The sequence below is a fragment of the Amphiprion ocellaris genome, chromosome 11 (assembly GCF_022539595.1).
Source record: "Amphiprion ocellaris isolate individual 3 ecotype Okinawa chromosome 11, ASM2253959v1, whole genome shotgun sequence".
NCBI lineage: Eukaryota > Metazoa > Chordata > Actinopteri > Pomacentridae > Amphiprion > Amphiprion ocellaris.
The window spans coordinates 7369427-7430374 of record NC_072776.1 but is presented as its reverse complement, the minus strand read 5'-3'; the positions used below and the strand labels follow the sequence as shown (position 1 = coordinate 7430374).

General features: G+C 40.2%; 4 protein-coding genes across 9 annotated transcripts; all 4 read left to right on the top strand.

Moving 5' to 3' along the window:
- The first annotated feature begins 467 nt into the window (after positions 1-467).
- On the top strand, positions 468-36865 carry frmpd4 (FERM and PDZ domain containing 4). 6 transcript variants are annotated; one of them, XM_035958272.2, is made up of 17 exons: positions 468-604; positions 16459-16575; positions 23216-23376; positions 23665-23767; positions 24562-24607; positions 25585-25689; positions 26495-26602; positions 27009-27140; positions 28187-28306; positions 28446-28582; positions 28924-29050; positions 29280-29369; positions 29476-29658; positions 29797-29929; positions 30015-30986; positions 32863-34065; positions 35103-36865. In XM_035958272.2, the coding sequence occupies exons 1-17, from the start codon at positions 531-533 to the stop codon at positions 36362-36364; spliced, it is 5073 nt and encodes a 1690-aa protein (XP_035814165.2). In that variant the 5' UTR covers positions 468-530; the 3' UTR covers positions 36365-36865. The 6 variants fall into 6 exon arrangements, with proteins under 6 accessions (XP_035814165.2, XP_054871527.1, XP_035814166.2 ...); XM_055015552.1 differs by having other exon boundaries at positions 35098-35236; XM_035958273.2 differs by lacking the exon at positions 468-604 and adding an exon at positions 3697-3896.
- A 128-nt stretch (positions 36866-36993) lies between these two features.
- Positions 36994-42111, top strand: tlr7 (toll-like receptor 7). The gene is made up of 2 exons (XM_023292502.3): positions 36994-38678; positions 38951-42111. Exons 1-2 carry the CDS (start codon positions 38664-38666, stop codon positions 42095-42097), a joined length of 3162 nt encoding a protein of 1053 aa, XP_023148270.1. The 5' UTR covers positions 36994-38663; the 3' UTR covers positions 42098-42111.
- Positions 42112-42554: 443 nt separating this feature from the next.
- Positions 42555-47573, top strand: LOC111583413 (toll-like receptor 8). Its single transcript, XM_023292501.3, has 2 exons — positions 42555-42687; positions 44326-47573. Exons 1-2 carry the CDS (start codon positions 42685-42687, stop codon positions 47401-47403), a joined length of 3081 nt encoding a protein of 1026 aa, XP_023148269.2. The 5' UTR covers positions 42555-42684; the 3' UTR covers positions 47404-47573.
- Positions 47574-49187: 1614 nt separating this feature from the next.
- Positions 49188-50496, top strand: tmsb4x (thymosin beta 4 X-linked). Its single transcript, XM_023292544.3, has 3 exons — positions 49188-49343; positions 49887-49999; positions 50099-50496. The coding sequence occupies exons 2-3, from the start codon at positions 49900-49902 to the stop codon at positions 50128-50130; spliced, it is 132 nt and encodes a 43-aa protein (XP_023148312.1). The 5' UTR covers positions 49188-49343; positions 49887-49899; the 3' UTR covers positions 50131-50496.
- Positions 50497-60948: the final 10452 nt, after the last annotated feature.

The window sequence follows — 60948 nt, the reverse complement described above, 5'->3', positions numbered from 1 at the left end:
GCAACCCGAGTGTTGATGCCTTTGGCGTCAGAATTGAAACACAACGCGTTTGTCTTTTGAAAACTGAGAAGTAAAGACAAAGCACAATTTTCCCTTTAGAAGAGTGCATCTATATCAGATTGGAAGATGCTGTTATTACTCTGATGACCGTCTTTTACATTTGATAGCACATCTTCTCTATGGTGAAGGGGAAAAATGGGAGTAATGCTGAGAAGAAAATGCAATCTAGATGTCAGACAAGCACTTGATTAACCACTTACAGAAGCAGTCTCTGCATCAGGCAGAGGCTATGCCATCTCAGTTTTCCACTCAGCCTCATCCTTCAAACATTACTGGCCACACGGTATTGATTTTTCATTTTTCTCGATATCCCCTTGCCGTTAATAGAATTTACACCAGACTATCAATGTTTCAAGGAGGCCTCCCCTCCCTTTCCAGTACTGCCGGGATCTTCTAACCCGCAAAGAGGGCACACTTTAAGTTTGAACTCAGTTAGCTACAGTTGCGAGTATCTACCTGAGAACGAAGACATGGAAATTGACAGCACTGGAAAAAATGAAATTTGTGGTGGTAGCAGTCTGGACGAAAACCAAGAGGAGGAGAGGTGAGTTTGAGGCTGTTTCCCTTGTTTTTCAAAATTGATTAAAAGTGATTGACAAAAGAGATGTTCAAAGATGAGCATAAATGATTAAAGAGTTGAGATACATCTCTCCTTTCACTGTACTTTACATTCCTTACAGGAATTCGTAACAACAAGCCTATTGCAATGCCAATGTGGATTATTGAAAGCAAATTCATTTTTAACATAACAGTTCAAAATATTTATCTCTCATTGCAGCTACAAAAAGGCACGCAGTTTCTTTATGAATGAAATCTAAACATACACAATTATATAACTAAATGCTAATTATGAAACGCATAAAAATGCAGTTTAATATGGAAATTGTTTCTTTGGAACGAAGGCAACAAAATTAAGTAAGTTGAGTGTGAAAGGATTTTACTTAAAGCGATATTTTCATGAATATAAATAGACGACAGCAATCTGTGATCATTTTCCATTCTACCGTGATCACATGCAAAAACCAATTATCTTCCATATTGTCAGGCTAATTATTACCGTAATCCATGGCATTAGAGATGATGCGTGCTCTCACAGATTCTGGCAGAGGCTTGGAGCCCAGCCTGCAGCAACACACTGCTTCTGATTCAAGCGACAGCGTCGACTTGGTGACCTTAGCAGCTTTCCATGGGCACATTGATTTTTCTCCCACATTACAGATAATTGCTGGATGCTGTGAATCCTATCCTCCCAGGGCAACAGGGAGGAGCTTCTGTAGTGTGTTGACACAAGAGCGGCTATCTGATTTGAGGAATGTGATATCCTGAAATCTCATTGACTGCGATTGACTTTTGTGTACTTCCTGTCTGTGCTATGAGTATATTTAACAGCTTGTTTTTATGCTTGAGGTTGTTAGTGTTCTGTGTTACTGAAAGTTAATTGTGCCCCAAAAAAAAAAATCTATTGATGAACGATTTTCTGAAAAGGCAGTTTCCTTAAATAGTGTACTTTAAGGTTAATGTTTGGCTCAAACAGCCAGAACACCTTTCAGACTTAATGAGAGTAAGGGCTTTGTCCAACTCCTTTTAATGGCTCTCTAACTTGTGTAATTAATTATTATTAATTACCTATTCTGCAGTCTTCCGTGATGGAAAGAAAGATAATTATCCCGATTTACATTTGTAGACAAATACAGTAAATCACTTGACTAGAAAAAATGCTGTCGACAGCTCTTAAAATACATCTGTAACCTTTGGTGTGGGCCAAGCAGTAGCTCTTATTATATTAATATGAGTTTTCCTGTTCTGCATGGAGCTACTCTCATCATTTTATGCAAATGACTGCATCTACTGTTTGTTCTGCTCCATAAAGTAATGAAAAAGTCACTTCCACTGTTATTATGCGAGGCACAAATATGCTTTGATGGACTGAAAATCAACTTGTGTCGTCACGTGTTTTACATGTGGAAGTAACTGCGTCATTTGCCCGTGGTTGTGTGTTTTAGCCTCTGTTTATCACTGCTTTTCGAGCGTCGTGATGTTTTAGTTTCATCTGCCTCAAAGTATTTTTGACTAATTAATCACAAGTTCAAAACTGTTCATTGCAGTCATAGGATCTGTCACAGCGGTTTGCAAAGAAGCATGGCGTGTCACATTGTTCTAAGGAAACAAATAAGCTATCCACCCACACTGGGCGAGCAGCACATTAAATCAGACGAGCCCCAGACCACACACTGCCTATCATCGCTATCTTAAATGATCCCTGTTGTGACCCCGTGACAGCGCGCTAAATGTGATTCTTAGTTGTGTGCATTGTGAAGGATCATTGCACTTTGCACATCCCCTGTCTCCACTCTTAGTGCTGTGGCCTGTGTGTCACGGAAAAAAACAGGCCACCGATGCAGCTCGCCGTGGCCCAGGGGCGAGTGTTAGGCCACATGATTGGACGAATTCATGTGCAGTATTTATCTCACAGAAAGGTCTGCTTCTGTCTGCTTTACTCTCACACAGCGCTCTGTTGTGGCCATATGGTCATGCCTCGCTCCTGGATATGCGGAAATAAGAAACTGAGTGCAGAATTAGCACAGTGCATGAATTACTGTACGGTGCGATGCATATATAGCAAGTTGTGTTTCAGTGAAAGGCATGTTCGCACTTTCTCTTTTCTTGTTGTCGTAAAGGAGGCTGAACTTTCACTTGTCATAGACTGCTTTGTGTACATGGCATGGGATGTGTTATGCAAGCAGCTCCATTTGCTCGCAGAGGCAAAGACACGTGCCTCGGTTCATAACTAATGGAAGACTGTGTATGCCATTCATGCATGAGAGGACCAGCATGGCATAATCCAGCGTGAACTATCATGATTTTAAAATGCCATCGCTTTAAGAGAAAATGTCCTAAAAATCAAAAAAATTGTGGATAAACATACAAAATATACAACATGTGCCAGAATTAAAACGCAGCATGACAAGCAGCATTATTTCACAATATATGTGTGCAAAAAACATAAATAAAATAATAAAAGTGATACCTGATGCTACTGTATAAAATTAAGGTTAAGATCTAATTCTGTGGTTTATATAGTATTTAGGGCTGGCTCTGTTAAGGGTGACAGTTGGCAGGCAGATAGTGATAGAATCTGGATTATGGCGGAAGCTTAATTTTTAAGCTCTCATGGATGATAAAACACATGGCAATTCCAAATGCCTCAAACAGGGATAAGATAAATATCTCAGATGCTGTAATTTGGTTGTGTGCTGAAATGTGGTAAATAATACCACGAACGGTGATGTTTGTTTCTGCTTTTGCCCGACTGGAAATATATTCCAGCTCTCCTGCTATGTCGAGTAGAATGAAGTTGAAATATGAAAACACCACAGGTGAATTTCACCCAAACAGAACATGTTTTCCATGAGAGCCTTGCTCATCGAGGCAGCCTTAACCAGCACAGCAACCCATTGGAGTCCAGCTGTTCAGCATTGATCCTCTCTGTGTTTTCTGATGCACTGGCCCGGAATGTGATGTTATTTCATTACTGAGGCAGAAGCGACAAGCTCGGTCTCCTCCCCCAGGGCACTAGCCACTCACTTGGACAGGGGCACTGTATGTAATAATAACTGAATGGCTTAGTCAGACAAGCTCAGTTGACTATTGAAAGTCCAAATCAAGCCGCGAGAAACTTTGGAGTCAGGAGGAAGGACGAGAGCACGCATCAGAGAAGAAGGCTTGTAAGGCCTGGACAGGAAAAAACAGAAACAAGTACTGCATTTAACTTGACTAGACTTGTCATCAACAATGGACCCGGATGACAATGAACTCGGCATCTTCACTGTCATTCAGTGAGTAGTGTGCTGTGGTTTGGTGTTCTGTGCTTACTTGGTAATTCAGTCAGAACTTATTACTCATAACTCATATCTCTGAGGACGAAGGCGCTGATAGTAGTTACTGTGTGAGTTCTGATTGTTAGGACATGCATGCAGTAGAAGGTAATTCTTGCTTAATGCCTATTAACTTTTCACATCAGCCTTATATTGGTTATTTCAACAAAAATCAATGACCGGCTTAGCTCGCTAAACAAAGCATTGTTTCTTCTTCTTGTGTTTCTTATTGTGATGGAAATTGCTGCATGAAGGTTATAGGTTAGTAAATATTCTTTACCACTGCACTGCAGTAAGGATTTATATTTCTGCAGGATTGCTAGGGTTGAAAACAATTTGTGACAGTGTGATGTACAATGGAGTGTGAGATGTAGTGTAGATGTTGCAGCAAATCTCTACTGCTAGTTCAATGGGCCTTTTTCACAGTCACCTTCTGACGTGGGTCATAGTGGGGAAAGCATAGCTGTAATTAGTAACTTATCAATTGATTACTGCTTTCCATCATTTTGATGTCTTAGTTCATAGGTCCAGCTATTATTTGTGATACTGAAACCTGCAATATAGATGATGTTTTTTAGACATTTTATGTGAGGTATTGGAAACAAGTTGTGACCACAACACGGACATATCACCACCTTGGGGAACTTGTTAGAAACAACTATGATTCCAGAAGTTACTTTATCATTTATTGAACAGAGAAGTGTCAAGGTATAGAGTTTCTGTTGTGGCTTTTTAAGTCATTTATTAAGTTTTGCTGGTCCCTGTTTAGGGCTGCACAGTGGCTTGGTGGTTAGCACTTTCGTCTTTCAGCTAGAAGATCCCCAGTTTGCGTCCCCGTCTTCCCGGGATCTTTCTGCTTGGTGTTTGTATGTTCTCACTGTGCATGTGTGGGTTTTCTCTGGGTACTCCGGCTTCATCCCACAGTCCAAAAACATGCTGAGGTTAATTGGTAACTCTAAATTGTCTATAGGTGTGAATGTGAGAGTGATTGTTTGTCTCTATATGTGGTCCTGCGATAGACTGTCCCCTGCCTTCGCCTTAAGTCAGCTGGGATAGACTCCAACCCCCTTGCAACCCTAATGAGGATAAAGCGGTGTATAGATAAGGGATGGACGGTCCCTGTTTCAGTTCTTCCACCAATCAGAGGTCCTCAGTGTGTGTCTTTCTCCTGTCCGCCACACCCACCTCACCTTCTCCTCACTTCCCCAATAGTCTCACCTGCCTCCACACTGCATATCAGTCCCTTTAGTACATACTGTACTCCTCCAGCTCTCCACCACTCTGTTGCCATTTGGTCTGTGTTGCTTTGTGTCACAGCTTTCCAGCATTCTACTTCTCAGCTTGTGCCTTGCTTTATTTTTTTATTTTTGCTTGTACTGCTCCCTTTGTTTGTTTGTCTGCCTGTTTTTTGGATTATGGAACAGCTTGTAGTAAGTAAAGGTTGTCTGTTGTTCTTGTTATTGCTACCGAACGATGGTGTACAATTACAGTAGGAAAACACTGCGTTGCTACAGGAACCTACATGCCAAGGTTGAAGCAGAAAATGCATATATATGTTTTTATGCTTGTCCTGTTTTGCTGCCTAGTATGCTTTACACTGTGGTTGTTGCAGCTAATGCAACTCAGATTAGAAAACTGATTAGTCTATTAGTATTTATCACAGAAAATAGCCAATCAATAACATTGATTTCACTTTGATTTGGCTATAAGCTAAATTGATTTCCACATACTAATTATGGAGCACTGTCTGACCTAAATGTACCTCTCAAGTATTCTATTTAAAAGTATGAAGCTTAAAGTTCAAGAGCAGTAATATGCATGTTGCTATGATAATTTGATGAGTGGTAAAATACATTTTTTTTGACCTGCAGTCATCTCATATCTTATTTGCAGTAACAGTGCTTTCTACCATGATCATTTTTTAGATTTATCTTAGCTCTTTATTATATCAACCCATTCCTCTTGACTGAAGTTTGTGCAGAAGAAGAGTACAAATAATAATCTTCATAAGTACACTGTACAAAGAGAACAGTTTGTTAAGCTGTGATAGACTGGCAAATGCCCATAGCGTGTCTGGCCAATTGCCCAGTGCATGCTGGGAGATATTCAACCCGCAGCATCTCTGAGCAGGTTAAGTGGCAGTAGAAGATGAATGGTTGAATGACTGTACCAAACATGACCTGCCAATGACCCACATGGGCATGTTTAATAACCTGCAGGTTAACCAGGCACACAGCGGCTGCAGTGTCGAGCATCTTGGCAGTATCCCCATTATGTTTTATTCACTGCACACAGAATAGGCTGCAGCCTCCCAGTATTACTTTGAACTTTATCAGCAGGTGTATTGAAACTGGCAAACCAAATCCATAATCTTTTCAAAGCATAGCATAACTCAGCCAGGTAACACTTCACTTCTTATCCCAATTAGTCACAGCGCTGCATATTCATAGCAAAACAGCATTCAGATCTTTAAACTCTCTCCTAAAAGCTGTTTAATTCACTGAATAAATCAGCCACAGCCTAGGCGTAATTAGTGATGCACTAAGAGATTGGGAAAGTTGAGGCACTGAGGTGGCTCACAGGCAGATGCATGCTGACAAACACACACGAACAAACACAACTGTGGGCAGTTTGCTGTCGTAGATGCGCACACACATCTGGTTGTGGTCCAGGAGCTGCTAATGCTTAGTTCAGAGGGCAGCAAAGGCCACAAAGTCACATGACTGTACTGTACAATCTGGAGCATCCGCTTTAAATGAAAACATTATCTCACAGTAGCTTTATGAGGACATTTCATCATAAAAAACTCTTTGTTTTGCTGTTTAGCATTGCTAGCAGTGCAAAGTGGTTATACTCTGCTTGCTGTTTTTTTTTAAGGCATGCAACGTGATCCAAAGGCTTGCAAAATTTAAGCACTGCTGAGTTTTAAATGGCCAAGTGTGCCAGAATGAATGAAATCAGCTGTTTTAAAAGGGACTCAGAGAGTGGAGAGTTAGGGATCAGCAGGGCAGCAGGATTTTATCGGTCAAAGCTTCAGCTATAGTCGCCTTAGATCACGCTTCTGTCTGACCCTAATATCCTCTGCCACTCACGTTGGCCTCTGGGCCACAAACCCAAATGGACAAACATAACTGTCTAGAATATGCTGAGTCCCTCAATCCTCCCGCCACAGGACACCGCGGTTGCATCTGAAGCAAATTGTTAGACATGTTCTCCTGCTCTTCAGTGCCCGCTTGACGTCTTGTGTGTACTTCAACAAAAACAAGGCTGTCTGTACTCAGGGTAGGATTAACTTAATTCATCACTGCAATTTAAAAATAAATAAATACTAACTCACTTTGCAGATTCAGGGATTTTAAGTACAAATAAATCACTGACAATTGGGATTTTTGGGGGGGCTTTTTTCAACCAGTCTAGTTGCATCTTTTCTATGGCAGCAAACAAATCTAACCCTGACCCTGAGCGAAAGTGACAACCTTCTTTATTCTATGTTTCACTCTCAGCAAAGGCGCACTGACTCACCCTGCAGAGCCTTACGAGTTGTGGCATTTCAATATAGGATGGTTGCTGCTCGACTGTGGAAATGGTTACAAATCGTAGCTTGAAATTCCTAAACTGGAATCAGCTGGTATCCTATGTATATGTATTACACATAGGATAGAGCAGTATTACTACCTGCCATTTTCAGCGATTGCATGGTTTGTCATTCTGTCAGTCTATCAGCAGAAGTTCAGACTGAATGCAATTGGGGATTATCTCCTTTTAACTCCGGAGATTGTATCATTTTGACTGCACTGTGCTTTAAATGAATGAGTATTACACTTTACACAGGTTATTGATTTTTCTTTTATTAGCTATTTTTATTTACGACAGCGAACAGCTGCACTCAGACACATCATTTGACAGGTGGAACAGATGACTTTATAGATTACATTTGATGCTTGTCTTGTCTAGCTGTGTGTCTCACTGATCAGGATAACAGAGTAAACTGTCTGCGTTGCCGTGAGAAGTTCCTTTTATCCAAACTGTCTGTGCCACATGAAGAAGTATCAAACCCTGGATCAGAGACGAGGCTAATTGGCTCTTGTTGGTTTTTCGACAGAGGTGCCTCGCCTGTGTTGTTTGATTTATGAAGAGTGATTCTTTCTCTTTGGGACAATAAAACCTGTGGTGTTTCTTCATTTGGAGATGGGACGACAATGGGCTGTCGTCTCACGATGCTCATTTGTTAACGTCAAATTACCAAATTATCAGCAGAAAACTTAACATTAAACAAACAGCGAGTCCTAAACACATTGAAATGGGCCTACATCTTGGATGAGATTTCAGTCAAATGAAATATCACACGGAGAACTAATTGGCATTTGCTGACATGCGTTGTGAGCCACTAACTCCCAACAGCCCTCTTCATCTCCCTTCTGGACATGAACCCAAGTCCTGTTTAGTCTTTATGGAATTTCGCTCTTAATGCTTTTCTGTTAGGGTCATTGCATCAGCTCTGTGTTTGTTTGTGTTTGGTGGTTTGCTAAAATGTTTGGAGGCCTCTCATGAATGGCATCATTGAGAGCGAGCATTTAGCCGCTGAACTGTTTTGCGAGGTCAAACCAAATGCACTGTACAGTATGGGCATCCTAATGTGCAGCTGTGAGGCAGAAGCCCCTCAGCTGGGGAGGGGGACGCATTAGATCCTCCTGTCTCTACAGCTGCTCTCACCGCTCCTCCATCGCTTTTGCACACTCATTATGTGCACATGGTGCTTCGTGTCTGTCACTTCATCCCCCTGGTTCTTTTCAACCTTTTCTCGCTCTCTGGGAAGACATCACACGGCTGAGGATTGATCAGACTTGTCTTTTGGGGGAATTCTCTGAAGCTGGTTGCATCCTTTATTAGCAATTCTTGCAAGCGTACGCACACACACAAGCACAACATCCTCTCACATTCCTCTTTTCTCTCTCTTCTATACTCTCCTCTCCCACCACCACCACCACCACCACCACTGCCACCCCTGTCCCTCCCTCCCTCTGCCCCTCGCTCTGGCGCTCTCCCTGCCTCTCTCCAAAGCTGTTGTTACTGTGCGGCTCCCGCACATCATTCCATCGCGATGGAAATTAAATGAAGGTGGCTTAACGCAGCTAACAGAGGCATGCTTTGAAGGATGTAACCAGGGGAAGCTGTGCTGCCAGATCCTTTTCCATGGGCTGTGGATTTGTGCTGCTGAGGCGAGGACACAGCAATCACTCAGCCATGCAGAAGCCCAGACAACAGGACTAATCTCTCCACCTGACTTGTGGGAGCTCCACTTTTTTTCTTTTTTTTTTTTTTTTTGAATTATTTATTCCTCGTTGCCAAAGACAGTGTGAGACAATGGAGCCGGAGTGAAGTAGATGGTGAATTTGTAGCCTTGACTGCAGTCTGCAGCACACATGGATGTGTTCAGCTTTGTGAAGATGCCAAAGCTGCCAGGGTGAGTCCGACGGATGCTGCTGTGTATTTGCCTGCCTGTGGATGCGCCTGTTCGTTCTCTAGAAGGTGGTGTCTTGTATGTTCGGAGACGTGATTCGGAAAGCGACACGCGGATCACATGTGGAACAGTGGGATTAAAAATGCTGAGTTATTGATTGTTCAAGAGAGCAAGTTGTGCAGTCATGTATGATGTGAAATGAATGAGCAAGTGAGGTAGATGGGAGTGGGGGTGGAAGCAAAAGCTGATGCGGTTCTTGTATCTAAACTGTCCTCATCCAACTTCATGAATTTCTTACACCGCAGACAGTGGTTACAGTCTGTTGCTTAAGCGTTTTGTAATGTCATAATAAATTCATACGTATTTTTGTTTTGAAACAATAGAAAAATCAGCTGCTGTTCTTTTCAAATTTTAAATGACTCCAGTTAATGAAGCATAGGAAATGAATGCCAGTTGTCACAAGAGTTGTTATTTGTTTTCAAATATTCTATTATTTCCATACAACTAAACAATAAAGATATTTTCCTTACATAAATAACAGCATAATCTGTTATTGGTCATTAGAATTATGGATCATGAGTTGCTGTTTAACATGATGGTCAAGTTCACACACTTATGGCCTGAACAGCAGGATGAACGCTTACAGCTCATAGAGAGCATTTTAAATGTTTTTATTTTTCAATAATGATTTTAAAAATATGTAGGAGAAAAACACACATTTCAATTGTATTCCATATTTTCTGCAAATGTTAGTGTGTTCTTTCTGCAAGAAGCAAAGGGAAATATATGTTATGTGAAGTATGCATTAAACTGAGTCCGAAGAATTCATTGATTGCCAGGGCTGACACCTCACCTTATGCACCCATGGGTCTGCTAGATTGAGTTTATCTGCCCCAGTGGACATTAATCCTCCTAGGGGATTTGTCTCCATCAGAAACACCACAGACCACTGGTGGGGAGAACAGCTGATCATAAACAGGAGATAATAAATAAGATACTATGTGTCACAGGAATGCCCATTCAGGCCTTTTGCTTATGAGTCATCAGCAAACTGCAATGACAATTTTTCATTTTTTTTCTTCAATAAACAGAAAACCATACAACTGACAAAAGAAAAGCATAATAGTGCACTTCGGTATTCAGTTTGTTCCCGCTGTATGAAAATGGAAGCTCCTTTTTAGCGCATTTCTGGTAGAAATCAAACAAGTAGCAGTGATTTTCCATGATATGATAGGAACACTGTTTTCCAGTTAGTATCCCTCAATGGCAGCATTTGTGATGCGGCTCCCAGTGGACCACCAACGTCACTGCATTCTGTCACTGCTAATGCCACACACTGCTATCCCTGCTTCTGAGTTACCACTGCTACTGCTTTCTCTCTCTCTCTCATCTGCCAGCAAGATTCTAAGTCAGCCGGATCATGTTTTGCAAAGGTTGATAGAACATTTACAGAGAAACCCACTGTATGTATTTAGAGAGCTACAAGAAAGCCAATGTTACCCCTCACTGTCTCTTCCTGCTGCCTTGCAACGCCCCCAGATCTGTCAGAAACAAAAGCAAGCTCTTGCTTTCATTCTTTTCATGCTTTGTTGTGTTAAAATCTAGCCAATATTTCCACATTTGAAGTCCTTTTATTTAAAGATAACAAACCCTCCGTGTCTTCTTCTTTCCGACAAAGCAAGTTTGAGCCATTTGACCAAAGTAGTTTAAGCCGCTTTGTTTTTGATCTTTCTATGTAGAGCTTTGGCTTAACTTACCTCTAAGTGCTGTTACACTTCTGATGCATTCTGTGGGTGTTATAAAAGGTTTGCTAGCAACAGCACTGTGGAGATAATGAGCATGAACCTCATGTATTTATGTAGAAAGTCTCAATTACCATTGAGTCACATGGTTTGTTGGAGTCAATAGGTTTGCTAAAATGCATGCATGTGCGGGTGATTGCTGAGCATGCTCACACTGCATGCATTTAAAAACGGTCTAGATTATTGTTCACTGTATCTTGCCTGAGCTATTTTTAGTCACTCTTATATAAATGACTGCTATGTTATTTGAATATGCAGTGATAGTTTTTCTAAACATGAATAATATGGAACAGCAGTTGCAGCAAATGTGGCTTGACTGCTTGATTTTCTGCTGGTGCTTGGTTCCTCCCTGGCTGCGTTTCTTAAAAAAATCCATTATGTGAGCCATTGTTCAACATGTTTTGACTGCAAACTTTTTGCACAGGAAATCACTGGTCTGGACACTAATTGATTAGCCTAAATGCTCATCAGAGTACACACTAACCAAAAGATCTGTCACACTTAGCTGCTCAAATCAGAAGCTCTCAGGGAAGAGTAGATCAGAAATGACTTTGGGTCAGATGTGGGAGCCAGCTGGCTGGTGGATGAGGTCTTAGGGAACCATTTATTTTGTTCCGTCCTTTAGAGCTTTTAGTATAAAAGCAGTGAGTAGGACAAAGAGGTGCAAGAGAATCCATGTCTAGTTCAGTGCCCAGAGGCTAAGTTCATCACTATATTTGGTTAATGTTTTACATAAAGCCCTGTAGAGCAAAGCAAGGCTGCGGAAAATGCAGTGCAATAATGAAATGAAACGAAAACGCAGTTGGGTGTCATATTTTTGCATCTCTTTCAGTATCATTTAAACGTAGGAAGTTCTACTACTGGTTCAATAATGAATGTATTATGTCTATATGTAATCATGCTAATGACGCTTCTAATTTTTGCCATGTATTTCCCATGTTGCAAATATTACAGCAGACTATGTATTCAGCTTCAAATGGTAACTCATAAGGCAATGGTGCTACTTACCAGGTAAACTAGGGACAGCAAGGCACTGAGACTTTCTTACTCACTGTAAAATAGCAGGAGGATCATAGTGGGTGGGCTGTTTCCCAGATGCTGTTTTATTTCCACCCAGAGGAGATTAACTAACCAAAAAACCTTTCTATATAGAGGCACCAGAGAGCTGCTCAGGATAGTGCGGTTGCCCATGGCAACAATATCAGTGCTTACAAAGACAAACACAGAAATACAATATTCAGTTGGAATAATGGGGGAAACCAGACACTCTTATTCCAAAGTGAGTAGTGTTGAGTAGAACATTTGAAGATTATATGATTTGTTGATGTGATGTGGTCATTTAATCAACGGTTGCTTCAAAGGAAAGCACTTACATCAGGCAAATACTGTGTTTTCTTCTTTGAAAGAAATAGACAAAACATTAATGTAGCCTATAAGTCACAGAATACTCAAGAACAGCAGCATAAAATTGAGCAATTTAGTCCAACTACATGGTCAGCAACATTTAGCCTTCACTTTAAGAGTGACATATAAATAGTAGCACCCAGAATAAATACTAGACTGGACCATGTTCTATTGTGCTGCTGTATTGACCAAAGCTCTAGAGCCAAGGTGGTGGCTGGCGAAGTCAAACAGAGGGCAGATGTTTTCTGAAACAAAAGGCAGCGCCTCTGTGCCCTGAACACAACGGAGGCAGTCTCTAAAAGAGGAGCAGAGGAATAAGGCCTTTAATCAGAGAGGTTCCTCTCTGTCTGAGCCACTTCTCTGCTCCAGTCCTCCGGCCTCCTCCCAGGAGATGGTCATCTCATCTGTTGTCTCTCCACAGATTTCATATCCAAACAGAATCACATTAGCAGCGTATCTCTGCATAAATGTCTGTTTAATTCAAGAGCACTGAGAAGGCTGCATCACAGCCTCTCCACCACGTATCTTGAGTCATATTTGTAACACTCCACTCCCTGTCACACAAGGAGAGTAGAAAAACACCTTTTATTTTTATTCAGCTTTGTGGAGAGTGTGTGTTCTGTTACTGGCAATGAGGTCGACGGTGAAGTGAAAGGCACAGAGATTCCTTCTGATTTCAGATCTACAACACATGGTTGATTCAAAACTCTCTAATTTAAAGTTTTTAGTTATTCTACCTTTAATTTCCTCCAAAATTACTTGAATTATTTGGAAAAGCTTGTTAGTAGATCCTGTCCAACTGAATCCCTTTATTCCTTTATTCAATCAAACCTAACTGGCTGCGTTGGATGAGAATAATGCAATGTTTCATTCATGATGACATATGCAAGAGAACACTGAAATTATTATGGCTTTTTCCACCTGGGGATATTCCCCTGTCTATTGCCCAGTGCATGCTGGGAAAGATGCAAGAACCAAAAAGGAAATGCAGACTTTGGTCCTCTGGCAATCACGTAAACGTAAACGTCAGTAAAATTTTGCAATGACGTGCAAATGTGAATCATTGACACAAAACACTTATCAGAGGAAATAATGTTTTGAATACCTCGTGAAAAAATACATTTCCTTTACTTTGAAGACGCACAACAGCAGACATGTGGTACCAGAATGTGGTTTCATATAGCCAGCCCTTCTGGAGATTGTCAAAGTAAATTATTCAAACTAACTTGAGTGTCTGCGTTGGAATGTGCTCTTCTTAGCTGTGGCTTGTCTATAATGCAGAGTTACTCCCCACATTAACAGGATTTCAGCTTTCACATAACACCACAATGCTTCTTTGCGACTTGCATGTATTCAGAGAGATGAAAGCCAAAGTGAATTACTGTGATAAAGCAAGGATCATACTGTCCATGCAATTTTTATGAAGGACTGAAAAGTGATCTTTTTCCCATCTCTCATTCAGTGCAGTTAAACTCTTAACTGCAATATCTGTTCATCTTCATAGAGATATCAAGACAGATGCACAAATGAAGGAAACTCTGTTGGAATAGTCCAGTTTAGATCATGAAACTCTGAAGTTAGCTGCAGTGGTAGCGAAGGCTTAGCGCTAAAATTCACTATTGATTCTAAATTTTACAAGCTGTCTCTATTCCTTTATGTATTTCCTTTTAGTTTTTATTTGGTTTAAAGTTTAATTTTGCTTGCTACTAAATAGTTGAGCAAGCACAGTTGAAACGTGTCAAAAACAGAAAAAGGTCATCACGCATTTTTTGGTGTCAGTGAAATGTATGCTGAAAAAAATCCTTCAGGAACCACATTTTCCTCCAACTTTCCTCCTAATTGTCCTCACTGTGACTCTTGGGTAACCTGTTCATGAATTGTGCAGCATGGTTTGCCTACTTGGCGCTTGATTACTTAGTCCGATGTGACCGTGCGGCTATTATTTATTAATGCTTGCTGAGGAAGATCGGTTTCACTGTCCACCAGTGGCTGAACCTTTTCAGCCTCTCTGTTAAGCAGGAATGCTGCGACTCGGTGGCATAATGCACCTCCTGTCTGCAGACAAAAGAAATCAAAGATCACAGTATCTATGACTGTGCTGCTAATACAGAGACGCTGTGGCTGAGGGACAGAAAATGGATTTTTTGGAAGAGTTTGTCAGTTCTGAAACATATTTTGAAGGCACATCATCCGAGACTGTAAGTACAATACACTCTATTATGTTGTAGACCTTTGGAGAAATGTCAAACATATGACTGCTGAAGGTGCAATCTTGGGAAAAATACTGTCATTAGAAAACATTATTCATAAGCAACAGTTGTTTGACCTTTTATACATCTCTTGACTAAAATGTGTAAATCTCCATAACCAGAAGTTGCATGTGTTAACACGGTACATTGGTGGCTACAAGGAGGACTCGTCAGTGAGGCGAACATGGCTGCAACAGTGTCTGACAGTATCCAGTCGTGTCCACACACATCATTTGAGCTGCAGGAAATGTTCTAAATATACACCATCGAGGCCTGTTCCCAACTATTGTACTGTAGGTCAAATAAATCCATATCCATGTGGAAACTCTAATATCCCCCAAACACACCATGGTATAGGGAAAAAAATCAGATTGCTTCCTGTGTTCAGCGGCCAGCTTTAAAATGTAGCACGCAAAAAAAAGCACAACTTTTGCCTAAAGTACTAGTTCTTTTATGAATTAATTATGATTTAATGCATCCAGTAGCACTTAGGTGTGTTTTGTTGATTAGTCTAGGTGACTTCAGAACCGCGCTCCAGCTTAGGTTGCAATATTTTGTAGCTGACTAACTGTTTCCACTGAATAGCTGTACAGTAATTTATAACCTTTCTTTCAGCTTATACACTGTGTTGATGAAATGGCAATATTTTATTCATATCTCATGAAATGAACACGTGCGCCCATGCTAAGACACACTCTCATACAGATACAAGCGCGCTGCACACAATTTATCATCAACGGTACAGTAAGTGGGGAAACATTTAGAGGGAAAGAAAGAGGAGCTTTGAATAATGAATGCGAAGAGCCCTGTTACACGGCAGACAAGCCTTTGAAGTGACATAACTTACTGCCACTGCTTTCATAGCATCACCAGTGTGCAGACACAAAGACAGAGATAAAGGGAACAAAAGGCAGTGGGGTGCAGACAAACAGACACATAAAAACATTTTAACCAATTACAGTCCTCCTGAATACCTGTGCTCTGCCAAAATGTGGCACCAGGAAATGACAATGCAGAACCGTTGTTGGGAAAAATCGGGAAATCAGCTGAAACTGAGATTGAGTCACTTGCTGTCTTTCGTACAATAGGTTCCAATTAGGTTCCAATTAGCAGCGGTTATAGCTGGTTATGATCTCTGATAAACTTTATCAAATCGTCCTGGCATTGAGCAAATCAAGTAAGTGCTTTATGAGAGAATTCCTCTGGGCTTCTTTTATAAAGAATGTGCTGACATCTAGAAATAAAACCAATTTCATGCCTCTCAAAGCACAAGAGTGAGGCATGACAACTCCGCCTGTGTGTCTAGCTTACGTAATTAATTTGATTTGTATTCACTGAGTGAACTGTGACTATGGAACATTGTTTATCACGCTGGAATCAGACAATCTCTTATCACTTGGGTTAAATTGCTTTATACCAGAACAATTTTTATTACTATTATGATTCAAATGTCTCTTTATTGCAGTTCAACTAGCCTTTCTGACCTGGAGCTGTTCTTTTACACAACACCTCAGACCTTCATACTGCATGTGTTATGCAATAAAAACCACAAATTATGATGTAAAGTTGAACCATGCTTGGTTTCTCTCCCATTCCCGCCTCGCCAGCCACAGGACCAAATCCTCAGGCTGGCCGCCCCCTTCAGGGACCTGGAGTGCTTCGCAGGGACCCCCAAATGGATGGGACATGGGCACCAATAGAGAGGGGCGTGACTGCTACATCAAGTAAGTGCCCTGTGCGTAAAGAAACTGAGGGGGAGCTCTTCTCTGTCCCCAGATGTTTCAGACGCTTTGCCAACCTGTGATTATTCCAGCCACGTCACTGCCTCCACACTGTCTCCATCTGTGCATTCAGAATACTGATTTTCTGCTCCCTCCACTGCTGCGCACACTCTGCCCCTGCCTACTCTCACTCTCTCTCACACTCTCGCACACCCACAACACTCCTCATGCAGTCTCCCAAATGCAGAAGAGGGGCTTCTGAGAGTGCGAGCATGTGTGTGCCGCTGCCGCCGCCGATGAAATTCACCTGCGCCGGGGTTTGTTTTGATCTGAGAGTCAACATGTTCCTCAGAGGACGCTGGGTTAAAGCGTTATCAGCATAATTGATCCTCGGTAATTGGCACTTGTGGAAATCTGTACAGACAGGTAAAAAAGAAACTCTTCACTGGTTCTCTGCATGTTTGTGTGTGCGGTGGTTTAACAAGTGAGCGCTTGTTTTAGCCGTGCTGTTGATTTAGGTAGGCTGTCGGCTGTTTTCTCAACTGTAATGTGCACAATGCAATATGTTAGAAATGAAAACGTTGCTGCTTCTGTCAGCCTCTATGCTTCAGTGTTTCTGCAAAATATCTGCTTGTAGTTGCTCTCTAGCTTGTTAATTCTTTTCATTTAATATTTGTATCTTTTCTATGTAAAAAAAAATAGAAATATCAGAATGAATAGGAGGTGAGCACTTGTCACACATGGGTTATAGCATGAGAAGCGTGATGTCAGAGGAGTTATATAAGAAGTAAGGAGCAGTGAAAGTGCTGGATGCAGAGTGTGTCTGCATGAGGCAGATCATGGAGGCTGCTTTGGCTCCAGCTTTTCCCTTCTAAATTTGAGAAAGACTCATGAATAATCAAATGTCTGTTTCGATGACTGTCAGAGGCCATCTCAGTTTGTCAAAGCTCCAGGGTGCTGATGCTAAATTGTTGTGTTTCTCAATGGAACACATGTCTAGTCTGCGTGACAGGAGCGCATGAATAAAGTAGCAGGCATTTAATATTCACAGTTTGACACTTGGTATTTAATAGATGCAATGTAGTTTAGAGGACTGCTGTTGCAATATAGCGAGGAAGTGTTGGGCAAAGTGGATTATTATTATTATCAGATGAATGCAACAGACTTCTAGATAGATGAGTTCAATCGTAAGGACCGAGCTTGAGATAGAACCCTAGCAGTTTCTCTTCACACTAGAAATGTGTCAAAAGATTTCACAGTCTTCGAGTCAGTGACACAGCAAAAATATAAATAATAGTTGTTGTTGCATAATGTTAGAAACACTGTGTTCCAGGCAGGGCAAATAGAACCAACGCACCAACAAGTTGTGTCCAAGCAGGATATGGCTTTTGGTAATGAGCTTACTCCATGTTATCCAAAATATGCCGCAAGAAAACACTTGGATATAACACTATTTGTACATCAGGCCAGTGTTTCTTGCTGTTCGTTTTTGTTCACTTTAAAGCTCACAGTGTGCCTTGTGATTGCTATATAGAGTGTTGTGCAGCTACACTAGCAGCTAATGGCTATGATTAGGCACCATTAGATGCATGGCTGTCAGCACAATGGGAATCTAGCCATGTTTAGCAGGTGGCCGTGCAGGGGAGGAGACAGTATTCTTCCTGAATGCACAGGTCCATATGGTTTGAATGTGTGCACAATCTGTTGAGTTTGCCATTTGCGAGATAAAACTGACACACAAATCCAAACTAAATCCTTCTTAGAAGGACCTTCCAAAAGTGAAAAGGATGCGCTTCAGTGTGCTGTAATTGTTGTTGCTGTATAATGACTGACAAAATGTTTTGCATTCAACGCGAAACAGATTGCTTGTTTTAATCTTGGGTTGCTAAAGGAAAAAACAGAATGTGTCCCTTTAGGAGCACTGGAATAAAATTTAAAAAAGATATATTTTTTAAAAAGCTGAGGGGAAAAACAAAACGTTTGATATGTTTAAGTCTTGCATGGAAATGATGCAGTTTAAAAAGCAGTTTGTTTAAATGTTTTTTAAATGCATCTCTTATTAATTTTTAATGGCTTCTGGTGTCATGGAGGTGATGTGTTACTATTAGATGTTATTTTTGCAAACTGAGATGGAATTTATTTAAAAAGCTAATATCAAAAAGGTACATTTTATTACTATAAAATAAAGGAAAGGCTGTTTCTCCTTTGGTGACCTCAGGTAAACATGGCATATTTGTGTAAAGGCAGATGGATGTGAGTAAAATCGTGTTTAACTGTGATGAGGTTCGTAATGCCAGCATTTGACACGGTGGTGCAGGGAATCATTATTTTTAACTAGCTCCAACTTTACAGTCTCGTTACATCAAGCTTTGCACTTACTGTCCACAGTCCTTCTGCCTGCCAGTACTACTGCGCCATCCCACTGTGACTAGACGTCTTCGACTGGTTTTTAAATGTTTGGAAAATTGTTGCCTATCTGATAGTTTCTCACTTATTTTCTGTTCTGTTTAGTCAGAATGCATCTCTAATATTTTTCATCAGGCACAGTGGTTGAATGTATTTAAATCAATCATCAGAGTCAATATATAACTGAGGGACTTCTGAATTAAATGGGATATATCTTGCATATATGTTTATTAAAAGTTTAAAAAAATAATGTTTTTATGTTCATTATGATCATGTCTTTACAAATTCCATAATTATTTATCATGGAAACAATCACTTATTAATAGAAATGGCTCAATTAAATAACCGTCCAAATGTAATAATAACCACCTTCTAATTAGCTAAACAATAATAAAATGAGCTTATTCAAAAATGGTTTTGATTGTGTTCTTTCATTAAGTTGAGATAATCAGGACAGATATTTTGGCAATATATCAAATTTTATACGGAGAAGAACAAATTGTGTCTGTGTCCGAGAAATCGCTTTCAACTAAGTTTCCCATTACAAAAACACCTCTCAAGGAAGTGTGTTAATTCCAGATCACATGACCTGCTCCACATGATGTCATTTCCTCCTGAAGAAAAGACTGGCAAGACTCCAAGGCTTTCTGAGTTATTTAATGTAAAGTAGTGTGTGAGTCAAACGTGGATTTATCACATGTCAATAGGTTTACTACAATATCTTTATAAATAACTTTCAATTTCAGGTTTACTCAATTGTATAAATAATATTTAGAAGAATCTTTCTGTAAAAATGCCATGTGGTGTTTGGTTATAGGCGGCCATGTTGATTTTAGGCCTGAAAACAGAAAAAATGTCAGCTATGATAGAAAAAGTCCTGCAGCTATATATTGACCCATCAGCATACATTGAAATAACTCAGAATTTTGTGAAATGTTGTTTTAAGAGCAGAATAAGTTAATGGGGCTGTACTCAATTTGGGGCCCTGTCCACTGACTTGTACACATTAGTGCAATCACCACAAATATTTCACTTTACATATTGCAGAGAAGTGCATCAGACGAGCGCATTTATGTAACTGGGATAGTAGTTTGTTAGCTGCTTTGCTTATTTGTGTGAGAATTTGATTCTGAACAAATGCTTACTCAAAAGCTAGGTCACACAGACTGAAATCAATCAGCAAAAACAGGTACTCGTGTTGTGCTGCTCCTTTGTAAGCGGGAAAGAAGGAAGATGCTGTTTTCTATCTTTTGATTACACATTAATGCAGATTACAGATGTGTTACTAATCTGACCAGTGGGAGACTTGAGGCTATAGAATGTTTAATTGAAACAAAGAGGATAATCTCTCTTTGCAAATACACGTACTACGGCCTCAGCATAATATACACGCTGTACATTTTATAGTAGCATGCATTTGTATTGAGGTAGCACATGACTTTTGAGGCATTTTTAAACGAGATCGACCACCCCCGCTAGCGTCCACGTGCCACACGGCCAGATTTTGCACAATAGCTGCTTGATTCCCTTTATAGAACAAATATATTTATTTATTGCACAGAATGGACTTGCTTTTCAGTTGAGCTTTTGTTTTTTAAAATTTGCTTATTGTTTCCCTGACAAAAGCACACAGAGCAATACAAGGGAGTGGGAGTAGGGATAAGAACATTGTCCTTGTAATGAAAAGCAGTCGGATTTGCATTGTAATTTGGATTAATTTGAAGAAATCTCGATGAAGACGTCAGTAATATCTCTTTAAATTATAGATCATTTAAAATGTTTCCTCTTTTACAGCTTATCACTCATAGCTTGTAGCTCCTTTTAAATCTTCCCAGATGAAATGTGCACAGCTTGTACAGACATCTTGGATTTTTATCTGGAACTAAAGGAGGACATCGTACGGTTCATTTCGAGCGTCTTTGCTCTGTTTGACAAAGAGAACAAGATTTAGGTGGTAATTTTAAAGGCTCTGTGGAATCTCTCAGCTCTGCCATAGTTATGAGCTCCTAACCCTACTTTAAACAATAAAGTCCCAGTTTTCCTGGAGCTGGCTTGTAAAATCTATGTTTAGCAACTGGTCATATTTGTTTTCGTCTGTCTTTTTAGTTTTCTTTCTGCTCTTTTGGATGAGAGTTACCGATAGACTGTTAAGCAGAGAGCCTCTATCTGAAATCTTAGTTTCTGTATTGGTGAGAGACACGGGGTTCAGTTATAGCTCAGGACTAATTTTATCACAAAAAATAATGGTGGAAAAAGCTTGTTTCCACTCTCTGTTATCTGTTTTGCAGCTGCATTTTTCATCCTAATGGCAGGCCGCATGTTTATTGGTCTGGAAAGGAGCTGTTGAATCATCCTCGACAATATTTAGTTGACAATCACTTAACATCTCTGAACTTGTTGCCCTTGTTGTTGCTGTTTTTTTCTCTTTTCGTGGCATTGCGAATGCGACTGACACATCTCACTGCGTCTTTGCGCCATGAAGGATTAATTGTTAGTATTTAGTGTTGAATGGTACATGTGTCAAGAATAACTGTGAATTACACATTGTCTGCCCACGGCTTTAATTAACCAATACTGTTGGCACCATACGGAGCTGCTGCTGCTGCTGCTTTTGCAGCCAGGGAGAGTGGAGAGACACTGTAAAAACTCAGATCACAGAATATGGGAAAGTCACATGCAGTTTGTGTGCATTTTTTGAGCTCAAATGAATAATAAATGTGTTGCAAGTAGGGATGTCCTATATTGGCTTTTTTGCCAATAACGGATTTGCCGGTATTGTCCAACTCTCAATTTCCAATTCCGATATCAACCAATACTGATATATGTGGGCTATTTAACTAATTTTAGGTAACATCACATATCTCCTGTCATGAAATTAATACATCATGCCTAATTCGTCCCATTGGATGCATTGTCAAATGCAACATGGCTTTCCAAATGTTAACATTGTCTGTGCAAAAAAGAAAACTACTTGAACTTAAGTTATGTTAAAAATGTCATATTTATTTTTTTAAATTGTCTCAAACAACAGTTCACACTCTCCCTCCCTCTCTCTATGAGTATATTACAATATGGCAACTATACTGTAAAAATTTGAAAGCCATTATTTTATCGTTTTTCATGATAGGGAAAAAAACATAAACATTGACCGATATTACATTTTTATGCCAATATTGGGCTGATAATATCTGTGGGCCGATATTATCGGACATCCCTAGTTGCAAGGATTAAGAAGATGCACGGATCAGGTTTAAATGTAGTAAAATGGTCAAATACTACAGAGTCTTGTTTTGCAGCCAGCTAATAATTACAGGAATCGTAAAGGCAGCAAATCTCAGACTTAAAGAAATTTGAAAAACATGGCACTCCATTAGTGTGGCAAATCAAATGCTTATTGTTTAACACATAACAATGTGAGTAGATGCTTGTTAAAGCATGTACTAGATGACTGCAATGTCAGAATACAATCATCGGAGCTTGATTAGCATCACCTACATGTTCTATTGTTCCTTATTCCAAAACAATATCTGGCATCTTGTCTTTACATATTGTGGGTATTTAAAGGAAACATCAATTTTATATTCAAGTAAAATAGTCTATCAATTTCTGTCCCCTGATCTCATATTTTTAAACAGCTGTCTCTTATAATGATATTATAATTGCGATCCTTTTAGTGATTATATTAGAGCGTGCACATTTTGCCTATTTTGTCTCTAAAATTTTTTTTTTTTTTTAAATGTCAAGGCCAGTCGCAAGTTCCCAGAGCTGAGAGTGACATTCTCAAATGTCTTGATTTGTCTGAGCAGACAACCAAATTTACTGCAATATAAACTAGAGAAAAGCAACAAACTGTCGACACAAGAATGTTTGGAGGTTTTTTCTTAAAATTTGACTCAATTAGTCAGCTATCTAATTCAAACAACGCTTTATCAGTTGTTGATCTGTGGTTGAACTTAAATGGCATAAAAGAAACTTAAAACTGTAGTTAAAATCCAGTGTTTCTTTGCACTGGATGTCTCGGCCATAGCATGGTGCAAACACAGATATACTCTATAGCTAAAATCTGGTAATTTGCGTGATAGTTCCATTTCATATAAAGGTATAGAAATTTATGAAAGTGTAAAATTCTAAAGACACGAGCTAAGGATTCACAGCACTACCTGCAAAAGTTATTCCCAGTGTAGCAAAACCAAGCAGCCAGACAAAGACAGCAAATTTCTTTTTGTCATTCCCACAGCCACGTCTCCCAGAGCAACTCCCTGGAGGAAGTTCGTCTGGACGGAGACAAGTTTGTGCCACCAGCGCCCCGTAAGGTGGAGATGAGGCGAGACCCAGTGCTGGGCTTTGGATTTGTGGCAGGCAGTGAGAAACCTGTGGTGGTCCGCTCAGTCACACCAGGTAACGTGACCCAGCTACACAGTGAACTCTAATACAACAATGACTCACTCAGTCCATTGCCATTTCTGTATCAACATGAGTTGAAATCCTCCTAAATAGAAAAAAAAAGAGGAAAACCCACTAAGGCTTTAGTTTACGCAGATGATTCATTGATTTTAACAGCCCTCGGTGAGTAAGCATTCATTAGAGCTTTAAGCAACAAGATAGGAAACCAAGAAAAATCAAGAAGAATGGTGATGGCTGTGCACAGTTCGTACCACTGACGTCTTGCATGATGTGATTTGGCAGGGGGTCCATCAGAAGGCAAGCTGATCCCAGGGGACGAGATCATCATGATTAATGATGAGCCTGTCAGTTCAGCACCCAGGGAGAGGGTTATTGACCTCGTCAGGTATGACAACACACTACTGTGAGATGCCACTTGCCTAATGTTAAACCTGCTGCGGATAATTGAGTGCCACAAAAAACGAACCGTTTAGTACGAATGTTAATTTTAATATTAATATTTTATTAAGCCATTTTATTAAATCCCCTTTCACCCAGTGTTGTAAAACAATAAAACACTTAAAAACCGAGGGGGGTGAATAGTTGTAGGCACTGTAAGACATATTTGTAATTTATTGTAATTTATTATGATGTTTCATTTGTTTCTCCCAGTCTGCTGTCTATAAGGATATTGTTGATGACCACAAACTTACTTTCCAGAATGAGAAAGCAGTTTAAACAGTCCGTCGCTGTATTTTGCATCTTTATTTTATTCTTAAGTGCTATTAAGCCAAATATTTTAGCCAAACAGATATTGCACATCATTCTAGGCACCTGCTTCGTTCACCGTGATTTAGCTGTATGCTGTTGTTGATGTTTTTTCAAGCGTCTCATTAGATTAATTTCACTGACACAGCTGAGTGGCTGGCTGTGAGCATTTGGTCCTTGTATGACCTGTGCGGTAGTCTGTAAACAGTGCATTAGTACAGGGAAAAGTGCCCATGTGGCCACTCCTTCACAGCTCCTGTGGCCTTGAATGGGTTCTGTCTCTGCAGTAAAACTCCGCACTATGGGACACAGTGTTCAGCTGCTGCTGTCCAGCATGACGTCTCCAAAATATCTCCTTTTACCTCAGTTTCTTTTTTTGTTTGTTTATGTATTTTTATTGTTCATCATTCTGTTGTTTTACATGTCTTGCAGGAGCTGCAAAGAGTCCATATTACTGACTGTTGTTCAGCCGTACCCAGTAAGTTTCTTCGTCCTCTATGAATGAAATCAAGTACATTCCGATAGGCTGTTTGTGTGTTTGGAGCTGATTATTTCGTTGACTCTATGAAAGCAAGTCATTAATCATGCCATATGTTTGTGCTGGCACAGTATCAGTAATGCCTCAGCTACGTGTTAGAGTCGGGCTAACTCGAAGGGAGTCCAAATGCTGCTTTCCAAGTCTTCTCATGTTGTGGCGTCAGATCCTCACAAGACCTCCCATGAACCTGCCACATCAACATTTACTAGAGTCACAGAGTGCCAGATGGTGGTGAACGTTCAGTGCCAGGAGCATATAGCATTCGGCCTTTGTTTACAGTTCACATAATAAATCAGTGGAAATGGAGTTATGCTTGAATTCCCTCCCCAAAAATATCATCAGCATGGGTTCATAGAAAACAAAATACTGTCTCTGCTACTTCTTGTGTGGCATGAGAGTTCTGACAAAATCTGATAATTCCCCACTGTAGCGTTCTTATTACATGCCAACTCTTTCCATTCACATCAATTTATCATTTTATCCAGTGCGAGTGTTTCAGATTCTCAGCATGATGAATGTTAGGCCTTTGAAAAAATAAAAAAATAAAAATTTTAAAATAAAACAGCCACTAAACAAGCCACTAACCTTGAACAGAGATTGCAATCGTAGATAAACACGAGGGTATAATACTTCGAGGACCAAGCACTCATAATGAGTCTGTAATTACTTCTGTTTACCAGGAGTTTCTTTGCAGGCTCAATGACAGAACGGTGGTGGGGCTGTCCTCCCTCTTAAGTCCTAACACAGTACCACCCTAATTGCATCAGCGCAGAGTAGAGTATTAAGAGGCTGTTGTATTTCAAGAAAGAAACATGTCCTTGAGTTGTGTGATGAAAAAAAATACGACTCATCTTTGAAAGAGCTGATTGTCCTTTAAATCTTTGTTGTTTTTTTTCCCCCTCCTTTCCCTCTAAAAGTCACCCAAATCGGCATTCATCAGCGCAGCCAAAAAGGCCAAATTAAAGACTAATCCTGTTAAAGTCCGCTTTGCTGAAGAGGTCATCATCAATGGACAGATCCCAGTAAGTGACACTGAACACTGATACATTCTGTACGCATGAAGATTCTTAACAGACTTGAACTATCAAAGTCAGAGCTGAGTGAAAATATCAAAAATCATTAAGTGCATATGCACAGGCATAAGAATACACCTCCGCCTTTTATCTCTTTTCATTACACCACCATTACTTGAATGACAAACAGAACATGTGGGTATTATTGACAAAAGAAAGAGAGAACTACTCACACAAAGAGCTTCCCCAAGCTGTTGGGGGAGGTACTCAGAGAAAAGAGCTTTAAGAAAGCAACTACTAAGTAAGGAGTGATTATCAAAGAAAAGTACTTTAACTACCGTCACATAAGCGCAATAAATGTCACAGAAATTTAATTATTATAAAAAATAACATTTCGCACAAGTGTTACAATGTACAAGTACATTTCCTGTATTTTATATTTTAACTAAGCCAATTTATTCTTTCTGAGAGTGAACTGGAAAGATACATGTCTTTTATGCATTTCTATTGAAGACATTTAGCTTAGCTTAGCATAAGAATTTAAAATATGGAGGAATAACCAGCTGGTTCTGTTCAAACATTAAAAAAAAACATCTTCCTATCAGTTTACTAACGTATATGTTACATCTTGCTGTTTATTTTTTTCAAAAACAGGAGTGTAAAATGGATGTGCTTCCTATAGTCTTCAAAGTCCCTTCCATATTTATTTCTTGCACATGCCATCTAATTAGAAAATATCCCTAACAGCAAATGGACAACTTTCAGTTACAAAATTTGAGATTTGTTGATTACATGATTCTTCTTCTATCCTCAGGAAACTGTGAAGGACAACTCCCTTCTTTTTATGCCAAATGTTCTAAAGGTGTACCTGGAAAATGGGCAGACTAAATCATTTAAATTTGACAGCAGCACATCCATTAAGGTAGGTGCTGGGAAGAACCTCCCTTCACTTAGAAATGCTGTTATATAACCTAAAGTGATTTTCAGTTTAAATGTTGAATGTTATTCACAGTTGCACTGTACATTACAAAGTGCAAACTCCTCTCTACACTATGGCCTTGAGAACCTTATTTGAACTGAAATTATAATTCAAACAAAGAGCATTTGAAGCATAATTATCGGTGAAGCAGGGAGAACTTGTTTAGCAATTCATATCTGCATAATTTTTCTTGTATTGTGATGGAAATTCTGATTGTATGTTCGTGTCTTTATGTGTGTGTTCAGCCGTGAAAATGATTTACAGTCATGGCATTGAGCTGAGCACGAGGAGGCTGCTGCATCTGCACGCTTCTCATGTTGTATTAACTATGACATTGTCTATGTGAAAGGACGTCATCCTGACCCTGCAAGAAAAGCTATCCATTAAGAGCATCGAGCACTTCTCTCTGATGCTGGAGCAAAGAGCTGAGGGATCTGCCAGCAAACTCATGCTCCTGCACGAGCAGGAGATGCTAACTCAGGTGAGACAGCTCTCATGATGCCCTTAAACAGAGAGGGGTAGTACACAGTATCAAGTACTTTTGTTTTTGTACAACATCAGTAAAAGGCTTTTTATAAATCTGATCACTTACAAATGCTTTGGGGAAATATGCGTTGTATTCATTCTATTAACAAGAGCTAGAGAACATCAATGCATCTACTTTATTTGTCCACTTATGTAAAAGATGAAGTCAGATGTTTGCTTAACTGACTGTAGCACAAACTAGGGAGTCACTGCAAGCGAAGAAGCAGTCCCTCAAGAAAACCACTACATGATGCTTTTACACTTTAGCTCTTTATGAATTAAACAAAATGTCATATGGTGCTAGTAGGCAGACTGTATGGAGTCAGGGAAGCTGTTTCTCTGTTCCCAGCTTTTATGCTAAGCTAAGCTAAGATCAAGTGGCATCAAGCTTTTTATCCAGCTCCCTGAGAAAACAGTGTTTAAAAGGTGATTTCCTAAAGTATACTTTGAATCACTAGCCGAGTTTCTCTCGTGTATCTCATTCTGAAGTATTGCATCAGAAAAGGTTAAGAAAAATGTCAAATTGCAAGAAAAATTTGCTCTCTTTATGCTGGCTTGAGGTGCTTTTTGACTTTCTCATAATAGAGTTACTGTGCTTTATGGGAGATAGAAACACCTTTTCTGAGTAATTTCTGACATAGTGAACATTATCTCACATGAATGATTAGCTGTCTCTCCATTTTTCTGTTGTAGATGGCTGAAGTGGCCGGTTTTATTTGTCTCTTTTTTGGTTTTTGTGGTTGTGTCTGTTTCCAGTTCATGATTTTTCATACATCGCCTCTGATTCAGCCTCTTGACGACAATTTACTTCTTAGTTTTTTGGCTCCAAAGCAGTAAATGGGAACAAATCTAGTTTTCATTTTCTTCTTTTTTTTTTGGCTTCAATATCACTGGACAGTTTTAGGAAAACATAGCTACTCTGAATACTGCTTATTACCACACAGACTCCTGCAAACACTTCATGACTAATGAGACCCTCATTATCTTTGACTTGTGTTCCAGGTGACACAGAGGCCAGGGTCACACAAGATGAAGTGCTTTTTTCGGATTACTTTTGTCCCAAAGGATCCCGTGGACCTTCTTAGGAGAGATGCAGTAGCATTTGAGTACCTGTATGTTCAGGTAAATACCACCAGATACAGAAAACACAAAATATTGTGCAGTGGAATTGAATGGTATTTATGTTACATTCGCTGTATGAGACAATATATCTGACTGACATGTAACCTATTCCTGTCTCCTCCATCTCTGCCTCTTCCAGAGCTGTAATGATGTTGTATTGGAAAGATTTGGGTCAGAGCTGAAATACGACATGGCTCTCCGTCTGGCTGCCTTGCAAATGTATATTCTAACCATCAATACCAAACAGACTCAGAAAGTTTCCCTGAAGTATATTGAGTAAGTAGATTGGATTTCACAATACGCTGTGCTTGCTGGAATCATCTGCATGTCTCCAAATACAGAGTCATTTTGTTCTTTCTAATAACTTATTCCAGCTGCAGAGGATTCTGTAGAGGGCTGTTAAACTGTAAAATAATAATGATCTCACTCGCATTGTTCTGCTGCTACACCAGAAGCTATATCCCTGGTTAGATAATGACTCTGACTGTACCCTGTCAGTTAATCAATCCACCACCACTGGGTGAAGTAAATCAATCACCAGTCTTGATTGATGACTCGACTGTTTTTCATTGTGACTGAGTGACCTTTTTTAATCTTTATGAATTGTGCATCTGTAGGAAGGAGTGGGGATTGGCGTTGTTCCTGCCTCCTGCAGTGCTGTCTAGCATGAAAGAGAAGAACATCAAAAAAGCCCTCACTCACATCCTCAAAACCAACCAAAACCTGGTGCCGCCTGGCAAAAAGGTAGACTGTGCTACCTCTTCCTTTCTCTCGCTTCATCAGTCCACATCTGTACGCCTCTCCATCTTTTCCTTACATCACATCTGGCTCTTGGCTACCACCTAGTGGAGCGTTAAGTTTCAAAATAGTCGTGCAGAGTGGTTGCTTGAACAGACACTTTTTGACATTCTGCTGTGAATGTAAGTTTCAGCTTGCGTCTTATCATACATCTCCTCTTTCCTCTCCCTTCCAGCTGACTGCCTTGCAGGCAAAGGTCCATTATCTGAAGTATCTCAGTGACTTGAGGCTTTATGGAGGACGTGTGTTTAAATCCACGCTAGTTGTGAGTGCAACAATCTTTCTGCCTCACACTGTGCGTAGCCAGAGTCACATACTGTTCATTTACATGCAAAGAATGATGTATATGCTGCCTTTCTTCCCTTTTACAGCAAGGCGAGAAGCACACGGAAGTGACTTTGCTGGTGGGACCCAAATATGGCATCAGTCATGTGATTAACACCAAAACAAACCTGGTTGCACTTCTGGCTGATTTTAGTCATGTCAACCGCATTGAGATGTATACAGAAGATGAGAACAGGGTTAGAGTGGAACTACATGTTCTGGACGTAAAGGTTAACGAACCTTCTTCCCTTTCCTAAATATTTTTGCAGAAAGTATGTTGAGTCATTGCAGTCATTATAACCTTGTTGTACAACCCTACTCTCCTCTATTTTTCGTGCTCATTGTCTGATTATCCACCTCTTTCACAGCCCATCACTCTCTTAATGGAGTCTGTTGATGCAATGAATCTGGCCTGTTTGACTGCTGGCTACTACAGATTACTGGTGGACTCTCGGCGCTCCATCTTCAATGTGGCCAAAAACACAGATAATATGGACACAAGTATGTCTGAAATGATCACAAGATGACTCATCAAAATGTGCTGTGTTTAAATAGAGCTGTTTGATTTTCTGGTTCCTCTTTGCAGGTCATGCAGCAAGAGTAAAGCAGAACTACCAGGCCATTGAGTGTACATACAGTACACCCCACAAAGGATGTGAAGACAGAAACAACCAGAGGTGCAGCCAAGATTATTCTGACCCGGAGTGCGAATACCTCGACCATGGCAGATGTGAAGGCCAACCCATCTATGTAACTGAGATCCACCAGCCCCAGCACTCAATTCAAATGACCCAGAGAGCAGAGTGCTGCAGAATCCCTTGTTCCCAAACCTATCTCAATGTTCCAAGGCAGAAACCCCAGGACTCCTCCAGGAGTGCAAAGGTCTCCTTCATATTTGGAGACCCTCCCTTAGACAGCGTAAACCCTCAAAATCTGGGCTACCAGAGACTGATGGATGAAGGCCCGGAGATTCTAGACAATCACAGCCCCATGTACAGGCGTCTCGAGGAAGACTATAAGATGATGGATGCCATAGAAGACGGGTATCAGTACTCCACTAAAATCTTTAGTCCTAGCGAGTGCATCGAGGAGCCTCTGCTGCATGATATCTGCTACGCTGAGACAACAGATGACGCAGAGGATGAGGATGACATCAGCTGTGAGGAAGACATGGTGATGAGTGACACTGACAAGCCTACACTGCTCTCGCTCTCAGGGTCCAGCGATGACATCATTGACTTGACCTCCCTCCCCCCCCCACCGGAGGGTAATGACGAGGAGGACAATGACGTACTGCTGCACTCTCTTAACATGGCCATTGCTGCTCCTCCTCCTGGTTTCAGGGACAGCTCTGATGAGGAGGAGCAGCAAGGGGCTGGAATTCGGGCCCAGGGAGCCTGCAATGATATCCCAGTGTCTCTCATAGATTCAGTGCCCACCCACGGAGCAGAGGGCCCCGGGGAGCCTCTGGATGATGCAGTGGTGTCCACCTTACAGGCACTCGAGGCCCTTGCTGCATCTGAGGAACAGAGTCCAGCACAGTCAGAGAGTAGCACAGGTTCTCCTTATACTATTGTAACATTCATCCATTAACACCACACATGTTCCAGCCATTCACTTTTGATTTGTTGTTGATTTTTTTTCAATAAAACCCATTTTGTTCTATGTTTCCATTTGTGAGTATTTCTTTAAATCATTTGAAAGTACAAGCATTTGTGCTGATCATTGTGTCTTTCATTTGTTAAGATTTGTTCTTGTAAATCATTTGGTCTTCCTCAGTTGCACGCTAAACAATGTAAAAGGTCAGACATAAGAGAAAGTAAGTAATCGCAAATAGCCGTATACAGATTGGACCAAAATTATTGGTACCCTTCCACTTGTAAACATAAGAAACTAATTCCCCGAAATCAGTTGTCACTTTTCATTACTACCAACAAGACTTCTACACTTTTTTACTGGTGCTTTGTTCCATTCTTCTTAAGCAAACTGCTTCCATTCTCAGATTTGATGGCTGGTGTCTTTCTTTCAGCTCTTTCTGGAGATGCTGATTTGGATTAACATCAAGAATCTTAGCAGGTTGCTTTAAAATCATCCAATTTTCCTTTTCATCCATTCATTGGTGCTTTTAGATCAACAGTATCTTATATCTACTGTGCTGTTGGATGAACCATGACCTGTGACTGAGCTCTGTCACACTGGAAAGTCATGTTTCACTCAGAAATGCCCTGATAATCTTCTGATTTCATTACGCCCTGCACAGTCTCAAGGCACTCTGTACCCTGCAGCAAAGCAACGCCATAACAGCTGTTACCAACTAAGTCGCTTCCATCTTTCACAGTTCTTCAAAAGCTTCATCTTTTCTTTCGTGAAAGCTGTAGTTGTGTTTCATTTGTCCAAGGGACATTCTCCCAGGAGCAGTGTGACTTTTCAATATGCATTTTAGCAAACTCCAGATTTTTATGTTTCTCTCTTAAAAGTAGAGTTTTCCTGCATCTTCTTCTATGGAGCCCGCTTTCATTTTGAAAATCACATATGCTTCGACCAGACACTGTTGAACCTTGATCTTGAAATTTTCCGTGGTTCCTCTCCCACCATTCAAACGATCCTTCTGTTCAGTCAATTTTCCACTTGCAGGTCCAGGAAGGTTTGCTACGGTCCCTTGAACCTTAAACTTAATAATGTAATAATATTAGCAGCTGAGGTCACACTAACATTGAGTTGCTTGGAGACCATCTTGTAGTCTCTTCCTTCACTATGACCAAACTTGGCAAATATTGCTTTCTTCTGTGTCTCCTTCAACAGCTCTCTTTTCTTTCTTTTTCGTATTCATTTTCAGTGGGGAGCACCCAATGATACCAAACAGCTCAGTGACTGCATCTCCATTTAAATAAGATAAATGGATGATAAAATGATTGACTAAAAGATTGAAGACTCCTGTGAATGTGAATAAAGGCAGTTATCTGCTTCAAATAACAATCCAAGCCACTTATTTAGCACCACCACCAAGGGGTATCACTAATTTTGTCCAGGCTATTATAGAAGATCTTATAAGAATAAACAATATGTTTATAGCTTCTTCTTTTTCTCTTCTGTATGTATGCATGACAAAGCACCTTATAGTTTTATCATTTTTCTGGACAAACAGAACATTGATTCAGTGAGATGGAAGGTTGCCAGCACTTGAATATTTTATTGATTCTAAAATGTTATTTAAATTTTAAGTGGAATGATAATATGTAATGATTTATATTTATGATTGTCAGTGTTACTCTGAAGTAATGATTTAATTATTTTATCAATTACATGCTGATTCACATTGCCATTACCATTATTCATGTTTGACTCACTCCTTAATTTGTGATATTTTCTCTGTGCCACAGATGAAGTTGTTAATGAGATGTTTTTTTTTTCTTTTTCTTTTCTGTGACACACAGGTGTAGAAATATCACGAGCATTTAGCCCCGAGTCTTCAGATTCTGGCAATGAGACAAACTCCTCTGAGATGACAGAGAGCTCTGAGTTGGCCACCGCTCAGAGACTTTCAGAGAGCCACCTGAGAATGCATGTAGCCATGGCCGAAGCATACCATGCCATGAATGAAGAAAAGACAGAGGTGAGTGCACCGAGTGATGGCAGAGCAGGAGCTATGCAGTACAACCCTCAGGAGCATCAGGAGGAGGAGGCGAAATCTTCTGCTGTGGCATCCTCACAGATATTTCACTCGGATGGCGGTGAGATGGAGCCAGAGACTATGGAAATAAAATCAGTGAGTGAATATTTCACTAAAATGCACATGGGCTCAGTGATGAGCAGGCAGAGAGGTAAACAGAGGGAGACAGAGAGCAGAAACCAAGGAAACACCTGTGAATCCTCCGATAAGTCGCACACGGCCTCGCAAGACTCGGCTAAGGAAGAGGCCCCTCATCTTGTGGGGAAGTATAACGCTTTCACTGTGAGAGATTCCTATTACATGAATCAACTTGATCTGGGTCGAACTCACTTTAAAGACAGGCATCAAAAATGGCAGCAGAGAGTGTCCGGGAACAAAATGGCAGAGAATCTTGCTCCAGAATGTGTGAATGACTCACAGGCTTCCCACGCAGACAGGTTGACAGCAAAGGGAGAGAAGCAGGACTCAGATGAAAGAAGCCAACAGCGAAATGCCCATCTCATCTCCCCATCCAAAGGGCCCGTCCCTGCAGAGGGAGATGCTGCTGCACAGGATAACGAGCAGCAGCAAGCGAAGCCCTCAGAGCAAGACGTCACACGGTTATACGACTACCACGTGAGCAAGCGCATGTCATCGATACAAAGTGAAGGCATTCATTCCCTCCAGAGCTCACAGTGCTCCTCTATAGATGCCGGTTGTAGCACAGGCAGCAGCAGCTGTGTCACCCCCATGGATTCTCCCCTTTGTGCCACAGACAATATGCATGTACTGTCCGAGTCCTCGCTCAAGGGGCTGAGCTACGTCCCGCCCGAGGAGAAGGCTTATGGGGCCCCGGGGCAGGGGAAGCCGGGCCATCCCATGGACCCGACCCTGCTGAGGAAGATTCATGCAGCTACCAGCGCTGAGCCTGGCTTCGGGACGACACGGGATGGCAGTCACAGGATGCCCAAGATAAAAGAAACCACAGGTAAAACTAAGCAGGAAGGTGCTCCCTCTAATCTCTATGAATGCATGAAAAGAATAGAAGCCACATTTTAGAAGGGTGGTCTGAAGGCAAATAAGTGAAATAGTATATTTCAAAAGGTACATTTCAATTTGTCAATCACTTTCTCATTTACATCTAGTGGTATGTAGCCATGAGGATTGTGTTTTACTACTTTGTTTGTTGATATATTTGTCTCAGCTTTCTGCCTTCACTATGGTAAATTAAAGGGAGGATTACTTTGCTTGTGATGCTCACAGCATGGATTTTTTTCAGTAGTCTTTCCAGGAATTATAAAATACATTTGCATCCCCATTTGTCTCCAAAGACCACTGTGCTTACAAGAATTTGGTTGACATTTTGGGAAATCTGCTAATTTACTTACTTGCAATGAGGAAAATATTTCTATCACTTTGATATGTGGCTTTTCAGTGTGAAGCTTGAAAGAATAAAAGGAGAAGTTTTGGTTTTGCAGAGGGTTATGTTTAACACGGTAGCCTCCTCTTCCTGACCTCACCAGGAGGTTGCCATGAAGTCAGTGGGGCTCAGAGAAGTTAGCGAAACAGGCCAAAATATAATAATCCATAAAAACCTGAACTGCTGTTTTTGGGCTTCGTAGAGATTCAACAGATAAGATATAAACTGTTAATGCTATTGAACTTTAGAGGTGCTGACAGGCAGATTTTGTTATCTTTGGACAGAGCAAGTTAGCCACTTCTCCCAAACTCCAGTGTTCTTTACTCAGCTAAACTATTTAGCTGCTGGTCCTGCTTCATATTTAGTACATAGATATTAAAGCAGCTTCGATGTTCCAATCATCTGCAAATTATTTCCCAAAATGTCAAACTGTTCACTCATTAATTAGTCTAGCAATTAAAAAATCTTTCCTAACTGTAATACTTTCTTTTTCTTACTGCTTGCACTAGTAATCAAAAGAGAAAAATGAATAAACTGAAAAAATTGCATTTCTGTCAGGGAGATGCTTAACAGTTCTCTTTGTTTCCCTACTACCCCTAGTGTAGCTTGCACACAGCTGAAGAAGGCTGGGGAAGAGTCATCTTTAGCTCTCTGTAATGAGACCAGTACCACCACCACAACCATGTCACCTTCATCATTACGAAGTAGCACAGAGCCCAGTGGGCTAACACAGGCCAGCCCTGAGCCCGACCCACACGCCCTGGCTTTCCCCTCAAGCGGATGCTCGTGTGACCCTACAGCAGGCAGCCTCAGGAAGCCACGCAGGGTTCGGATGCTCAGGAGGAGCTGGAGCACCTTAATGCCAGGTTCTAAGAGCTTGGAAGCACTGTTAGAAAAGACCAAAGCCACACTTACAGGGAAGAACGACGGTCAAAATTCGAAGTCCCAAGATCCCCCAAAAGTGTGGAGGACATTCTCAGCCAAAACCTTACCTAAAAGCTTGTCCCATGGTTCAGTCGCCTCTAATTCGTCTGGTAGACGGCTGCTAAGAGGAGCCTCTCTGTTGCTGACAGAGTCAACGGCACCGAGGCTGGATGCTGCTACGTGGAGGTGCCATGGGCCGTTCAGTCACTGCTTCCTCAGGAGAAAGTCAAGCACTCACAGCGGGGATGACGATGGAGAGATACCCCCACAAGCTCTGTTCTCTGACAGCTCGGTTTCTTCCGGTGGCAAGGAAAAAACTATCCTGAAAGCAGACAGTAAGGCTGAGCAGAGCAACATGGCCTCAGCTATGAATGACATGAGCCTACAAGCAAGACTTGCTTGTATAAATTCGATGAAGGGAAAAACCTACAGCCTTCACACAGGGTTTGCACTTGCACGGAAGGATGCCTTAGACATGATAAGCATATTACGTTCCAGCGTAGGCCGCTCGGCCAAAGGTGACGTGCCCGAGGTCACCGACGCTGACATGGAAACATTCTCCCAGCTGCTTTTCATGCAGGCCAAAGTGCTGAGTGGCGCCTGCAGTCAGATGGCCATGGAGTACAGCAGCCCAGAAGAGCTGCTGCTCACACTGACGCACAGCTTCCACACACTGTGTTGTTTGACGCAAGCCTGCATGTCACTAGTGGAAGGCCTGAGCACCGAGAGCGAACGGCGAGAGGTGGTAGCCAAGGTGGATGAGGTCGTCATGAACTACGTGTGTCTGCTGAAAGCTGCTGAAGCGGCTTCGGGAGGCTCCGCCAGTGACCAAAGTGTGAATGCATTGACACATTACTCTGGCACCATGTCTGCTATTATAAACACACTAACTCACTCACTGACAACACTGCTCAACAAAAAAACTGTTGTTATTTTATCCTGATTATTGATTTTAAAGCCATACATGAGAGACATGGGTTTATAACCAATGTGAACTGCTGTGAAAAAACATAAACTTGCCTTGTGTATACAATATTTTATTATGTAAAGATAATATAAAATTATATGAATAATTAAAGTTTTAAATAGATTATATTGAGGTCTCTATTAAGAAGCATATGACCCTCTCAAGTATATTATCTATAATTACATAATAGGGATTATTTTAATGATTTATTGGTTATATTAGGAGCTTAACATGTCGATAACTACCACCTTATTAGTACTTTGTTTATAAATTGTAAAATATATATTATGTTGAAGAAATGCATACAATATATACAGCTCTAGACAAATCACTGCACAGGACAAGACGTGATGAAATCAAAGTAACGCATAAAACTTTATCATTTTCTGAAGTCAGATAATTTAAGGAAATCTTTACACATGAACACTGAGTACTTTCTTGTTATTTTTGTCAACATCATTAAAGAAATTAAAACTTTGTAGAAGTCTTATCTCAAATTATTTTTGTCTATCTCTCTTCCTCGTGTTACTACCTGTCAGTTTTTCATACAATGCCACGTTTTAGTTAATTTTGTGGCGGTGCATGCAAATTCATACTCACTTTCCACCAAAAAGCACTAAAAACAGAGACAAATTTCATTCTTCATACAGAAAAGTTTCTTGACCTATGTTTAGTTTTGTAACTATGTTTAATAATTCATGATTTTACCATTCACTCAAGTCTGAGTGGTGGAAATGCTTTTTGCATTAATGATGATGATGGTCTGTTTCACTTCCTTGGCTGCCAAGAGAGTGTTTGCGCAATGTTATGTGTGAGAGTAGTCGCGCACATGTCGCATTATGTGAATTCAGCTGAATAAAACAAGGCTGTCAGAGTCAACAGCCACACTAGCAACTCTTTGAAGCTTTGAGCTGAATGCTAAGATCAGCCAGTGCTACCATGCTCATATTTAGCAGATATAATGTTGACTTATTCATTTTTACTACAATCAAACACAAAGCACAGCTGTGGCTAATGGAAATATTATTAGTTTAGACCTGGTGGAACTCGGGTTAGTTTAAAGGGACTTGTGCTAAATTTTATGGCAGACTATCACACAGTCGTCTGACATTTTAGCTTACATGTGACATACTATAGCCACACGGTAAATTGGATTCACCACAAATGTTTGTTCAAAATTCTGTGCCAATTCCGTTCAAAAGTGTGGCGATATTTAACAGGAAAAAAATAAAATGATGGTGGTGCTTGAGGAACAGACCAGCAGCCACAAAATCACTAGAATAGCTAAAAAAGACGCTTTGCCAATCAATTAGATATTATTTATATAGCACTTTTCATGCAAATGGAATATAAGGCAAAGTGTTTTATAAAACAAAAAAAAAATCCTTACCCCCTCACACTACTCTCAACTGAGATATACTGTCATAAGTAAATTTCATAAATAAAAATGAACTAAAAGAAAGATTTTTAAAGGTAGGTCTTCAGTTTGGTTTTAAAAAATATCAGCATTTTCTGCTGCCTTCTAATCTTCAGAAAAGGCTGTTCCAGACGGCACAATTGCAAGGATGTCTCACTGCAGGTTTTTGCTAAAGACTCTTTGCCATCTTTTTTACTATGAATGTGGCTGATCAGGTATATGCTTTGCATGACAATACTGAATCTGTTCAGTTGATGTCTCAAGAGGGACCAGACATACACACTGTCTGATCAGTCTGAATAGCTGAGAGTTACTCAGTCGTACAGCCACAAAGCAGCTACACATAACAGAAAAACAATTCTGCCCACTGCCAAAATTACATGTTTACCCAGTAAGGTGGTATACCTAAAGCCAAGCCTCGGTTTCACATTCCTCTGCACGCTCATGAGAAATGAAACTACTCTTATCACACGTGCTGGTCACTAAAATACCTGTAATTCCACCAGCTGTATGTGTCATACTGTACACTAAAAGCAAATTACAGATTAATAAACTTGATCTTTGTATTGTAAACAAAAACATCATTAGTAATATTGTCATAAATCACATTTCTATAACAAACATCTATCAGTGAACCGGTACAGACATGGGAGAAGATGGAAGATTTTGATGTGCCTGGTTTCTAACAAACTTAAGGAAGTGATTCTTGCTAATTTTATACACAAAAGGCTAACTCTGCCACCTGTTACTTTCATGTTATCACTTCAGAAGTGAATATCACGCTTCTTTCAGTACTCTGTCAAACTTCACAATAGAACTCTTGATAGCAGGATCTCTTTTCAGTCTCTCACGTACATAATGTTCATCCACCTGGTGAGTAGGAGATATTTTTGTTCATCTATTATACAATATTATCTTTCATAAGCAGTAAAATGTAGGTTGGCTTTGATCAGAGCTGGAAAATGACAGGTTTGCTTGTGTTGTACACTAGTTGCATTACAATGTAGAATATACTACATATGCCTTACTCAAATTATTGATGTTTGTGATGCTGATTGTGATGTGCATTATGTGTTATATTTGGGATGTAATATATTAGTAGCTTTCAACACGTCACTCATGAAGCTGCCTGTGTTTCTGTGCAGATGTATGTGGCACTGCTGGGCTTCTGGTCTTTTCTCCCTAATTCGACAACTAGCATCTCTTACCCAAAAACTCTGCCATGTGATGTTATTGATGACAACAACGGGACTGAGGTAAAGGTGGACTGCACCGAGAGAAGCCTCACATACATCCCCTATGGCATCCCAAGAGACACCACCAACCTGACGCTCACCATCAACCACATTCCTTCATTAAACTCTACCTCCTTTCACGGTCTGGAGAACTTGACTGAGATTGACATGAGGTGCAACTGTGTGCCCATCAAAATCGGCCCCAAGGATCGTGTGTGCATCAAGAGCGTGACGATTGAGGAAAATACCTTCACCACGCTGAGGAATCTGCGAGCGCTGTATCTAGATGGCAATCAGCTCGACAGTATACCTAAAGGCCTGCCTTCCAATCTGATCCTCCTGAGTTTGGAAGTGAATCACATTTACAATATTTCTAAAGCAAAGCTGTCTGAGATCAGAAATGTTGAGGTGCTTTACCTTGGACAAAACTGCTATTATCGTAACCCCTGTAATAATTCTTACGGCATAGAGGACGGTGCATTTGCACAGTTTTACAATTTAAAATTGTTGTCTCTTAAGTCAAATAACCTGTCCTTCATTCCACATCAACTACCTACAAGTTTAAGGGAGCTGTATCTCTATAACAATAACATTACAGAAGTCACTGATGAGGATTTCAAAAACTTAACTAACCTTGAGATTCTAGACATCAGCGGAAATTGTCCTCGATGCTACAATGCCCCTTTCCCATGCACCCCCTGCCCGAATAATGCACCACTTAAGATCAGCAAAACGGCTTTTAAAATGTTGACAAAACTAAAGACATTACGCCTGCACAGTAACTCCCTGACAAGTGTGCCACGGGAATGGTTTGACAGCACATCAGAGCTCAGGGTGCTTGATCTCTCCTCAAATTTTTTAGCAAGAGAGATAGGAGTCACTGCCTTCCCAAAATCCCTGAGCAAACTAGAGGAGCTGGACCTTTCATTTAACTACGAGCTTCAGAGGTATCCTCAAACACTGAGACTGAGCTACGCTTTCTGCTATCTCCAGTCTCTTAAAATTCTCAGAATAAAGGGCTTTGTGTTTCAGCAGCTAGAACCAGAAAGCATTGCTCCTTTAAAATCTCTACCAAACCTGAAGGTTGTAGATCTGGGTACAAACTTCATTAAAATAGCAAACCTTAGTATTCTGATGGAATTAAACAGCTTTGAAATAATCAGTCTGTCTGACAACAAAATATCTTCACCCTCCGAGGGCCAAGAATCCTTTGGTTTCTCTGGAGGAGAGCCCTTTCACTGGTCTCCTATGTCGGCCTCTGCTGAGTACCAAAATCAGGAAGTGAGAGAGATTCATTACTTCAGGTATGATGAATATGCTCGCAGTTGCAAATACAAAGATAAAGAACTTGGAATTATTACATCTTTTGTCAACAGGGACTGTAGTCAGTTTGGGAAAACTCTGGATGTGAGCAGAAATAATATATTCTTCTTGCATTCAAGATTTTTGAATCTTAAAGAGCTGAGATGCCTTAATCTGTCCGGAAATGCAATGAGCCAAAGTCTGAATGGCTCTGAATTTACCCATCTGAGTAATTTACAGTATCTGGATTTCTCATCCAATCGGCTGGACCTGCTCTACTCCACCGCATTTAAAGAGCTGACAAACCTAGTCATTCTGGATATAAGTAACAATAACCATTATTTCGAATCAGAAGGCTTGACTCACATGCTTAATTTCACAAAGAATTTAAAAAAGCTCAAGACACTACTGATGAACCACAACAAGATCTCTACCTCCACCAACACAGAGCTGGAGAGTGAATCTCTAGAGAGGTTAGAGTTCATAGATAACCGGTTAGATATGTTGTGGAGAGATGGAGACAACAGATTTGTCAACTATTTCAAAAAATTACTTAATCTGGCTGTCCTCGATATCTCTGAAAACAACCTCAATTGTATTTTAGCTGATGTGTTGATCGGTTTGCCAGACAAGCTGTCCGAGCTCTACATTAAAAACAACAGAATAAATTCATTTGCCTGGGAGAAGCTCCGATTTTTAAAGTATTTAAAAGTCTTAGATCTCAGTGGAAACAGCTTAACTACGGTTCCATCCATGCTGTCAAACTGTACAACATCTCTCACGACACTCATCTTACAAAAAAACCACATCCTAAAACTCACATCAGATTTCCTCAAGAATGCCTATAACTTAAAACATCTGGATCTTAGCTCTAATTACATACAATACATTGAAAAATCCAGCTTTCCTGACGATGTTCTTAATCAAATGGACATGTTACTTCTGCACAACAACCAGTTCTTGTGTACTTGCAATGCTACTTGGTTTGTCAAATGGCTCAACAGTACCTCGGTAACCATTCCTAGGCTGGGTACAGATGTTAACTGTGCTGATCCAGGGGCACAGAGAGGTCAGGCTGTGGTCTCAGTGGACCTGTTGGCCTGCCAGCACAACTACCTGTCAATCATTCTCTACACCCTCATGACTTCCCTCATCCTCAGCTTCCTCACCCTGTCCATCTCCAGCCATCTCTTCCTGTGGGACGTCTGGTACATCTACCACTTCTGCAGGGCCAAGCTCAAAGGCTATGGCCGCCTGTACTCCCAGAGTGCCGTCTATGATGCCTTTGTGATCTACGACAAGGAGGATCCTGCGGTGTCAGAGTGGGTGATGAAGGAAATGTGCGTGCATCTGGAGGACCGCGGAGAACGACGCCTGACGCTGTGTCTGGAGGAACGAGACTGGATCCCTGGATGTCCCCTGATTGACAACCTCTCCCAGAGCATCCACAAGAGCAAGAGGACCGTGTTCATTCTCACCAAAAAGTACATCAAAGGGGGGAACTTCAAGACAGCTTTTTACATCGCCAACCAAAGGTTAATGGATGAAAAAAATGACGTTATTGTACTGATTCTCTTGGAGAAAGTACCTTGCAATTCAAAGTACCTGAGATTACGGAAGAGGCTGTATAAGCGCTCTGTGCTGGAGTGGCCCACAAATCCTCAAGCTCAGCCATACTTCTGGTTCAGCCTGAGAAGTGTTTTAGCAACTGAAAGTCACAAGCAATACAGTAATCTCTTCAAAGAGACGCTATAAATAGAACAATTACTGGAATGTTTAGTTCCTTCTCCCATTGTCTGTTGTTCTGAATGTACTTCTGTATATGGATTATAATGTGTGACTATTGCATTGTTTAAATGTAAGCAGAATCATTATCACTGCTGTATGAATGAGCCTTTTCATGGTGGTCATGATTACAGAAAATGTGTGCTAATTTTAAATTCCCTGCTATTTCCATTTAAGTAGAGAATTGATTGGTACTCTTTGCAGTTTTCTCAAGGGATTCTAATTTTTTCATTTTGTCTAAGCAGGCCATTATACATGAAACAGGGAAATGAAACAAATGTACTTCTTCAATTCATATATTACTTCTCTCTCACAGCTGGTCTTGTGTGAAGCAGTCAGTTTGTTACTTTAATGTTTGACTTCAACCACAGAGGTTTTTATAGTGGGTAGTCATAAAAAAAACAAAAACAAGGAAATTAAATGGGGTGTTTTGACATTAAATACCTTGTCGGCACACAAGACAGGCACAGTTTTTCTATTGCCTGAAGTGCCAGAGCATCAGTTGGTTTCGAGGCTGTCATTTAGAGATCTTGAGGAATCAACACAGTACATGCATAATGGTGAGTTTTAATGATGCAAGTTTCTCTGTATTTTAAGCTTTGCTGTTTGTATAGAAAATAATAGAATTGTCTACTTTTGAACTTTACATAATATAATTTTGCGCTTTTATTATTTTTGTGACTAAACCTTTACTTCACTTGATTGTGTTTTCACTAAACTCTTCGTCTCCAAAATCCTGGACTGTTCATGTAATTTGTTGGAAGCTGTTTTGCATTTTTAAAAAATGTGTTCCACAGTAAATACAGTATATTAAAGCTGACACAACTCTGTAGAAGAAAAGAAGGCGCCGTCTTTATTTTGTCACTTTTACCTTCCATTTTATAAGGGCAACAACCAGGGGTTTAGGGATTTAAAGCTATGCAGCCACACATTTATTTAAACCCACAGAACTATTTCAAATTCACATTTTCAAAGACACCATTTGTCAGACTGCTCATAAGACAGAGTATTTTCACTTGACGGAATGATGGGCTGTATATCACTAACTACAGAGATTATACGGCTTTAATGTAGAATATGTATGTGATTCGGTTCCTCGGTGTGAAATAAAACACTTTTAACAACCTGTAGTTACTTATACTGAAGAAACGGGGAAGGTGGAAGTATAGGTGGGAATATGTAGCTTGTGGAGGAAGAAATTGAACAATTGTTTATTTAAAGACAAACCACAAAAAAAAAAAAAATCAGAAGCAATGCTAACATAACCTTACTGGATTAAATACATCAAACGGTTTTGAGCCTTATTTCATCTGATTTGACCAGTATTATAATGCTAGTTAATATTAGCACATATTGTTGTGTATTTGATATGACTGAGTCAGTTCAAAGATTTTATCATTTTCTACTCTTGCAGTGTCTTTTAGGATTTATCTCACATTTTATCTCACAATTGCTATTTAGGTATCAAATGTTATATAGTCTTGCTGTAATAGATTAACAGAATATATATTTTTGGCAAAGAACAAGACCAAAGAGGGCCAGTCACTCCAAGTGAGTGTTATTAAACTTACAACCTGCTGCCACCTGCTGGATATAAGTGGTGCCATGCTGAAAAGCAATTTAAAATACCCCAAGGATAGGTTTACATTTTTTAAAGTCTGATTTAAAAGTAACATTATATGCATATATGAGTATACACACTGGAGACATTTTGAAATGTCAAAAAAGCACAACTGTAATTAACAACATTAACACCAATAGCCGCATTTTAATGAGCCACTTTAGGTCCACAGTTTGGTACATCACTAGAAACACTTCCTAGGCCATGGTAATATTAGAAGTCAAAATATTTGCTGTGAAAAAGGTCTATTGAAACTGGTTTTGCTTGCTGTGATCATACGCCTGATGCCTCCTCAAAACTTCAGCTAAACTTTGGAATACATTTAAGCACAGAACAAAGACTGTGGATTTTGTCCACAATTTTATCCAGTGGAAGGGTGTGAGAAAGAAGGAAGTCATAGCAATGAACACTATTTCAATTTATATGAGGTCTAGACTATTGCTTTGTGACATTAAAAAAAATTAAAAAGTGATCCTATCTTTGAACATAAGAAATAAAAAGATAACATTGTACCGCATTATGTACACTTTTTAAGTTCAGGTTGTTTCAGTTGGTTCATTTCTTTATTTGTCTACAGGCTGTCACATGTTGGATGTGCTTGCTGCTGTTCTGTCTGTGTTGCCATTATGAGATTCAGCCTGCTGAATGCAAACCTACGTGGATGTCGCGGCAGTTCCCTTGTGATGTTACAGCCCAAAACAGCTCCAAGGTCATATTTGACTGCAAAGGACGTCATCTGCATAGAGTTCCTGACGGGATAACGAGTAACGCAACTGATCTCAATTTGTCTGAAAACTTTATTGAGAACATTACCGCTGATGCATTTTCCAACCTTCTGAATCTGACTCAGCTCAACCTCAACTGGGCCAACAAGAACAAAGAACTGATCTTTGCTGCAAATGCTTTCAAAAATCTAACAAAACTGCATCAGCTGAGACTCTCTGGCATTTGTCTGAAAGCCATCCCAAGCAATATCCCTTCCACTGTTGAAATCCTCGAGCTAAACATCAACAAAATCAAGATGGATAACATGAGCCTCACTGGCCTAAGAAACGTGACGAAACTGTGGTTGTCCAGAAACTGCTACATGTGGAACCCTTGTGGTAGATCTGTCACTATAAATGATACCAGTTTTCTAGTCATGACAAAACTGCAGACTCTGGACTTGTCTTTTAACAACTTAACCCAAGTTCCCAAAGGATTACCACCATCACTAACTGAATTATACCTGGGTTCTAACAAAATAGAGTACATAGCTGCGGATCATTTTTGTGAGTTACATAATTTAACAATGCTAGGACTGCAAGGGAACTGTCCAAGATGTCAAAATGCTCCATTTCCCTGTGTACCTTGTCAAAATGGTTCTCTCAGCATTCATCCAGCTGCATTTCAAAATCTAACGCGGCTTAAGATGTTAAACCTGGGAGGGAATTCGCTGCAGCACCTGAATCCCTCTTTGTTTGAGAGGCTGAGCAACCTTAAATCACTGTTCCTGTCATTTAACTTCTTACTAAAAACAATTACTGACGAGGCCACATTTCTAAGATACCTACCCAGGCTAGAAAAAATCGATCTGTCTTTCAACTTTGCTCTCAAGTTCTATCCTAACACAGTAAACCTTTCAAAAGAGTTTTCAAATCTTAAGTCACTAAGAACATTGCATTTGGAGGGTTTGGTCTTCCAGAACATTAAACCAGGCACCCTCAAACCTCTGTATGAGCTCAAAAATCTATCCGCGTTAAACTTAGGCACAAACTTCATTATTCACTCTGATTCAACCATATTCAGGAAATTCCACCACTTGAAAATGATATATCTTGCAGAAAACAGGCTGTATCCCACTCCAGATCCCCAACACCCAAGTAACGGATACAATCAGAGGCTGGATCTTTCTGTTTCACCGATCAGAAAAGCCCATCCAAAGGACTCTAATTATGAGCTATCCCACCGCCTTATAAAGCAAGAGTGCTTCAATGCTGGACGAGTATTAATCCTCAGCTCAAACAATCTGTTCTTCATATCTCCAAAGCAGTTCGACAGCTATGGAGATATTGCATGTCTCAACCTGTCAGGAAATGGATTTTCAGCAGCACCCAATGGCACAGAGTTCTCCCAGCTGCCTAATCTTACCTACCTGGACCTGTCCTTCAATAAGATTGATCTGGCCTACGACGACGCCTTCAATGAACTACAGAAACTACAAGTGCTAGACATCAGTTACAATGCACACTACTTTCAAGCATTCGGAATTACACATAATTTACATTTTACAAAAAATCTGCCTGTCCTAAGAGTTCTGAATATGAGTCATAATGCCATTTCTACCTTAACAACAAAACAGATGTACAGCCAATCATTAGCAGAACTTCAGTTTACACACAATCATCTGGGGACTCTTTGGAAAGAAAAGGATGGTTCATATAAGACACTTTTCACTAATCTAACTAATCTGACACTTTTAGATATATCTCACAACAACATTGCAAAGATTCCAATCAATGTTTATGAATGTTTACCAGATAAGCTCATCACATTACACATTAGCCATAACAGCCTGACTGAGTTTGCATGGGACAAACTGAAGCATTTCTATCAACTTCAAATTTTAGATCTGAGCTTCAATTCTTTGTCTAATGTCACAGGCATCGACTCAAGCATCACCAACACTTTGACGCTCCTTGACTTGAGCCATAATCATATTTTCCACTTAGACAATGGATTTATAAAGGGTCCCAAAAGCCTTACGACTCTTAGCCTTAGCTACAACAAACTCACTACTATTAATCAATCTACCTTCCTATCAGGACGTGAAAATCCGATAAAGACTTTGTTCTTGCAGAAAAATCCATTCCAATGTAAATGTGATTCATTAGATTTCATTTTATGGATTGAAGACAGCAATATAAAGATCCCTAGACTGACCACTGAGGTGACATGCGACACACCAGCAAACCAGAAGAGTCAAATACTCATAGACTTTGACATTAATCAGTGTGTAAATGACAGTCTAGCATGTCAGATCTACATCGTCACGACTTTCTTCATTATTGTTTTTATGTTTGTGGCAACAACCGCTCACTTGTTTTACTGGGATGCTTCCTATGTCCTACACTATCTGAAAGCTAAGCTGAAGGGATACAGATCCTTTTACTCATCAGACAGTGTTTATGATGTTTTTGTGACATATGACACCAGAGATCCACATGTCTCTGAGTGGGTGATGGGGAATCTGCGGGTGAAACTGGAAGAGGAAGGAGAGAAGCATCTTCCTCTTTGTTTAGAGGACAGGGATTGGCCCCCAGGAGTCCCGCTGGTGGAAAACCTCACTCAGAGCATCCAATATAGTCGCAAGACCCTGTTTGTTTTGACAGAGAGCTACGTTAAGACCGGGGCTTTTAAGCTGGCCATGTATCTGGCCCACCAAAGACTGCTGGATGAAAATGTGGATGTGATTGTACTGCTGATGCTGGAGCCTGTTCTGCAGCATTCTCACTTCCTGCGCCTGAGGAAGAGACTGTGTGAGAAAAGTGTTGTAGAGTGGCCGAGAACAGCAGCCGCAGAGCCCTGGTTCTGGCAAAACCTGAGGAATGTCGTACGAGTAGATAATCAGGTCATGTACAACAAGAGTTACTCAAAGTACTTCACCAGCAGGTGAAAGATGAGTGATGACAGTGTGGGAGGGATTTATGATGTGGTGTGCTTGTTTTTGAAAATTGTTCTTACTCTGCCTTGGATTTACATGCAAAACAACTAAAGACATGATTTTGTCATTTGCTTGCACAGAATGATACTGAATTTCTAGTGATTTGTGTGCAAATATTACAATATGTAAATAAATTACTCTATTTCAAATCTGTGTCATTTTGTAAAAGCTAATTTTGCAGTGTATTATATGGTCTACATCTAACTTAGAAAATATCGGTACGGTTACAAGTTTAACCTACTTGGTTTGCTGCTTTTAAGAACAAAATGCACTGCACATTCGTCCATTTAAGTGTTTACTGGCAGTTTGAAGTCTAGACTAAATAATAACTCAATAAAAAAAAACAAAACTGGTGAAACAAACTAAACCTGACGCAATCCACTTCATAAATTTATTTATAACCTGCAGGCCCCCATTTACTATTCTTAATGTGACTTCTCCATTGCAATAGTGTCAACCCAGATAAGTCTGCCTTCTGGGAAACTCTAGTCAAGATTTAATATGTGATTTTTTTCAACAGTGTCTTTCTCTTTGGTGCTCTCCCCTTAAGCTACAACTGTTGAAGAACTTGCAACAGTTGTTGTCTGCACAGTCTCTACCATCTTAGCCGCTGAAGCTTGTACCTCCTTTAGGGGAGTCATAGGTGTCTTAGTGGCCTCCCTCAATAGTCTATTTCTTCAGGGCAGCCTATGCAGATTTACTGTACTCCAAGAGATATTTAATGACTTGGAAATTTTCTTGACTTATCCCCTGACTTGTGTAGTTATAGCTGATCCACCAGTGACTGGACCTTACAGATACAGGTGTCTTTACACAACAATCACCAGACTCAAATGATCTCCATTTCACAGCACTGGCTGTGTCAAATTAAGTGAATCACATTAAAGTGGGTGAATACTTGTGCAGTCACTTATTTTATCTTTTATTTTAACTGGCATTGATTTATAGCAATCTGTTTTCACTTTGACACAAAAGGGTCCTATTTGGGGGAGCTTTTAATCAAAATAGTCCAAATAAGATGATCATAATTTAATGTTGAATAGCAATAATAGGGGGAAAAATCACCAGTCAGCAGGGATGCTTAGCCTACAGGGGGGAGAGATTCATGGGTGAGAGGGTGACTGATCTCAAAAGTCCTACTCCTACACTTTCACTTATTACAGAAAAAGTGTATCAAACTAATGCACAACCCTCCATACAACTCTGATGTAACAGAAAATGTGTATTCATATAAAAAAATACACAGAGGCTTATTTTGTACTATCAAACTATGACATAATCACACCTCCAAACCACTTCTTTGAATTTGCTCAAACCAGTACAACAATTTCAGTGCAATTTAAAGATTATCAACTAAACAATACCTGAAATTAACATTTGCTCTCCGTCTGGTTATTACCTCATTTGTCCACACGGTGTCGCGACTGAAGCAGTATTAACAGGTTGCTGTGTGCAAGTTAAACCTAAACGCATCGTCCCATTCAGAAATCACACAGTATAGCATATATTTTGGTGGCTTTTTGGTACAAAGGATCATCTCGTAATGGTGCACTGATATGCGCATCTTTCATAGGGTTAGAAATCAATCCATCGCCTTCCCTCACCTAATCTGGCGCAGCTGGTGCGTCTTACAAGTTAGTTTTCCCAAAATAAACGCCTTTTCCCCCTAAACCTACCTTCATAAATCGCACTTTAACTACTCTGGGTGTTTTTTGGAGGGGATCGCTTTGACATAGAAGCAAAAACAAGTTGGTGTAAAAGCAGAGTGGGCGTGACTTGTGCGGGTTATTTGCATACTGCGCAGTATTTATTGGGTGATTGAGGCGCTACACATCACTCTGCTCCTGCGACAACGAGGCGTGCTTTCTGTTGGTTCTCTACCTAAAACCCTGGTAAGCAGTTTTAGATTATGTGTACTTTTTTTTTTTTTTTTACCCTTTCTGTCGTCGTTTCGTAATGTCCTGGCTCAGCATTACACAGCTTTGAAAGCTACAAGAATAAATTAGAAAATGCTATTAAAACGAAGGAATGTTGCAGAATGACTGAGAAGCACCAGTTGCTGCATGATGGTAGGATAATTAAGTCAAAAATCAGAGATGCTGTGCGTGTTTTGTGTGTGAAGTTAATTGATCAGGGTGGAGGAGGGGGATCTGCTACAGTTAAAGGCAGACTGCTCATCTGGATTCCTCTAAAGGGCGGTGGTCCAACAATAGCACATGCTCCTTGACAAAGCTTTCTCAAGTCAAACTCAAGACAAATGCATGCAAATCTATCTTGCATTAATTGTATTGTTGGTTTGAGCCCTAATTATCTATCATATTGCCCTACAAGCTGCAGGATTGTGACTCCTCTGTGATCAGGTGTGCTGATTGAACTCAATTGAAAGATGAGCATAATTAATAGGCTCTTGTTTGTTGTTTTTTTTTTGTTATTAGAGCCTCTGCAAACATGTCTGACAAACCTGATGTTGGTGAAGTCGAACGCTTTGACAAATCCAAGCTGAAGAAGACGGAGACTCAAGAGAAGAACACATTGCCAACCAAAGAAAGTATGTGCTGTAATGTGTGATTTCAATCCAAAAAAAACTTGGTTGCTATGGTGCACAGTGTCTGAAACTAACGCACAAACTTTCTTCCTCTTTCCGCAGCCATCGAACAGGAAAAGGCAGAGTCATCATGAAGACCAGTCCTCCCCTGCAGTGTACATTCCACAAGCTTCTGCCCTGTTTTTCCCAAAACTTCACCAACATGCATTTCTGACTAATTGACTTAACAATGGCTGTACACCTCCCACACCACTTGTTCGCCCAAAAGGCAGTCTGTACAGTATGGAAGTGTGGGTTTTCTGGTCATCTGTTGCTGCATCTGCATCTCCAGAGTGGCATCAAGGAGCAGGTGTGCTGTGAAACATCTGATGGACCTACACTTGGTTATTTGTAGCCCTACTCTGGCCACTTGTGAATGCTTTCAAGTCAAACTGTTTTGTATAAAATCTGGAATGCACAAGTTTGTTAAATATGGAAAATGAAATAAAAAGTAAACTAAAGCACGTGTCCTTTAGTTTTTGAGTAGGCTTTTGACTTGTTTGCACTCCACCCACCCTGAGCAATAACAAGCACTTGAGTAGCCATTGGCTTTTTAATCTTGAGCAGGTCAGACAGTATGGGAGGACTCTGTAGGTGTTGTGTCTGTCTTCAATGCTGGCACAGTTTAGTCACCAGCTGACCCAAAATGTGCAGACGGCCATCAAAGCTAAAGCTTGATCGGCTTGCTCCATTGTTAACAATGTGCCCTCAGGAAAAGCTGCTGAGGTTTTGGCTTGGCATAAAATGATTAGAATCTGAAATCATGCACATTTGGACTTGAGCAGTTCAGGACTTGGCTGTCTTGGCAATGCAACATTTGTAAGAGGTAAAGGATTAGGAGTGGAAGCCATCTGGTAGATACCACTATAAAAAGGAAGTCCTTAAAGGTCAGAAATTAACTTCACTTTCTTGGTGGCAGTACTCTAGTCATTGAATAAACTGTCCATGAAACTAAACTATGCATAGTTAAAGCATTTGCTCACATCCTGGAATGACTAGCCAAATAAGTCCACAGATCTTCCCCTTAAACTGATGCTTTGAACACTAACTTGAGAGGCAAGCTTGTGCTTCTTAAATCATAAAATGGACCAGCCACACAGTCCTGTCTTATGTACTCTGCACTCAAAAGTTCCTTCCTCGCAGCTGCTCCAAGTCCACGTTCAGGCTGTACTGTGCAGGAACATATAAACGTCCCTCCCCACTCTGGCTCCAGCTGTAACTACAGTAACTTCCCACCGTGAAACTGAGTAGAGGTGATTTTGAGAATCTCTCCTGCATGACAGGTTACCTTCCTGCAAACAATAATCAGGTACAGGATTACAGTAAAACAAATGTCTCAATTTCACAGTTTTACTTAACTGGAAAAAATGAATCTACTGACTTTTTGAGGTGCTGTTATATTTAAATCAGAAGCTGCAATGTTCAGAATTGCTTAAAACAGATTTAGAGGTAAAACAGTGTAAAGCTAATGGCTGGTTATGTTAAAAACCTGCCTTGCAGTGAGAATTATACACCTGTGTCTGCTGTCAAATGGGCGTCCCACAGGAACCTGTACTGTAATTTGCTGTGACACTGAGTTGAAGTTGATGGTTGCAAGGTGCCCTAAGGTCATGTGTGCTCATTCAGGAGCATTACGTAGCTTAAGCAGCTGGGTGAAACTCTATACTTATTAAGTAAACAAGTTCAAAAAGTTAAACAAATTTGCCGATTCGACCCAGGACTGATCACTATATAGGAAAGTATTGCTCTAAGTGAGTGCTCTGAGACTTTCAGTTGACAAAAGCCTTATTCTGGATGACCTCATTTAGTGTGTGAACCACAGCACTGATGTGGCAGCACTATCTCGAGGTTGTCACATCTGAAGTCAAGTTTATAGAAGCAAAAACAGAACCTGTTCTCCCTCATTCTGCTGCAGGGACTTCAGCTGGTTCTTATGTGGGGAAACAGAAAAAGAAAGAGGGGGGAGAAAGATTACATAATGCAATATGTCTATAGACCGTAACAGCTGTGCTGGAACAACAATAGGCTCTACTGAGGGATTGGCACAAGTTCACATTCATCCTCTTTCCCATGAGGCTGCATTTAAGCTACAGTAATTTTAGTATGGGAAAAGGACATGTTAGTTTGTTTTTCATTGTGTTTTTAAGGAGCACAAAAAGGCTACACAGTTTATAGTCTTGCACACATCTGTGATGGCAGCCCCTCCTCTACGTCCTCGACCATCCTTATGTGCAGTCTGGTCAGACAACAGCTTCTCAGTGCCCTGTAACAATGTGTGCTTTTGGGATGACATTAGCCAGTATTACACATAACAAGACAATACTATCCCATTACACTCACTACACACTTTGTTTAAACTGTTTCTTAGACAGACTCGAGAACCGTGCAATGATAATTTAGCTAAATGGCTCAGTATATTGCTCAAAGACACTTATTTTCGAAAAGTCCAATGTGATCTGTTTGGATGGAAAGCATTGCATTTTCACAAAGAAAGTCTGTATCATTAGCTACCCCATTTTTCACGAATGCTGCCTGTGTGAATCTGCATTCCATGATGGTGTGAGCCCAGTCAGGACCTGATAATGTCCATGAAAAGGAATGCAAATGACACTGAAATGGCTAATTGTGGTAAACTTGGCATAAGATGCCAAGAGGCCATCTGCCACTGTTGTGACGGACGCCCTCTGTGACTCGGACTGACTGCAGCCCACTACGAAGAACACAGATTCCTCTGAGACTGTCTATGGCTGCATACTGTACGTAATGTGCTTTGAGCATGAGACCACACTGGCACTGCTGCTGCCCAAAAGCTGCTTATGCTGTACATCAACAAACACATTGTACTGTTAGTTTGACTATGTGGCTGCAAATAACTTGTGAAATGGCATGCAGGTTGGTACAGCACAAGCAATAATGAGTTTAATACATGGAAAAAGCCAAAACAAAGGTACTATTAGCTTTACGTTCCTGTGTTACATTGCATCAAATTTACACAGCTATTTATATTTTAAGGAAAAGAAAAAGTGTTTTTGCCCACCGTATCAATAGCTAAGCAAATATTTTGTACTTCAGCACATTTCTTTCATCAACTAATTACTCAAGGGTGGTATTTCACCAAAGAGGGATTCTCCTGAATTTGGCAATTATCTGTGCAATAATGGTTGAATGACATGTTCTTGTGCGACACAGAAGTCTGCTTAACCCTATATTTTTAAATAGATATGACCATGTTGTGTGTTGATGTGCTTTATAAGCCTGTGTGGGTTGATCAACCTGTGTGCATGACATGGGTCTAAAATTAATCGCATAAACAATGAGTCACAATGTGAGAAATGGTGTGAAACGATGTGAGTCCTGACCAAGTCCTTCTTGTTTAGCTTTCACAAGTTGTCTATTTGAAATATTGGCAAAACACTAATCTTTGCTAATGCAAATGAAAGGACTGCTATTTAGTGTGTATTTGTTTCAAATACATACAATATAGAAAATACATTAAAAGTTAATAAACACTCCTTTCTTTTACCAACAAATTCATCACCTATAAACTCCATTGTGCATTTTAACAGGAAAGTCTGCAGGGGAAAAAGAAGCCTTGTTCCTACAAGTTATTATTTTTACATGCAAGAGGAAGTGACAGGAGCTCACAGCTGCTAGCAGCAGCATGAAATAGGTGAAACTCATCTCTTTGTCTGTGCTGTGTCTTCATGTTCAGCTTAAAACCTAAATGTCAAGTCCATCTTTTTTGCTCTCTGTTTCCATGGTAGCAGACAGGAGATTTCCACATTTTCACATGATCAGACTACTGTTCATAGCCCTAAATCCATTCGATTCCCAAGAGAATATTGATTTTTAAACAACAATCCTTTGATTAAATGCATGCAAGGAATAGTGATTCCAGAATACAGCTTGTGTTTCTACCTCTCTCTTGACAGAACGATGGTTGTGCTTTGCCTGTAGTTTTTCCACAATATTTGAACATCTTTTTCCGTTTTCCCTCTTCACACCAATGTCAATACTAGAAATAAATATAGTGTTACTAAAGGTTTTATCTCAGTGTGCTCTCCGTTAACAAGGAATGTTTTGGTGGGAAGCATGTTCAGCTATGAAAAGAAAGGGTTGTAGGTGAATCCTGTTGGGAATAGCTGCTAGGTGACACGAGAACAAGGGAAACTCAACTCCCCAGTGAACTATTTTCTGCTCGTTTGGTTCACGGTGGAGATCAAGTGAATGCTTGACACATTCCCTCAAGGAAAAATGTTTAAATTGTCTACTTGCCACAGCGTGTTTCTCCTGTATAGACGCAGCCTTGGTGTGCTGCTCAGCACAGATGTAGACAATAAGTTGTGCTCTAATAGAGCACTTATTCCTTGTTGCATTGTTGTAAATGATTCCCACCTATAGCATGCTCATTGCAGCCAGCCAGTTCTTTGTTGGATCTAACACCAGACAAAGTCACAAGATACCTTTTAAATTCTTCAAGAGAATTAAGTAAAAATGCTGTGTCACTCAGGAAAACAAGAATTTTTAAAAGCTATGTTTGGATCAGTTGGCTTTGCAGTGATGCACATATTCTGAATTAGTACTAATTTCACAAATCAAGTCCCCTCTCTTTAAATGGTCACACAATAGCACCAACTCTATCTTTTGTGTCTCTTGGGAATTATCATGAATGTCTTGCTTTCATGCTTTTGTTTCTTCAAAATATTATAAAGAGAAATTAGATAAATATCTAAACTGGTTCGAAGTCCATTTAAAGAAAAGATAAATGCCACCAAATGGGTGTGTCCGAATCTGCTTTCTGCCTGTACCGGTTTTATAACCACCAGAGAATAACAGAACATAATATAAGCCTGATACCGGTAAACACATTTAATATTGTTGGAGTGTATCCAGCACAAGCTCACATAATGCAATCTGTCAGTGTAATTGATTTATATGGAAAAGTTTTCCTTCATTTTCACCACTAACTACTAAAAGCAGAAGCGGGGACAAAAATGCTCATTCATCTGCCTCTTAAAGTTGTTCATTCAGAGTGCACCAAGGAAAGGACAATTCATCTTTGTCTTCTTTCTCATAGCCGTGGTGGGAAAAAGCAGTCCTGCTATTGTGTAAAAGGTAGACACAAAAGCTGAGGGTGTGAGCTGGTCCGGCCAGCGACACACCATAATGGTTCTTATGTGGGACAAAGAAACTCCCAGAAACATGCCTTGAGCCGTCTTTTAGAACCAAGGGGAGATATCTGCCTACATATCTGACAAACTAATCAGTTAGAAGAGATGCGGGAATATTTGTGTGCAGATTTTAAAACGGATCTCTGGAATAACAAGATAGCTATTTAAAATTTTAAAAAGCAATTTGAAACCATATTAACAAGGCAAACACAAAGGCACAGTAAATATAAATAGAGTTGCGGGACCTGTTTCTTATTCTCTGAAGGTTGTTAATCTTGGTTAAAGCAATGAATTACTAAGCAGAGAATGCACCTTGCATTTCTGAGCTTTCTGCAGCATCACAACATTATCCAACAACATTACCCCTGAGCCCTAATCTAAGTCTGGGATATTAGATGTTAATTGCTGAATAAAAGCTAAAAATGATTTATGACATTATGTCTTGTTTTACTTTCAGTGCCTAAACATCTTCACAGTACAACAACAGCCACAGTCTAGAAAACCATGTAAAACAAAAACAAAATGCATTGAAAAGGAGGAAGCGGAAACTGCAACCAGTTAATACCTGCAGCAGCCTATTTTGGAAATATCGTGGTCATGAGTCTAAACTCAAACATAACTAAATCTACATAAGATGTTTTTGACTACGTATATAAAAAAAGATTGTGGTTTAAATGTTGTTTCAAATGTTTCTGTGCACTGCTAGATATGTACCTTCTCAAATAAATAGATAACTATATATATTTATTTAGCATTTCACAGCCTTTCAAGAGAAGTGACAAAAATCTAGGTTGAGCTATACAAAGTTAGCACAAATCCAGCCTTGATTAGCTCCTTCTTTGGTTTGTTGGACTCGATATCTGTGTTAGCTCGGCAGATGTGTGCTGGGTGCAGGGCTGTAGTGTGGTGTGATTCAATGTGACATGTGCATGCAACCTTACAGCTGCAAGAGAGTCACCCTGGTTGTGCACAGTAGCTCGCCAGCTGTGAGTCTGGCAACCCAAATGTCCCCCTTTCAGCGCCAGCGTCCTCCTAGTATATGTGTATGGACAGAAAGAATTCACAGGGTTACACGTACTAACTTAAGTACACAGCCTGTGTCGCACGCCACACATGCAGAACAGCGAAGACAAGGTGTGGGTTTAAGCTCGCATGATAACAGTGATCGCACTCGCTTGAGCTTGTGATCATGTGTGACATCTGAGACAGGAACTGAGAGGAGTAAGTGCGAAGTGAGATGCCAGTTTGCATGTTTTTAAAGGAGGTAGACTCTGTGAGGCAGTAGGGTCATGTGATGTAAGCAGAGGAAGTGAGTGTTTTTGGTTAAAAGGAAATACAGAGCTTGGACAAGTCACAGTGCAGAGGCTGAAACAATTAATCAGGATTTTAAATTGAAATCACAAATTGAAATAATGCAATCAGTAAATGGACATAAGAGGTGTAGTTATTAAAAGACAAGGCTCAGCTGTTTTTGTAATTTCAGCAGATTGAAGCCTTCAGGGGTTGTTTGTGCTTGATCAATATAATTGGTTTAGGCATGCACAATGGTGGTTCGACTGACAATTAGTCAAGTCTGGGTATCTAACAGCCACACCTCATAGGTAGAAAATGTTCCATCATATGTTTTAAAACCGCTGTACAGTGAATATTGAACTGAAGCTTGACTAAAAAATATTGCATTGCAAATCAAATTGTGTTCCGAATGTCTGTCTGTCTGTATGAAAAACTGCAATTACATGTTTTCTTCAAATCATTCAGCCCTGTTTGTGAGGTGTTTTTCTCACCAAATGTTTATTAAGTATATGTGGTTAACGCTTTGTCACAGTCACAAATTTAGCCTGAGAAATACTCAGTTCCTGCGCAATATAGGAAACAAATTAGCTTCCTTTGATGAGGACTAAGTGTCTCTATCTGTCCAAAGTTTAGACTACAGCTAGGTTTGCAGGAGCAACACTAAAACACCTATTATTCAGTCAGACATCTGCCTTCCTGAGGAAAACACTACTGTGATAGGTAAACATTATCGGACACAAAGCTCTACTAATGATGCTGCTGTACAGTTGAGTCCTTTTGGTGTGTATACATCATCATACCAGAGCAGGATAATGTTCTTGACAAATCCCCAGAGCTCCACGTGTCTCAACATCTCCTCCTTCTTACACAGTCGGACTGATGGTTCTGAAACTTAGAGTATGGCTTTCTCAACTGTCTCAGCTGTCTGCACAGGATTAGCATGCCTCTGAGATGGTACATAATGTCTTTTTGAGCACTTAAAAGGCAATGCTTTAATTTTTTCAAACTATTTGTGTTGATATTTGATACTGGCCCCGCAACAGCACTCAAAATGGTGAAAAATAAGATTATAGTTCTTTAGAAAAATTAGATCTTACACCAGTGTAGACAAGAAAGTGTTGTCATTACGTGACAGTTACATCTGTTCCACTACTCTCCTTGTGCAATATATAGTGTTGCTGTATGCTACAGCTTGTTTGTTAATTTGTCTGAACCAAGAAGTTTCAAGGATGCATGACAGGATGTGGTTAAGAGCTGCAAAGGTGTACTGTAGAAGCAAAAACCCCTCAGTTAAATCAACTGAGCTGATGAATCTACAACACAAATAGACTGATATAGTATTAGAATAAAACTTAAGACTTTGTTGACCTGATACTTTTTTGCTGAATATGTTAATTTTGGTTGCAAACAGGTCAGTGGATATGAAGTATCATGAGATAAAATGTGCTATGTATGTCTGACAACAACTGTTCAGAGCTGTGAACACTCTTGCACTCTCTTCGCATGAGGGCTAAAAAAGAGGCGTGTATAGAGTTGTAAATCGCTTACAATTATGTCATCAGCATGTTATTGAGTGCATTAAAACTTTACATTGCCTGCCCCTGTCAGAAACTGCGTCAGACGCCAAACTGTGGTAAAGAACAGTATGTGCGGAACACTAAGTCCTCCCAAAACCTTCACATATCATAATATGAAACTTTGGTGTAGTAGCCTAATGATATATGTTGAGAACTGCCAATTCTGACAAATTTTATGGTGACTGTGCATTAAGCATGTGGTTAATTTTATATGATGCATGCACTTTTTCCTCCCATACACAATGATCAAGTGAGAGGTAAACTAAAAGAAGATAAGTCTTCTAAAAGAGTGGTGGTGGATTCAGACAGCTTGATGAAAACCGTCTGAGGAATGTGCTTAGCCATCAGTCCTCCTGTAGTCCTGGTCATACACAGGAACTTGAAGTACTGTATACTGGCCAAATGCAGGGATTTATATGTTAATTCTTCAAAACGACTTCAAGCTATGTTTAAATTTATGATAATATCTTATAAGCACACAAACACTGATTAAATCTAATATGTTCTGCAATTATGTTTACAGTAGTTTAAATGGCTTGTTGCAAAACAAGGCTACTAAAGCTCTGGTATTCAGAGTTGGTCTGGTTTAATCTCTACTTAATTAATGTGGATAAACACTGAGAGGTGTATTTTTGTGTGTGTGCAGCTCAAAGTAGGTCTGAAGACAAAGCATGCTTTAAGTTTCTGAACTTCCGACTTCTGCTATTTATGACATTTTCTCTCTTCCCTTTGTTGTGGGTTGTTTCCACTTCATGCTGTGCACCAGTGCAGAGGAACCTGCAGTTAAAGTGCACAAGCCTCGCTTCTCTCTGATTAGACCTCAAGCAGCATGAAAATACGAACACAGCAGAGCGTGCACGTTAAATTACAAAAATGGATAAATACCATGCATCTACACAAATTCATTTCATACAACCCCCAAAACTATAGCTACTTAAATGTAAAATACCATGTCTGGATGTTTATTATCCTTGCCTTTTGTGCATCCCTGCAGCAATAGCTACAGAGATCATTCTAACTTGAAACAGGAAATGAAATCTGCTTGTTTTCATTTTCATAGACTTTTGCTCGTAATAACAAAAGTCTATAATGTCAGCAGAGCCATTTTAAATGTATCTGTAGGAGCCTTTAATCCCTACAGTAGTACAAGGTCAATAAAGATCTTGTACACAGGCATAGTAGGAGGTAAAAGTGATACTGCAGCATGTCCTATCCTGTTAGGCATGCAGTTTGCATGATCACTGAGGTGAGGTAAGTTCTCTTCTTAGGGTACATAGTTCTGTAATTATACCCAGCACAAACCTCCTCTGTTAGGGAGAATAAAAGGCCAGCCTTAAACTTTGACCTTAAGGGTCTTGACACTGCAAAAGCTTAAATGGCAAACTAAATCCCTACCCAGATCAAAGAACAACACAAAATGTAGCTTGGGCATAAATCTGTATTGTCTTGACAAAAGGCTTCATTATCACAGTAACATGCTCCTTTAAGTGATAAAAACCTTATAACTGAAAATACACATTTTCACACTACAGGTGCATGCGGTTAAATGTTTCTTATTACACCAAGAAAACACAGCAAGGATGCCAACAATTCATCCCAGAACTGATGTTTGAAAGCACTGTAGCTTGAACAAACTCTACAAATGTTGGCTAACACAGCAGATAAAGCAGGTAAAGCTGCCAGGGGAGAATCATTCATAAGTAAACACTGTGGTAATTCATTTCTTATGTCACTGAAAAGTCTGCATCATAGCAGCACACAAAGCCCGATGTCTTCCTCTAATACAGGAAGATGGTTGAACAAGTCCGGCCAAGCAACTGGTGCAGTTCAGTGTTACATCTGTGAAGTACAACAATCAGTTCCGTGACAGACTTTATATTTCACTGTAATGTCTCTGACCAGACAAGCCCATTAATAAATAATTATGAGCCACACATCAGTCCTTTTGAGATGTCTGGTGCTTCCCCATCAAGCCACCCTCACAGCATGGCACAACTGTGTCCACTACTGAATTATTCATATGAAGAGTGCTGGAAGTGTCCAGCTGAGGCCAAAAGGTGCGTTTTGCTCCTCACACTCGTCATCTTTAGGGGAAAAAATGTCTGTATGAAAGCCTGAATCCCCCGAGATCTGTCTGTCTAGTCGCACTGGGCTCTACCTCATTTCAAGGCAGCCTGTCATTGTGTATTATGCAAGCAGCAGGCGTTCCAGGAGGACCGCCTGCATTTAAGATCTTCTAGGTGTGAATTACTGGAGGTTTCCTTTGGGTCACAAAGAGGACAGGGTGATAAAATTATAATTAGTCATGCAACAATGAAATCTTAAGTATTAGAGGTGAAAGTTGCCTTTTTTGAATTTTGTTTCTATGCCTTTAGCTACTGCGTGATACTTGACTGTCATCAGTTCTTCAAAAATTTGACATTTTATGCTTCTATTCTCACACAGGAAATCACATGCACCAAGTCAGTATAACTTTGTAATCACTGGCTTAGTCCTCTGTCTTCACAAACTTTCAAATTTAGCACTAGAGAGCTTGGCATGAATGGGACACACCCAGTCAAAATGATTTCTCAAGGTCACTTCTATTATTGCAGGGGAAGTAACACTCCTTCCTGAACTCTGACACACTTCACAAGTGATCCATGATGATCAGCTTTCAAACAGCCCACACAATAACGTAACATTTTTTTTTATAAAGCAAGCACAGCGATTAATGTTAAACACAGCTCTTTCAAATGTGACTGTTACATAAAATCTCGACAGCAGTGCTTACATGTGAGCTCACACAGTGTACCACACTAGCTCTGATGAGCAGTGGCCCATTTTTCATAGCAGCTAGTATTGTCTGCAGCACATTCATCGCTCATGGCAT

What these genes read in the sequence shown, in the direction of transcription:
- frmpd4 (XM_035958272.2), top strand. Translation starts at nt 531, where the DNA reads ATGGAAATTGACAGCACTGGAAAAAATGAAATTTGTGGTGGTAGCAGT. An exon ending in GGTCCGCTCAGTCACACCAG is followed by an intron (nt 23,377 to 23,664) that starts GTAACGTGACCC and finishes GTGATTTGGCAG; the next exon opens with GGGGTCCATCAGAAGGCAAG. An exon ending in TTGAGTACCTGTATGTTCAG is followed by an intron (nt 28,307 to 28,445) that starts GTAAATACCACC and finishes TGCCTCTTCCAG; the next exon opens with AGCTGTAATGATGTTGTATT.
- tmsb4x (XM_023292544.3), top strand. Translation starts at nt 49,900, where the DNA reads ATGTCTGACAAACCTGATGTTGGTGAAGTCGAACGCTTTGACAAATCC. An exon ending in CACATTGCCAACCAAAGAAA is followed by an intron (nt 50,000 to 50,098) that starts GTATGTGCTGTA and finishes CTCTTTCCGCAG; the next exon opens with CCATCGAACAGGAAAAGGCA.